This window comes from Myiozetetes cayanensis, unplaced genomic scaffold (genome assembly GCF_022539395.1).
Source record: "Myiozetetes cayanensis isolate MyiCay16 unplaced genomic scaffold, myiCay2020 scf15, whole genome shotgun sequence".
Taxonomy (NCBI): Eukaryota; Metazoa; Chordata; class Aves; order Passeriformes; family Tyrannidae; genus Myiozetetes; species Myiozetetes cayanensis.
Genome location: NW_026087159.1, coordinates 15194883 through 15255830, shown reverse-complemented (window position 1 = coordinate 15255830; position 60948 = coordinate 15194883). Strand labels below are relative to the sequence as shown.

Below are 60948 nucleotides of genomic sequence, written 5' to 3'. Positions count from 1 at the left end.
CCCTGCAGGCACTCCTGGGGAGTTCATGGGGGCTCTGGGGTCATAAAATACCCTGAGCTGGAAGGGACCCACAAGGATCATCAGTCCAACTCCTGGCCCTGCACAGACACCCCAACAATCCCTCCCTGTCCCTCAGAGCATTGTCCAAACCCTCCTGCAGCTCTGGCAGCCTTGGGGCTGTGCCCACTGCCCTGGGGAGCCTGTTCAGTGCCAACCACCCTCTGGGAGAAGAACCTTTCCCTGAGATCCCATCTCAGTCTCCCCTGACACAACTCCAGCCATTCCCTGCATCCTGTCCCTGCTCACAGAGCAGGGATTGGAGCTGCCCCTCAGGAGGAAGCTGCAGACAGCACCAAATCTCCCCTCAGCCTCCTCTTCTCCAGGCTGAACAAGCCAAGTGACCTGAGCCTTGCTGGAGTTCAGCTCAAGCAGAGCAGCACAGAGACAAGCTCCTCACAAATAAAGGGATTTTAACAGGCCAAACCCAAAACAACCTCTGTTTAGTCTTTGCCTTCCCCAGCAGAGACATGCAGAAGTGTTCCTGGACGTGGGGTTTTTACTAATGATCAAAATAGTGTGGTTTTGCCACCTCCTTCCCTTTACCCCATCCCAACCTGCTGAAGACCCATCTGGGATGTATTTACTGACCTTGCAGAGGGTCCTTGCTCTGCTCCCAGCACAGCCTGGCTCTTGAAGAGTGAGGAACTGCACTGACAGAATGCAATGGGCACATTTCACTCTCAAGTGAAGTCTGCAAATGCTCCAGACAGCTGTCTGTACGTGTGGCCACTCGCAGGGCTGCAGTCAGGAGTCTGGGAGAAGGAGGGTTGAGTTCCCAGTGTTGCCAACCCTGAGAAGGATTTGTAACCCCTCAGGTTTGCTTTCAGGAATGTTTCTCAGGCATTGCTTACACTGATGGTATTTTAAAATCTGGTGGACTTCCCTTCACCTTTGCTGCTTCATTTCCCCCCGGTGATCAGGTCATACCCTCTGCTGCTGCAGGTGGAGGATCCAGAGCCCAGTGTTCTCCCTCCTGCCACATGGAACAAGTCCCTCTCCCAGTGTCAGAGCACAGTGGAAATGGGGAAAAAAGTGCTAAATTAGGACTGAGCTGGAGAATCAGTTCCTGCTAAAAGACCTGGAGCTCCTGAGAGCACAGATCCCTGTTGCAGCTGGTGGGGAGATTCAGGCAGTGGGAATGCCCTGAGCCCCTCCAGCCCCAAAATCCCTGCCCAGGGCTGGTGGGGGCAGAAGGCACCTGGCTCAGGGCAGGAAATCTCTCTTTATTGCCTTTCAGTGCTTGGAGGTTATTGCTCATTAAACTGAAGAGCTGTTGGCTTCTCACAGCCTGCCAGAGTTTTATGTGAGAACAGTTTACAGAGGGAGGGTGGGAACGTCCTCTGGGCACTTTCTGAACTTCACAGCCCTGCCTGTGGGGCAGCAGCAGATGCTCCTTTGCTTTTGGAGGGAGACAGGCAGGACCATCCCACTGCTGTGTGGTCGAACAGCTGGGCACCAGTTTGTTCCAGAGCTCTGCTCCTGGTTTTATCAGAAATAACCTTTCCAGACACACCAAGGCCAAACTGGTGGGATGTTTGTCACAATGAGGTGGTGCCCAAGGGCTGGACTCACCACAACCTTCCATGAAGGCTTTTCATGTCTGTGCTGGGACAGTCATTCGATGGAGAAACAGCATTTTTTAGGGAAAGCAGAGGGTACAGCTGGAGCCCAGGGCAGGAGGCGGGGCGTTGCTCGCTGCTGGGGTCCCTGCAGCTATGGGGGGTCCTTGGCTGGGTCCTTCCCAGCTGGAGCATCCCTCCTGGAAGACCAAAAAACCAGAGGAAGGCAGAGAGGGACACGCAAAGATTGCGAAATAAAATGTGTGCAGGAGTGGGAGAAGAGGACCGAGCGTGACCAACAGCAGAGGAACCGGGACAACGTGAGCACACCAGCTGACAGGGGAGGAGCTGGAGCTGGACCGAAAAAAAAGAGGGAACCTCCTCAGCAGCAGGAGCGGCGCGAGGATGAGCTCGGCACTAGGGGACACTATCGGACCACGAACCGCGGCACACGCAGCTGAAAAAAGTCCAGTTTCCAGCAAAAAAACCGCCCCACTCCTCTTCCAGGCATTCCTGTCACCGCCCCAGGGTGACACTTGGTCCCCTCTGCCCAGCTCCTGTCGTCTTCTACAGCCCTTTAAGGGCCACAGTTCCCAGCTCTGCTCTAACAGGAACAATTCCTGTTTCTCTGCATGAGTTTCTCTCCAGGTCCCCAGTCCTGAGCAAACCCCGGGATTTGCTGCCAGGATGGCAGTTTTTGTATCCCAAGCAGGGACAACTGCCCGGCTCTCACCTGGAGCTGAGCTCTGGGAGCCCATGGCAAAGATCCCTCCTCACCTCTGCGGGCTGGAGCTTTACAGCAAACACCCCCCTGCAGATCCAGCACCTGTCTGGGGGAAAGCCAAGCAGAAAACCTCATTTTCAGCAGATTTCTCCACGCAGGAACCCAAATAAATAATCCTCACCAAGAGCATCACTTCCCTCCAAGCATCTTCCAGGCATTTTTTTTTGTCTATAAATACACATTTACTGAGGTCCCAGCTGCCCTTCGTGGGGCTGCTGCCCCTCTGCAAGGTCTGCCAAGAGCCATCAGAAGTGGTTTGGCTCCAGCAGGTCCCCAACCAGCAGCTCCAGATGGTGGCCCGAGTCCAGGGAATTTGGGCTACGGCAAAGGCGCCAGTTTGGCTGGACCAAATTAGCTCCAAGATGCTGGGCCAGGGAGTCCCCCCAACATCTCAGCCACTTCTGTGCTGCTCTAAGTGTTTTTATTCCACCACTATAAATTATTATTAAACAAATATTACACTTCAGTGCTGTGTGCAGATAAAAATTTATTGTAGGGAAGAAGAATCTGCAACAGAGACTTTAAAACACAGGCGACAGTAATTGTTAATATTTAACTTGCAACGTTTTCGTTTCATTTTCAGTAATATATTTTTTTAAGTCTTTCCTATTGCACACAAAAAGCTGCCATTTCTCTTGCCATACCCATGGTCTCCTTAAAATAAAAAATACCTGTGGTATAATGCTTTGTAACATATATATATATATATATACACATATTTAGCTTTACAGTATTTTAAAATTTGGGAATGGGCATGTGATTTCTACATATTCCAAAATAGTTTCCCAGGAGGATTTTTGTTTACAGTTGCACAGTGCCTTTAAAGGCTGGAGACACAACTTTAGTGCTCAATGCTGACCCCTGAAAACAAGTTTTTGCCAATTCTTACACATATTTTTCCTCAAACACTCAGCAGTTCTGGCTTTGAACGAGGGGCTCTGTCCCCCCACAGGTTTAGGGGGGATTCTGATCCCCCTCTGCAGGAGCAGCTTTCAGCCCTCTGCCCCTAAACAGATCCTTGAAATTCCCTTAGAAGTTTCAGATTTTGAAAATTCACATCCACAACTTGTTCTGCAGGTGAATTTGCTTTTTTAGGTGCCTCTTGGTGACCCAGGGCTATGCAGACTGTGGAGTACAGAGTGAATTTTCCCTCTAATTGTCTGTACAGACAATTTCTCCAGCAGATCCCTGTCCCCAAGCCAAACTCCTTTTGCTCACTGTTATTCTTCACTACTGAAACTGTTTTCTTTATTCAAGATAACATCGGGTAACTTCAGAAATACCAAGCCAAACATACTGGCTGGTCATTTATCAACCACTTTTCCAGCTAAGAGCCTTAATCCTACAAGAATTTCTATTTCTCCCTTGATGGGTCGCACATCCCCAGCCGGGCTCTGGAGTGTTCCCTTCCTGCAGGATCCACTGGAAAAGTACAGGAATGTTTCCTTCTGGCCAAGGGATTGAAGTTCTCCTTTACAGAAGGAACACAGCCCAGGGGTTTTTCAGCACCAAGGCTCATCCAGACTCAGATTCTGGATCTCCAGCTCTTCCCAGAGCTCTTCCCAAGAGCCTTGGGCTGCCTTTTCTGCAAGGTGTGGGCAAGGTGAACACTCTGGAACAGAATCAAATTTTATATAGAGCTTCTTTTAAAAAAATATTATTTTTTTAAAACCTTGGCTAATGTTGAGAAAGAACCTGCTCCTGCACCGGACTCTGAGCAGCCAGAGCTCCCCATTGACCTAAAATCTCCTGAGGAACTGGAGTGATAATCCAGACCCTGCAGTCCCACAGGACCAGTCACACTGAAATAAGTTTCCTTATTATCCTTATTCCAAGTTATCCCACTCAGTAAAACACTGCAATTTGAAAACAAGATTTTTCTCGGAATTCAGAAAAACCCGGCAAATCTGCTGCCCACCAAAGCTGCTGTTGGGGCTGGGAGAGGGGCCCATCCCAATCTGCTCATACACATCATGATCCTGAGAACCGAGATCCCAGGCAGAGGCAGCTGGAGCAGGGCTGGAATTATCCTGGGCTCTGCTGTGTAAATAATTTAGTGGCTGTTTGAAGATTCAGTGAAATCTCTGCCCTGGTTGTTTGTTGGGAGCTCCCCGAGTGCCGTGAACAGCAAACTGTGTTTACATTTCCCACTGGCTCAGGGAATTAACGCTCTGGGCAGAGCTGTGAAATGAAGCAAATACCCAAACACAGGCTTTGAAGAGCTTGTCAGCAGATCAACACTGTTCTGGTGGTGGTTTCTCTGTCCTACGTGGCTGTGCCTGTCCCAGCAGTGCTCCTGGCAAAGGGGCTCTATCACCAAGCCGGGAACTGTCCACAGTCATTACGACATATTTAATTACACCAAAGGCTTGCAAGCCCCCATCAGGTCTCCTGGAAGTGTTCTGAGATCTCCAAAGCCCTGAGACCCTATGGGAAGGTCTAACCTCCTTACGAAGAGGCCACAGCTTCCCTTCCATCCTCCCTTTGGCTTTCTCCAAAGGGTTCCTCATCCTTCTCTTTCCCAGAGAGCTTTCTCCTGAAGGCTTGCGATAAGCTGGAGGAGGAGCCCTTCCTCAGCGTGGTCAGCCTCTTCCTGAAGTTGCCGCCCGAGAAGAAGTAGAGCAGCGGGTCGAAGCAGCAGTTGGCGGCGGCCAAGGGGAGCGTCACCACCACGGCCTTCTGCAGGTACACGGCGTCCTGGCAGCCGGCCCTCCTGAGCCACAGCACGTGCAGGTGCACCGTGCGCAGCACGTGGTACGGCGTGAAGCTCACCAGGAACGTGGCCGTCACGATGGCGATCATCCAGACCGCCCTCCTGCGGTTCGCCTGGTTCTTCTGCATGGAGTTCCTCAGCAGGGTCCTGATGATCATGGCGTAGCAGACGGTTATGACGACGAAGGGCAGAATGAAACCCACGAACAGGGCGATGAAGTCCAGGATCACCACCAGGTTGGTCTTGTGGGAGTTCTCCGGGGGCTCGAAGCACTTGGTCTTGTTGCCGTGCTGGTAGGTCCCGTTGCGCAGGAAGGGCGCGCTCGTCAGCGTGACGAAGATCCAGATGCCGACGCAGACGAGCTTCGCCTTCCTCTCGGTCACCAGGTTGATGTTGCGGACCGGGAAGACGATGGCGATGCAGCGGAAGAAGCTCATGGCGGTCATGAAGAAGATGCTGCAGTAGAGGTTGACGTAGAGCGCGTAGGACGCGACCCTGCACAGGAGGTCCCCGAAGAACCAGTCCCCCCGGTGCACGTAGTACACGACGCGCAGGGGCAGCGTGGACACGCACAGGAAGTCGGACACGGCGAGGTTCAGCAGGTACACCTGGAAGGCCGTTTTCTGCCGGTACGTGCGGATCAGCACGTACAGCACCACGCCGTTGCCCACGAAGCCCAGGACGCTGATCATGGAGTAGAGCGAGGAGTAGACGCGGTTGCGGAAGTCGTCGATGGAGTGGTGGCACGACAGGTTGTCGAACAGCACCATGGTAGTGCCGGGCTGGGACACCGAGGCCGCCTGGTGATCGATGTCAGGCCTGAGGATGGAAGCTCATGTGAGATCACAGAACCCCAGCACAGGATGAGCTGGAAGGGACTCACAAGGACCATCCAGTCCAACCCTCAGCCCTGCTCAGGACCATCCCCACAGTCACCCCCTGTGCCCCAGAGGATCATCCAAACCCTCCTGCAGCTCTGGCAGCCTTGGGGCTGTGCCCACTGCCCTGAGGAGCCTGTCCAGTGCCAACCACCCTCTGGGGGAAGAACCTTTCGCTGAGATCCACCCTGAGCCTGCCCTGACACAGCTCCAGCCATTCCCTGGGGGCTGTCCCTGGTCCCCCCAGAGCAGAGCTCAGTCCTGCCCCTCCTCTGCCCCTGCCCAGGCAGTGGGAACTGCAGTGAGGTCTCCCCTCAGTCTCCTCTGCTCCAGCTGAACACACCAAGTGCCCTCAGTGTCCTCTCACGGCTTCCCCTCAGGGCCCTTCATCATTCTCATTGCCCTCCCTTGGATGCTCTCTAATGGCTTAATGTTTTTCTTGTAAATAAAGCAGCAGAGGAAAATAAAATTCCATTATTAAACAGCAGGAAAACCCTGCCATCAATCTCGTACAGCTGGGAAGGGATGTGGATCTTATCTGTTTAATTACAATTGTGGTCCACAACAACCACCTTTCTTCACATGGTACCACAAGTGGGGATGTAAAGATGAGTCACATTTTCACACACCACAGAATCATGGCATTGTTAAGGCTGGAAAAGACCTCCAAGATCATAAATACAACTGTCAACCCAGCACCCCCACCGTGCTCACCACTATCCTCAGGTGGCACATCCATATGTTTTCTGAACACTCCCAAGGATGGTGACTCCACCACTTCCCTGGACAGCCTGTCCCACTGCTTTACAACCCTTCCCATGAAAAAACTTTTCCTAATCTAATCCTGCCCTGATGCAGCTTGAGGCCAGGTCCTCAGAACAGTCCATCACACCGGACACCATCCTTTGCAGTTCACCTGAACTTGAATAAAAGCAGCTTCTCCAGTGCTCTTCCTTGCAGTGACCTGTCAACCAGAGCGAGGCAGTGAGTTCACAGCCCTGTCCTCTCCCTGCTCCACCTCCCAGCTGCCTGGATCTGCTGGGGGCACAGCCCAGAGCTCAGCTCAGCTGGGATTAGCCTGGGCTCCCCTCACACACACGATGGAAAGCCCAGAGCAGGTCTGGCACACCCAGACACAGCTCCTGCAACCTCCCCGTGGCTCCAGCCACTCCTTCCCTTTGAGGACCAGCCACGGATCTGCTGCCCCAGCAGAGCAAAGGAGACCAAGCCCTGGGAGATGCTGAGAGCTCCAGCCTTCATCCCACACCAGTGCCATCCTCCCTTGCCTGGTGTCTTCCTTTCAAACTTGAGGTTCAAGTTATGACCAGAGCAACACTCAATAATGTTTAGAAATCTCCAGGACAGGGCTAAAATTAGGTTTGTGGTGAAACAGGTCTGATTTTAACCAGCTGTTTGGGAGTTGCAGCCAGTACCACTGAGATTCATAGTCTCTGGAAACAGCTGCATGATCCCAATTCCTTGATTTATCTGTTAAGATATTCTGGCCCAGCTGATGAAGCTCCTACTACCATTACTCCTATCACTGAGTTAACAACGAGCAAAACCCAGCACTGCCACACTCTGCAGGAACACAGTGAGATTAGAGGCTCAATTACCTCATGAAAACCGAGGGAGATAAGATCTCTGAATTTACCAAGCCATTGTGTATCTGTTATTTCTCAACCACTAAAAATAAACCCAAAACGCAACCGAGATATTGGAGATTTCCAGGCTGGGACAATCCCTCGGGCCCCTGAGGCTGCACCTCCAGGCAGTGACAGTCAGGATGAGGGAAAAGCAGAAGTTGGGATGAACTGAGCTGCGTGGTTTTAAGGTCCCTCCAACCCAAACCATTCTCTGATCCTATAATCCCGTTTTGCCAAAAAGCAGCAATGGGATTTGACGTTCCTGAGGTTCTGAGCATTTCCCTCCCTTTCTGCCACTTTCTCCACCATCCCCAAGCCATAACAAAGAGCTGTGAGCAAACATCATTTACTCATCAGACAAGTTTCCTGATTTAATCTCTGTACTCATTTCCTAAGTGCTACTGAGCTGGATTATAAACTTTTTACCTCCTTTTGGGACTAAATTTCATGCTTTCAGTTGCTAAAAACATTAACAGATGGTAAATTACCACTCCAGGTAGTTGTCCAAAAGATAAGCAAGACCTGCTTTCTATTGTATTCCTAAACATGATTTAAATCCTCTATAACCAAAAGGAAACCTGATGATTACAACGCTGATGGGAACTGCTTAAGTGTGAGGGAACTTCACACCTAGAAATGTATCTGCAAAAACCAAAAAGAATCCCACAAAACAGGGTTTCCTACGTGATGTTTTATGTTTGCATCATGAACTGAGGACAAATATCACTTCTACCACTTTGTACAGTTGTGGTTCAGAGAACCATTTATTTCTGTGCTGGTGAATTCAGCTCACTGGGAATGTACACAAGTGAGAGGGAGCTGTGATGGCTGAGAAAAATATCCCAAAAGAAGCCAAACCCTAAACAACTGTCATTCTCCAAGTCTGATGCAGATTTATAGTTTGTCACAGAATGGTTTGGGTTGGAAGGGACTTTAAACCTCATCCAGTCCCACCCCTGCCATGGGCAGGGACATCTCCCACAAACCCAGGATGCTCCAAGCCCCGTCCAACCTGGCCTGGGACACTTCCAGGGATGGGGCAGCCACAGCTTCTCTGGGCAGCCTGTGCCAGGGCCTCGCTGCCCTCACAGGGAAGAATTCCTTCCCAACATCCATCCAATCCTGCCCTCTGGCAGGAGGAAGCCATTCCCTTTGTCCTGTCAGTCCAAACCCTTGTCCCCAGTCCCTCTCCAGCTCTCCCGGAGCCCTTTTATGCTCTGGGAGGGGCTCTCAGGTCTCCCTGGAGCTTTCTCAGGAGTCTCCCAGCCTGTCTCCGGAGCTGAGGGGCTCCAGCCCCGGGAGCATCTCGATGGCCAAGAGTCCAGTATCCTAAATTTTGCATCGCAGAGCACAACCCCAAAGCAGCCGCTGTCGCTTGTTCCAAGCACAGACGTGAAGCATCGCCATCCCAAGGAACCGAATTCCCGTTCGGGAAGGGAGGGGGGACAGGAACACCCCAAAACACCAAACGTCCCTCGCAATCCCTGCGAGGGGCCGGAGCGCGGGCACGGAGGGAAGATCGGAGCGATAATCGCAGCCAGCGGACACTTAATTAACGCCGCAGCTCATTAACGGACACGGCGCAACCGCGCTCCCCCCGCTCCCTGCAGCCGGGACACCGCAGAACGGGGGGCACCAGGGGCAGAGCATCTCCCCCCACCCCGGGCACCCCCAACCCCCGCACGGCTCTTACCGGGGCGCAGCGGGCTCGGATCTGCCCACGCCGCATCCCCGCAGCCCTTAAACCGGGCGCGGCCGCCCGGCCCGCCCCAAAACCCGCCCCAAAACCGCCCCGCCGTCCCACCCGGACCCCGCTAACTTCAGCTTTTCCACGGCGTTTCCACCCTCCTAGAAATAACGTTTAAAGCATCCCTGCGGTGCTCACACACCCGAGTCTGGTATGAATTAACGGGATCCTCTCACTATTTATGTTCTGTGAGGAGTTCACCTCTGTATCTGTGCTAACACAGTTGTTCTCAAGTATTTTTTTACAAGCATTTTTTGCGATATTCTCATTAGAGGGAAAATATAGAATTCCCACTAATTCAGTGCTCCATCCTTCCAGCATCCCAAAATACACTATATTTTTCTTTCTTTCCTTTTTTTTTTTTTTTTTTTCCCCCCAAGAACTGTGTCTTTGTAAAATAACCTGCCCCAGAGGAAGTGTCACTTTGCTCAGTTGTGGATATTCTAAGTGTGGGCTGTCCTACTCTGAATTTTCAATGAACTGTGTTGGGTTTCTTCTGAGGATGTATAATATGCTGTTTCCACCTTATGCTAAAAAGGAATTAAGGTTTTGAAGAGTTTCAAGGATGGAGGTCCAAGAGCCTCCAAGACTGGGCAACTCATCACACCTCCTGCACCCTCCCACCCTGGGAGCTGGTTCTGCAGCTTGTTTTATTTGTGGTGCACACTCTGCTGTTACCCCACTCTGCCACTCCTTCTGCTTTTTCTGGTACCTTCTTTTGGCCATTCCTTCTGCTTTTTGCTGCTGTTTTGTTATTCCTTCTCCTTTTCTTTTTTTTGCCGTTCCTTTTTCTTTTCCGCCCTGGATCTCAAGAACAGGAAGATTTCTGGTCACAGACTGAGGTTGGTGTGATTGAGGAAGCTGCTGCTGCTCCAGATGTGCTGGAAGGGCAGCCAGAGTTCTGGTGTGGGAAGGGTTTCCACACTGGACTCCAAAGAGGAGCTCGAACTGCAGCTCTGGGGTGGCCAAGGGGACATGTGGAATCTGCTGGGGGCCAGGTATGATGTTTGGGGGCGGGACTGGGGTCCTCACTGAACACACCAACCCTTGAGGAGCTGGATGAAGCCTCCTGTCCTCTGGGATGGGTGCCTGGATCCTGACACTCCACACACCACAGGGACCTCTGCACTCCAGGGAAGGGCTGGACCCACAGCCCCAGAGAGAGGACAAAGCAGACCCTGGCTGTGGGGTGTCTGTTCCCAGGGACTCTGCTCCCCCAGTTTGGCCACTCAGTGCTGAGGCTTCAGGGAAGGGCCATCAGTGTGTGTGTCCCTCACACATCACAGCAGGTCACCTCCTCCCCCTGCCTGCTGTTAAAGCCTCCCTGCAAGGCAGAGCCCGGCTGAGCTGAGCTGTCCCAGGCACTGAGCACTCAGGGGCTCTGGGAGATGCTGCAGGGTGGGTCAGACAAAGAATGGTTAGAGGGCACTGGAAGGGAAGAAGGAGGTGGCCACAAGAACATGCCAGGAGTGGACAAGGGAGATACCCAGGGGAGGGCAAGGGAAGTGGAGGACTTCCAAAATGATCCATCCCAGAGAAGTGGGGGTGAAGAGGAACCCCATAAAGCAGTTCCCATAAGATCTGATAAGAGTAGTTTGGTGCTCAGGCTGGACCTCAGTCTGACTCCCTTTCCACAGGACAAGGGGGTGAGGCAATAATGAGGGATACAGGCTTTGGAAATCTGTCTGGGACCACCCAAATCTGGAAGAAGCCTGCCCATGGTTTAGGGTTAAGGATTACATTGCCACTTAGCACTGCCTGACCCTCCATTGCTTTCTCCTGGATCCCCAGTTCCTGCAGGTTCAGACTCCAAGATGCTGAGCCCTTCACCAAATATCACAAATGTCATCGATTCAGCTCTCTGGGCTGGTGATTTCTTTACTGCAGGGATTCCAGACAACTTCCTAAAAGCCTACATAGTTTGCAGACTGGGTGGAAAGGCTCTTCAGCCTTGGCAGCTCCTTTCACATCGGCTACTGAAGAAGGTGAAAGTAGAAAGATGGTGATTCATGAGGAAACAAATATTATCTTTTTAACATGTTGCATTTTCCTTCCTCTCCAGGGACTTCCTAAAATAGGTTGTTTCTCTTTGAACAGAGTGGGATCTCAGCTTCAGACTTGCTCCCAGTTAGTTACAGTAGAGCGGACCTTGTGACACTGAGGGGAGAACTACTCATGGCAATGTCATCCAGCGGATTTCCACAGAAAAGCAGGACCATGGGGATGCCTGAAATCAGTCATGGAGACCTGGCATGGCTCTGCCTGCCCTCATCCAGCTGGGCTTGATCCAGCCCCACCTGAAGAGCACGGAGCTGCAGCCCCAGTGCCCTGCTGAGGGAGAGCTCATCGACCCAGGCACATCCTTCCCTGGAGGAGGATGGATTAACACACAGCAGGAAAGCAGGAGGGAAAAAATAAAGGAGGAAAGGGTCATGGAAAGCTTTGGGTGGGGGATAATGCACTTCCACTACAGGGGTTTGGGAGATTTGGAAGGACAGGGGAGGTTTGGAGATGCCACCCCAGTGTGAGTGATGAAGAAGTGTGTGAAGGATTTCCGTGCCCCAAGTGCCTCAGAGCCACAGTCATTCTGAAACAGGTGGGTGTTGCTCTGTGCCTCTGAGGGAAGTGCTGGGTCAAAGCCATCCCCTCCTGAGCAGGTGTGAGCCCAGAGCCAGGCTGAGGAGCTGAGTCAGTGTTTGGTTGACAAAAACCACACTGCAAATGGTGCTCTTCTATGTCTCCCTCCTCCTTCGCTTCCCCTTATTTGGAGAAGTAATTTCTGCTTCTTGTCAGGGGTGTGGAACCCCCTGTCCGCTCTGATCTCTCACTATCTCAGTCTCTGCAAGGGCCCCTTCCCACAGTGGAACCTGTTTCTCCAGGGACCACCCCTTGTTGTCACCCAGACCTTGTCTCTGGGTGTTCCCTGGACCCAGCACAGAGATTTGATGTCCCACTGCCAGCACTGGCCCCATCTCAGCCTGCTTTTGAGGGGTTGATATTAATGAGTGAGCCAGACTGGCAGCTGTGAGAACCTGCTCCATCCCAAGCTGGGAGGCCAAAGCTTCCCATTCCCCCGATTTCTGTGGAAGAACAGAGCTGGGAAGGAAACCTCAGCCCTGGTCCCTCAGACTATGGAGCTGTTGATTGTATCCTCCTGCAAATCCAAGCTTTTTAACCAGCTGCTGTGGAAAGAGGGCCCAGGGAAGGTGGGTGAGATGGTTGGACACCTTCAGTGCTGTCTCTAGTCAGCATATTTTAGAATAGAGCACTTGCTCTTCTGAGATGAATGAAATAAATTACTACCAGGAAGGACTGCAGGGACAGAGTTCAGCAATCCCATTCTTGGCAGCCCAAATATGTGGAGAATTTCGCTGTTGTAAGCACTGATCTCTGTCCACCAAAGGACGTGGGGATGGGGATGGCTGATTAATGGGGGGAAGCACAGGAGGCATCAGCCAGGGACAAGGTTGTTTCTGTTTCTCTAGAAGTGTTCAAGTGGTTTCCACTCAAAATGCAAACCTAGCAGTGAGAGTTTGTGCTGCCTTTTCTGGGAAGTGGAGCTGGGCCTGTGCCCTGTGACAGAGGGACCAGCACAGCCCAGAGCTGCCCACGCTGCCAAAGTGCTTTGTGGTGTTCCTGCCGTTCCCTCTCCCCAGGACTGATCCACACCTGGGTTTGGAGGGGTCTTTGGGACAGTGAGCAGGCATTTCATGCTCTTCCACCAGAGCCAGTTTCTGGAAATAGGGCTTTTAGGGACCCTCAACCCTTCCCCAATCCTTTCACCTCGTGCAAACCGAAAGGACTTTTCGCTCAAAATGATGATTCGTGAGGCCAAAACTCCAGGCAAGGACCCCAAGACACCTCCTGCTGTGGTTTGGGGTGTGAAAGAGCTCAGCGAGCTGTGGGCACTCAGCTCCTCACACTCCACACACTGAACACGGCGTTGGGAAGGAGAAGGTTTGGGGTTTTACCTTTCTTTGTGGGATTGGCTTCACCCGGTCCTGAACACCTCCAGGTGTCACAGGGTTGGATCAGCACCCCAAGTCCATTACATGGTCAACCACCTTAGAGAAGAGAACAGTTACAGTTCCTAAAAGTGCTGACTTGGGCTCTTTTCTGGCCCCAGTGTGCCAACCAGTCAGAAAGAGCAGGGCCAGGCTGGCGGCAGATGCTGCTCTGATAGAGCCACTGCTGCTTCCCCTTCCTGTTTTGCACGAGGGCTGCAGCAGATGTGGAGATAGGGCTGGAGCTGAGCTGTGTCTCCATCATTTCACAGCTCACCCCACGGAGACACCAGCCAAGAGACATCCAGCATTGCCCTCAGATGCCACACTGTCAGGCAGGAGCAGCCTGAGAACGTTTTCCTATCCTGGAGGTTCATTTACAAGGAGCTGGGAAATTCTGTTAATTCTCTTGGCTTTACGTTTTTTTATATTAATCTCTCCAGATTATTCTACCATTCTAATATTTATTCCCAGAATGGGACAGACCTAAGGAGCATTTATTGGCCCTCAGACTGGAACTGTGTATGAGAGTCTTTGCAGGTCACCAGTGACTTTAACCTTCACAACCTGGTTACTGGGAATCTTTCCCACCCACAAAAGCAGCGTTTTATTTCTCTGACATGAATTTTTTGATGGCAGAGTTTTCTCATCATGTAAACAATCAGAGTCCTTTGTCACTGGAAGATGAGAAAACAAACTTTTCCCTGGAAAATTGACATTACATGGGAAAACATTTGTCATGAGGAAATTCTGCTTTAATCTTCTTCTGCAAAGTAAATTAAGAAGCCAGAAATAGTACGTGCAAGTTGGCATACTCTTTTGGGAAAGGGATTGGGATAAACATCACGAAAATATGTGAATTTTTGGCATCAGTATTATTTCAGGGCTTGTATCACTTGGAAATTTGTTAAAATCCAAACTGAAAGGGAAATTCATGTGCACTAATGAATCAGAATTATCAAGGTTGGAAAAGACCTCGAAGATCCCCAAGTCCAGGTGTCACTGGTGAATCTCCCCGTTGGTTGTGGAGATATTTTACAACTGATGGACCTGTATTTACCTAGAGCATGATTTGATACCAGAGCTGCTGGTTGGTGTGTGGGGATTACACAAATACACATCCAGTAAATCAGCACAGAACACCAGAGGCCATGGTCACCATGTCCTGTTTGAACAGGACCTGCCAGCTGGCTCCCTGCAGAGGCTTTTCCTGGGAATCATCCATCAGGATTCAAATCCTGCCCTTCAGCAGAACAGCTCCATGTTTGCTGTTTCTCCACATCTTGGAGAAGACAGGATTGGAAGTGTGACAGTGGCTGGACATCCACCTCCACTGCAGAGGGTTCTTCAACCCAGGGAAATGCCAGGGCAGCCAGTGCCAACCCAAACAATCAGCTTTGAACCAGAATAAACCGGAGCACAGAGCAACAACAGCACTGTTTCCTCTAACAACTGATCAAGGGGGTGCAATTGGCAGCTTGAGAACTGAAGACAACAAGAATTCAACTGAAGACAATGAGAACTGAACTGCAGACAACAAAAACTGAGACACCCAGCACAGAATGGCGGATATGGCCCATCAGATATGCAAAGTGATTTGATTAAAGACACCAGAGGAAATAGTATTAGCAATTTCCTGTTCTTTCAGCATTCAACATCTCATCTTGGCTAGGTTTTTCTCTCTTCTTGTTGATTTAAAAGGTAATAAGCAAAGAGAAACCCCCTTGATGAGCAAGGAGATACTTCCCCAGGCTCTTTGTTCCAGTTCAGATAAGTTGAGTTCAGATAAGGGCACCCTGAGCACCAGGAGCCTGGCACAAGATGCTCCTGCAGCTCCCAGTGCCACCTCCAGCCCCTCTGAGCCTCTGCTGCTCAAGCAGATGGTGGCAGATACTGCCAGGGAGTTCTATGAAACACAAGTTTTGGTTTTAATAGTTCCAGCCTCTCATTTCCTGGATGTCAGGGATGGATCTGCCTGAAAATTATCCACATTCCCAGCCAGAGGAAGGAGCTGTGGGGCCTACAGCTTCACACTGAGTCGGTTTGAGCCCAGCCAGTTGTTATCCACTGCTTCCAGCCTTCCCAAAACTCTGTCCCATCCCTTCTGCCTGGATTTAATTACATGTGGTCCCAGTCTCCAGGTGAAGTGGCTGGTCTGGGCCAGCTATCAGCTCCTTATCAGCACCAAAAGTGCCTTTCCTGAGCTGTGAATCAGCCCTTCAGTTATATAACTGGCTGCTCTTATCTGATGTTCTGAGAAGTTGGTACTTTTTGGTGTTTGGGTTGGTTTTTTTTAATACTCAATGAAGAAGAAATTTGACTGTTTTTCTGCCACGTCTCAACTGCTCTGAGCAGACCAGGCACACAAAGTGCCAGAAATGGGCTTTAGAATGGAATAGTCACCTGGGCTGGGAAAGGAGAAGGGAGCAGCTAAGGAGGCTTTTTTCCTAAAAGAAGATGAAATGAAATCACACCAAAGATCACCTCCCTTGTGATCCCTGGTGTCTCCAGTGCAGGGGTACTCCAGGAGATGGTGGGGCTGGGGACAGTCACAGCTGTCCTTGGCCAGGCCCTGTCCAGAGATCAGTGGAGCCTCTGCAAAACTGGGATATGATTCTGCTGGAATTATTGGCTTTTTAGTCTCTTCCAGTAAATGAATGACATTTTAGACTCTTCCAAGAGATTTTAAGTGCCAAGAAGCAGCGAGCTGAAGGACTGCTGGGACTACCACCCAGTAAAGACTGGGATTCATCACCCATTGCCAAACAACATCTTAAACCCCTCTTTGTGCTGCTTCTGACCCATCATCCTGCCAGTGAGAGAGGTGCAGGTCACTTCAGTCAGTGCCACAGGTGGACACAGGTCTTCCCCCAGCATTCCATGAGCTCCCTGGAGTCATTTTTATGAGGTTTGGTTTCAAATTTGCCACCCTTGGGAGCACATGGATGTACAAAGCATCCCAGCACAGCTCCACCTGTTCAGTCTGTGGCTCCTGTGCACCAAAACCCAGCTGGCTCTGCAAGGTCAGGCTCAGGAGTGACTCCTGACCTTGGACTGACAACCCACAGTCAACACCAACCCCTTCTTGGGAGAATTCAGATTTCTGGGCAAACATCTGCCCATATCTGAAGATCAAACTACACCATAAAAACTGGCCTTTTTTGGCCATCTGAGGACTTCTGAGGGAAACCAGTGACACCTCTGTTTAAATTCCAGGCTGACACAGACCAGAGGGCTGATGTTAAAAGCTGTTTTCCAGATATTGTGCTCAGTCTGCCCAGCTCCTCCCTGCCTGGCAGCTCCATAGCTGCTCTTCCAGCTTTCCCCATGAGCACCAAAGCCTCCTGCAGGTGCTGGAGGGTGGTTGTGAGCCATGAGCTCTGCACCTGCCTGTCCCCAGGGAGGGCAGCAGAACCTGCCTGCTCAGAGGCAGCATCTGCAGAGCAGGGAGCATTTTGTGCCCAGCCCTAACAACTGCTTTCTGCATTGTCTTCTCATTTACCCATCCACATTCCAAGTCCTCCCATTGCTTCAAAAAAAAAAAAAATCAAATTTCAGCCTCTCATTTCCACCTTTACAGAATTAGAACAGAATTATAAAAGCATCAGGCAGATGTTTTCCCCACTCTCAGCCTTTCCCTGGCAGGAACCACAAGCCATTAGTTCAGCTGAAGTCTTGGCTCCCCTCATTATTTATTTAGTTGTGCTTTAGTGCATTATTCCTTCTATTCTGTGTTTTCCTTCTGATTTTTCCCATAATGTTTTTTTTCCAAGCCCCAGCAGGACTCCATGGACCAGGATCCTCTTTGTTTATCCTTTATTTTTGTTTTGCAGAGATTTGGGAAGGAGTAGCTGTTCCAGCAAATCCAGGGGGCTGTGTCAGAGCAGAACCTGCCTCATCCCTGCCATGGACCACTCCCAGTCCTCCTGCACCTCCACAACCACATCAACCCCTCCAGGAGCAACAGGCGTGTCCTACATCCCATTTTACACACCCCACTGCTGTCTTCAAAAGGGAGGAAAAGGCAAATCCCAATAAAGCCACAGGAAGCTGGGAATCCCTCAGCCTTCTGTGTGCAGTTGTGGTGATAACCACGGTCACGCCAGGTGGGGGCACAGGTGACACCTTCTGCAGTTTCAGCTGGCACTGAAAGCCAGTTCCTCCTGATAAACACTGGAGTGGCCCTGAAAACCCCAACAGACTTGTGGCAATGCCCCCACTGTTTCTCCTCCTACCCCCAGACTCTCTCCAGACCTTTTATCTCCTCAGCTCCAGCAGAGTTTGTGACCTGCCAAGTGCTAAACCCCACAAATCCTGGTACCAGCTGTCCCTGCTCTTAAGACCTGAATTTCTGTGAGCAGCAACCAACATTCTCCTCTCTCTTTCCCTGGATCACAAGAGCTTCAGCTGTCCCAGGGGGTACAAAGCTCCCTTCCACTCCCACCAACAGCCTGTCCCCAGCAAATCACCCTGAACTCTGACTTTTCCATAAAAAACCCCAAACCCTAATTGATTCTTACAGTGAATTGAGGATTTTCATGAGAACCAAACCACTGATTCTTACAGTGAATTGAGGATTTTCATGAGAACCAAACCACTGAGTCTCTCCCAATACCTTTCATGGGGACAATAAAGAGGAACCTCAGCAGATGGGTCGGGTTCTTCTGGTCCTGGCTCATTCCCAACCTTTGGAGCCCGTTGGCACAGGGGGCTGCTCAAGGCAACACAAACACTACCTGGGCCTCCCTGTAACCTCTCTGCCCACCCCAGCACGGTACCAGCCTGACACAGGCCCTCCAGAAAGGCTGTGGTTTAAGAATAACTCCTTGTCAAACAGAAATAGATGTTTTATGTTGTTTTTCTTGGTGGTTCTACAAAACAGGAGGGTTCAGTGGGCAAAGCATCAAGGGTGAGACGTGGGGAACTGCCTGGCAGGACACAGCTTGGGGATGAAGCTCACAGAAGGGCTTTGCAGTATTTTAATTGCAATTTAATGGCTATTTTAATTGTGATTTTATCCAAAAATAAACTTCTGAAAACTCAAGTAGTGCAGTAGCAGTGTGCAAAAAGAGGGAGAGACAGGACAACAGGAAAGAGGAAGCAAAGCACGAGGTGAAAAAGCAAAATATGGAAAGGGAAAGGCTTGGGGAGACACGGGAAAGGTGTCAATGCACTCACCTCTCACTCCCTGCTTGGCCCCTCGTGCAGGACGGTGCTCACAGGAGAAGGAAGGATTTCCCCAGGTCCTGCAGCCACTGAATGGCTGAGACCAGATGGACCAGGGCACTTCCAGAGCAGGAGTCAGGAAAGGGGCACCCCTGTGGGATGATGTGCAGGATCCTCGTCCCTCCGGGCACGAAGGGAGGTGGGGACTGAAGGCAGCCCATGCAAGGAGGACACGGGGCAGGGGGTTCTCCACGGAGACCTGAGCTGAGCCTGTGCTGGAGAGGCACATTTTGGCCAGGACTAACTGATGTATGAGCAGCTCCATCCCTCCCCTTCACAGGATCCCAACTGATCTGGTCGAACCCACTTTTCTCCTCTTCCAAGGGGACCTTCTCAACCTCAGCTGAGCCAATACTAACAATCTCTTCCCATCCTGCCCTCCAAGGACACTCCCAGCACCCCTCCCTGGCCGAGGGAACTGCACAAACCTGTGATTGCTCACGAGGAGCTGCTGTGTGACCTTCCAGGGCTGCCTTCAACCTGAAAGGCTGAGATGCTTCCCAGGTGGCTGTGGCTTCAACCTGCCCAGGCTCAGTTCCATTACTGACCATCCAAAACATGGAATGAAAGCACAAAGAAATCTTGGCAATGTTTGCACAATCTCTCCACAAACAGGTCTAAAAGACCCCCTCAGGACAACCCTGTTTGCAGGTGGATTTCCCCGGGCTGGCACTGAGGCTGCTCAGATCTCCTCAGGTTTGGCAATGGGGCAGTTTAGGTCTCTCTCTTAAGTAACTGATTTTCTCTGGAAGTCATTTTTATCTCTGTGGTCCCACTGGGAACTGATTTGTCAGGTGTCCAAGTCAAAGCCATTCAGCAGTACGGGAATTGCAGGAGCAGCACAGAATTGGTTTCCTCCTCTCATTCTTCCAGGCAGCAACAACACCCGGAAAGAGCCCCTAAGATTGTTTGCTAAGGAAATAATAAATTTTTCTGTCTGTCAGGTAATTTCAATTGAAAATAACCAATGTCACTCTTCAGAGAGAAGATTTCTGGAAAACACTGGAGGCAGGAGCAGGAATTCCTCGTGCATTTGTTTCAGCTCATGGTGGATGAGGGGTTGTTTTATGGGATGACTGCAAATATGATGCTCTGGATGGAAATGGATCATGGCACCAGAGCTGTTGCTGGTGGTTTGGAATTTCCAGCTCGGCTTTGACCCACAGGCTTCACCTGCTCAAATCCTGCCACGCTCCAGCCTTGCCTTCACTCCCCTCCTGCACTCCCAAATACTCCTTTGGGCCTCTCCAGTGACTCTGCATTTACCTCCCACCACTGCAAGGAGCTTTTGCTCTGCTTTCACTGGCCCCAGAGGAGCAGAGGCTGGAGAATACCCCACTCCAGGGACACATTCATTTGATGAGCTATGGGACAACGTTACTTCCACTTGTGCCGCTGTGGGCTGGTCCCTCACTGTGGAAATGGCCCTGGCACCAGGCCCTGGTTCAACTCCAGCCCCACACGGGTTTATCCTGGTGGGATGGGGGAGAGAACTGGGAAGGTAAAAGTGAGAAAAGTGAGGACTGAGATAAACACTGCAAGTGTTGTGGCTCCCTGCTGGGGCCCACGAGGACGGACAGTGATGGACACAGTCCAGCCAGGGCAGCTCCTGTGGGTGAGGAGGTTCAGCAGAAGGCTGAGGAAGTCTGTGGCTTTCCAGGGAAACTCCTGCCAGGCTCATCCCTGGAGATGAGCAGAACAGTGGAATGCTGTGACTCAAAGCACGTCCCCAGAACACAACTGAAGCCAGACTGAGCTGACCACGGAGCTGTGGCTGTTGGGAGCCCAAGCATGAATGAGAGACTGAGGTAAAACCACAACAAGAACAGAAATAAAAGGGCACAAAGGTGTGTTTGAGGCACAGTACAGAGAGAAACCCCCGGGCCCCCACTAAGGAGGGGTCTGAGCAGGCAGGGGCAGAGCTCTGCAGGGCCAGCCCCGAGGGTCTGACCTGTAGATTTGTCAGCTAAGAATTTCCAAGCTCAAGATGCTCCCAAAGCTGGGGGGGTTTTCCTCCTCAGCTCCTTAGGCCTGGCTGAAGGACACGTCCCAAAGTGCTGTGACCATGATTGCTTCCACATTGGGAATGTGAGTCAGCAAAGGGGGAAGCCAGAACACACTGAGATTTGCATTCATATTTTTGCACCCAGCTCTTCCCCCCCACCCCCCCAGTTTTATGAATCACCACCATCTCCTTATTCATTTTATCTGGTAGATTTTATCTTGGTAGATTTGATGCCTTAGACAAACAGGATTGTGCCATTAACACGTTCCCTGTCTCCCTGTAAGGAAACCTTTCCTGCCAGCTATGCAAAGTGGGCTGATGAAATCCTGGAAATCTGTTTTCTCACTGGAATTATTCTCCACAAGGAATAAACATTGCCTCAGTAATGCTCTGTCCCAGCATTTGCCCTCATTAAAAGGTAATTTCCTTTTCTATAGTGGAAAAGGAGAAGAAAGGCAATCAAACAAGGGAGCTGATTATTTCCTTGGCTGGTGAGCTCTTTGGAAAGGTGGAAAGATGAAACTTGTGTTTCTGAGAGAGCTGTGAAATGCACCCAGGTCACACATCTGGGGGAGATCTGACAGTGACTGCTCTGGTTTCTCAAGCAGCCCAAGAGCAAAATAAAATGCCAGTAAAACACGAGAAGGGCAGCACAGGCTGTCCATCCCAGAGCCAGAAATCAGCCCAGGGCTCAGGCTGGGATGGCACCACTTCAGGACAGATAAATGCTTGACCACCAAGCAGTAGGAGTTAGGACCTGTTTTGTAGCAGCAAGCTGCAGTTATTTACAAAGAACATCGTCTTCCCTCAGTTTCCTCGAAATCTGCAAGCATGTTCAACAAACTTCCTCAAAATGCAAGACATTCAGGTGATGTCATTTCTCTGGGCCCAGAGAAGCTGTGGCTGCCCCATCCCTGGAGTGTCCAAGGCCAGGTTGGACAGGGCTTGGAGAAACCTGGGCTAGTGGAAGGTGTCCCTGACCATGGCAGGGGGTGGAATGAGGTGAGTTTTAACGTCCCTTCCCACCCAAACCATTCTATGACATGGCAAGAGAAGAGTGGTGGAAACCCTCAGGGGTTAAAAGTGGAGTATTTTGGACAGAAGAAAACTGAACTTTTCTTACCTGTGGCTGACTTGTAATAAAATTCTGTTGTATTTCACCTGCTGAGGAGAAAATAAGAGGAGTCCTCAGCTGCAAAGGGCCCTGTAACCACTGTAGAGGGCCGGCCAAAGCCTTCAAACAAAGGTGTAGCCCAAAATAAACAGGTTGTGGAAACATCCTGGAAACCACCTCACACCAAGGAGAAATCAATTGGGAAAGGTGTGCTTGCATTGCAGGGGACACTGGCGGGTTCAGAGAGGGCCCATCAGCCCCGGGGAGTGGTGACCACCGTCAATCTTTCCCAAGGGAACCGAGCAAAGACTTCCCCGCCGTGCCCCGGGCACAGCCGGGTCCAGACCCCCTTGCCACCCTGCCAGCTCCCCGGGCAGAGGGCTTTGCAGACTGGGAGCCCTGGGGGAAGCTCTGGTGCCATGGGTGGTGCCCAGGGCAGGCCGAGGGCTCCTCTTATCTCTCCGCGGTGGTTGTGAAATGCTGAGCTGGTGGGAAAGCGGGGACAGCGCTCGCAGGGGTGGTGCCCTCGCAGCTGAGACTTCTGCTGGATCATCAGGGCAAGCGAGGAAAATAAACAAGTGCAACAGGAGCTGAGAAGTGCAACAGAGGCTGTAAAATGTGATCAAACACAAAACTGCTACGGAGAGTCCCGGGCGAAAGCTCACTCATTAAAATCAAATATAGAAGTGAATATTTACACACTTAAATCAAAGCACAAGTTATATAAATCACCAACCACCCAATCCCTGTTTCCAGGGGCTTTGACAGATGTTCTCCTGCAGAGCCCCTGTGCAGACCCAGGGTTGCCATCGTACTCTGGGCAGGGATGTTCCCCCAGGTGGGAACAGGAGGGACAGAGCTGTGCAGCATCTGGAATTTCAGCACCTTTATCTTCTCACAGCTCTTCATCCCTTCAAAAAGCGATGAGGGGAATGGTAGGACTGGTGTTGGACAGGCAGCAAACCCTCCCTGTTGATCAGAAACCATCACAGCCTTCAGTTCCCTGTTTTCGTGTCCTGGCTGCAGCAGGAGATCCACATCCCACGCAGGGCTGGGAGCTGTGCTGGGGGTTCATGTGGCTGTGGGTGTATCCCAAGGTGCCTGTGGGACGTTCCTCCACTCTTCACTGATACCTCATGCAGAGAGTTCCCGAAACATGGATGAACTTGGCTTCCATCCAACATCACACCTGGAGAACAACCAGGAGCGTCAGTGAACGTCATCACCGTCCAGCCCGGGTCTCCCAGGGAACACCAACACAAACACTCCCCAGGAGAGCCCAGTCCAGCTTTTCATGCAAGGGGACATCCTTCCTTTGCTCAGAATAAGTTCTTTACTCATGGATAACCCTGGCTCAGCCAGACGAGTGCAGGATTGCACCCTGTAATCTGCTCCAGCCCCCGATTCCGAGGAAGTGTCTGGGACTCCCCTTCCACGCAGGGCATCAGTTTTTCCAGACAGCTGAAAGTTAATGGCTGCCACGATCCCAGTGAGTAATCCTTGTGAAACCAGCGCCGGGGAAGTTGCCCAGCCAAACAAATTGTGTCGCCGTGGCTCTGCGCTCTGACGTGGTGCTGAACGTGCAGCACTATATATAAAACCCAGGAAACAATCCAAGGGAAGTGGCCCATTTCAGCTCTGCTGCAGCCCCAGACACGGGGCACAGGGATGCAGAAAACTGTTCCTGGATGCTTCTTCCAGCAAATGTAAGTATTTTTCCTTTTAAATTAAATAGTAGTAGCACTTCATTACAGTCAGGATGTTCCATGGAAATCTGTGCTCCCAATTTTTGTCTCCTCTTCTGCATACTCTTTGACACCGTTCCAGGAGGAATTTTGAAAGGAAGTATTTGTCTAAGAGTGGGAGGTGGTTTGCTGTCAGATTACAACAACAAAAGTTACTATTAGGTGGAATTTGGGAAGTGTGTCAGGAGAGAGATTTCTGTGGAGATAAAACCTGTGCCACTGAAAATGCAAAGTGTTGGGCCAGGAAACGTCCCGTGAGCTTGAACTGAGGTTCCATCCTCCCAAAGATCTGTCCAAGTGTCACTGTCCATGTGCAGGGATCCACAGACAGCAGGAGGCTGCTTTGAAAGCTGTAAAGAAACAGATGAATTGGCTCAGGTTTCCTCCTTCACCGATTCTGGAAACAGCCCCCCATTCCTGTTCCCAGCTGGCCCCATCCCAGGCACAATCCCACCTCCCAGGTGAAGGCAGAGGGGAGGGTCTGCTGGTGGGGAGCATCTGCTCCCCCTCCCCAAGGCCCTTGGTGGGCTGGCAGGATTTCCCAGCTGTGAATTTGCTGTGGGTGGGGATATTGGCAGTGGCACTCAGGGGAGCCCGTGCCTTCATCCCCTCCTTGGGCTCCCTGCACAATCTGTCCTTCAGCCAGTGCCTCCTCAGCCTCACCTCTGTCTGACCAGGCTGGGTCTGACCGGTGCTGTGCCCTGGGTGGATCTCTGGTGCTGGGTTTGGGTAGAGCAGCAAGGACTGTGCCCTCTCCCCATCCTCGTGGCCCCCAGGCAGCATTCCCTGCCTCCTGCCACCATTCCCTGCCTCCTGCCACCATTCCCTGCCTCCTGCCACAGCCCAGCCCGTGCCCACACGGCATTCCATGGGTGTGTGTTGGCAGGTGCCAAAGCTCTGCTGGGGGCCACTGGAGCTCTCCATGAGAGAGCACCCAGCTCTGCTTAATGAACCAGAGCAGATGTATCCAAACTGCATTGGGAGCAAGAACTGGGAATCAGGATGTTCTTTTCCCTATCAAACATCCCCAGCTGCCTGGGTGGTGACACATGGGCCTGTTCCTGTCCCTGGCCCAGGGTGTCACCTGTTTCCTTACCCCGTGCCCAGATTCCTTCAGCAGGTATGAAAAGCGTCCCTGCCTGGGGACAACCTGTAACCTGCTGGCTGGGACACCCAGGAGAGATAAACATCTAAATCCCCTGCGGCCAAGGAGGAAACCCAACCTCCAAACCTCGTTCTGCTGCATTCTGGATGCAGTTCTAAGCACTAAATCACAGTGTGAGAGAGGTGAGGGAGGCAGGAGGGAGCCCTGACGATGATCCCGTGACAATGATCCTGTGACAATGATCCTGTGACAATGATCCCGTGACAATGATCCTGTGACAATGATCCTGACTCCTGGGCCAGCTGTGGCTCAGAAGGAAGGACACCTCTGCCATGTCTCTAACAGAAAGTGGGGAGGCATCTTCTATCCAGGAACTCCAGCTCTTTTCCAAAGGACATGGTGGTGTTAAGGAAAATGCTGGTAGTGTTACGTAAAATGCTGAATTTTTCAAGAAGGGAGGAGGTGAGAAACAGTCTGAGCTCCTCAGTGTCCAACTGGCTGCTTTGGGCACCTCCTCCAGCTGGACCAGCTGCTCCTCATTCCTAAAACTCCTCCTTAGATGAGCTGATCACCAAGCCCTGGGTGTAAGGTAGGACCCAATGTCCAGAAACTCAGAGTTAAAATGCTCCACAGGGACAAGATCTCCTGTAAATCCACCCATTGGTGGTTGTAAACAAAAAGAGAACATGCTTATTGTACCTTTCCAAAGGAGTAATTTGCTTGAGTAGCAAGATAAATCAGGATTTACCTGCACTTATCACAACTTTGGTCTCCTCCACTTGTAGCCAGGGAGTTGAATGAGCCTTCACACTGTGGATCCACATGGGTTTGATCCAATAGATCTCAATTTTATTGGTGCTCTATCAAAACAAATGATCAAACCAATCACAGAGCCATTAAGGTTGGAGGAGACCTCTAAGATTTAAGTCCAGCCAGTGCTCAGACATCAGTGGTCAGAGATTAACTGTTCCCCATGTCCTCAGTGGAGAAGCAAAGCCCATCTTGGGCAGACAGGGAACACCAAAGGGCTGCACCAGGACTGGGCTCAAAGCTCCTGGACTTGATGGGGAGAGCACAGACCACTGATTTTGGAAAGGTTTTGCTTTTGCCACAAAATGCACAATCATTTTTCTGCATAATCACTGTGGAAAACGAGGGCAGGATGAACCAAACTGACTTCACCTGAAGTACAGGGAGAAGTTTTCCCTCCCTCTTCCCCAGAGCATTCCTGTAGCAAGTTGGATCAGATACTTAAAAGACAAAGGAGAACAGGCACATGTAATCTCAGATGAGTCAGCCTGGTGCAGATCGAGTCTCCACAGGCAACGGGAATCCCAGCCTTAACAAAATTGGCTCAGGACCTTTCAGAGGAATCACTCAGGATTATCATCATCCCACCACAACTAAAACCAGGCAGTGACTAAAGCACCCAGCCAGACCTGTTGGGTAACTGCACTGGAAAAGCTCAGTAGTTCCAGCTCCAAGGCAGTCCCATTGGGAATTCTTAGAATTCACATAAGGAGATAATTGCTCAGCATGAAAGAAATGGGATTGTTACTCTCAGTTAAATCTCTGGGGCTCAGCCTCCTGGAAACATCTTCAGTGACTGACACTTTTCTTGAGCTGTTGGCCTCAAAGCTGGTCACACACTTCAGCCAAGACCCAAATGTTGCCAAGTTCCTTATTACAGTTAATGAAAATGCCCAAATGTGAGATCTCTGCAGAACACTTGACACATCATTCCTCTAATTCCTGATAATGAGCCTTCCCTAACTATCCCACCCCAATGCATGACTTAATCCCAGTTTCATCTAGTCCACATTTCTTACCTTGTTCCTCTATAAAAATGCCTCATTAAACAATATTTGAACTCTTAATGAGGCTCAAGCAATGTGACACTTGCTGGTGCTCACCCGGGAGATTTATGATCTGTGAGACACCCACATTGTTCTTCCTTATCTCCTCTCTACCATTTGGATAACAATCTCCCTGTTTATTTTAGTAGAACTGAATTAGCAGATTATTTTAAGATTTTCTGGCAATTGAAGTTCACCATTTTCTGGCTCTTCTCGGCCAACTCCTCCTTTTCAAAGACAGGCCCCATATTTGCTATTTCAAATTTTCAGGGACTTCTACCAGTTAAAACTTCTCAGTGATAACCATGGAGTGTTTCCTCCTTACTTCCACCTCCCATCTCACCTTCCCTACCTTACTATCCTTGTTTCACGGCTCTTCATCTTTGTCTTGGTCTCTCCAACATAATTCTTATACATTTATGCTAATCTTTTATACTGATCTTCATCATCTAATCCTCACTCATCGTCTAATCCTCACTCCATCTTTTGTAAGCATCTTTCTTTCTTTTGGGATCAGAAGGACTACTAATTTAACCCAGTTAACCTCTTGGTGCTCTTTGTAACCTTAACCCACACAGGGATAGTTCCCACTCTGCAATATCACACCAGTTATGCTGCTACCTGAAAACATCCAAGCACTTTACAAACTGCATTCCTGTTTAAGATACGAGTGTGCAAACACAAGCTCAGGTCCTGAGCTGTGAGTCATCTCCAACCAGTTCTTGACGCCCAAATGTGTTTGTGCACTTTGCCTGGAATCTACCCCACTAATTTTACATTTAATCACCCTAATTTCTAATGCATTCTAGGTATTCTTCCCTAACTGGCATTCTGATGGAGAGAGACCACATGAAAGATCTCAGGAGATACCTGGCACTTAAATACATCCAGTACCTTGTCCTGTCTTCCTCCAACGCCCTCAGCACCGTGCTGGGCCTGCTGGGCAGTGTGTACACCATGATCACCCTGCAGTCTGCCAGGGTTTCCTCCAAGTCCACCGTGGTGCTCATCTCCAGCCTGGCAAAGGCAGACCTGCTGGTTGTGGTGAGCCTGGTTCTGGAGGTGTGTTCATGGACCCTCGGTGCGGGTGCATCACCTGCAGCGGCTCTGGCGCGGAACCTCCTGACGGCGAACGCCCACGCCAGCTGCGTCCTGCTCAGCGCCGTGGCCCTGGAGGCCTACCTGATCACCTTCCTCCCCGCCGAGTCACGGCACCTACGGACCGTGAAGAATGCCAGGATGGCATCCAGGCTCGTCTGGGTCCTGGTGGCTGCAGAGTGTGCCCTGCTCCAGGTGGACGATCTCCTGACGGCCAGCGGTGCCTCTGCTCCCGCCCACGGCCCCTGGGCTCTCCTGTTTCCCCTGCCCAGCACGGCTGCTGCCCTTCTCAGGTCCCTCACTTACATCCTGGGCGTTCTCTTGAGGATTTTCAATGTCTACATCTACTACAAGATATTTTTCAGCATGTCTCACAGGTCTAGGCTGAAATCAAAGTAGAGCCTGTTCATGGAGAAGCGGTGCCGTGACACCCAACAGAAGGTACTTCAAAACAAATTCCAAGCCGTTGGTTTGGAAACTGTTCAACAAGCAGGACCAAGGCTCCTATTTGGGCTCCCCAGGGGGTTTAAACCCTCCTGTTTGCTGATGCTGTGGTCATGGAGAGGAGCTGGGGCTGAGGAGCCCCTTGGCACTGAGACACCCCCACTGGCTGTGCCTTTGGTTAGACTTTATTCACCGTGCAGGTGGAACAAATGACATTTCAGGGAGGGTTGTAAAGCAACCCCACTACCTTTTATATCAAAAGGGTGCTTAGAGGATTACTCAGGGATCTGTTGAGCCAATATGTAGTTGTTTACTAAAGACATGATCTATGTCCTAAAATATCTCTGACCCAGGTGACCCACCAGACTCACAGATGGAGCACTGAGCTGGGCTGGTTGGCACTGAACAGGCTCCCCAGGGCAGCGGGCACAGCCCCAAGGCTGCCAGAGCTCAGGGAAGGTTTGGATGATCCTCTGGGGCACAGGGAGCGACTCTTGAGGAGGGGCCTGTGCAGGGCTGAGGGTTGGACTCAATGATCCTTGTGGGTCCCTTCCAGCTCAGCACATTCTGTGACTGATTCTGTGACACTCCCTAAGACACAAGTGGCCGTAGACACTTCCAACCACTCCTGCCCTTTGCTTGGGAGATGCCCCAGATCCAACAACTACAGACGGTGCTGTTGGGAGACTGAACCTCTCGATGTGTTCTGCCACCCCCACGTGGTGGCTGTGGAGCCAGCAGTGAGTGCTGGGTGCTGACAGGGCTTCTCAGGGGACCTGAAAGGAAGCTCTTCTGAGGGCTGGGCAGTGAGAAAAGGCAGAGCAGAAATGTCATTGAGTCAATGAAAGCCCTTTGATGTGCGTTGCCGAGCAAAGCTGATCCCTCGGGCAGGAGGGGTGTCCTGGTGCACTGTGTGATACACTGCTCTTAGTCTTGAAACGAGACACTCTCAGGAGAGATGAAATGCTACTTGAAGTGCTGTAATGAATAAAAATTTGTTTGGTTAAAGCCTGTGATTTATTTATCACAAATGGGTGTTCTCTCGGAGGTTCTGCTGCAGTTGCAGCTCTGGCAGAAGCTGAGGCTGAGCGGGGACAATCCCACCAGGGCTGTGTTTGGTGCACAAGGAGCACAGGGGTTTTAATCTCTGGATTCACCACTTGGCTCAGGAATTTTTTCTGCCTGATCATCCTGGTGTCTCTGCCCTCAGGACAATCCTTTCCTTAAGAAATTAATGAAAGCAAAGGCTAAGTGTGGTCTCTGAGCAGTGGTCAGGCTGGAAGGGAAGGAGATGCTCCACAAGGGTGTTCTGGGACAGCACACCAGGCTATGAGGGATCTACATGGCTGGAACACCCAAAGTGTTGGACTAACAGACATGAACTATTTTTATTTGCCACTTGAATTCAATTCCCTCAGTGTTTTGGGCTGGTTTATGAACCAGCATATCCCACTGTTAATGTAGCTGTGACTCTGATGTCAGGGCACTCTCTGCCAAAGACCTCAAAGTCTGCCTTTGCCAAGAGCTCAGAATCACAGAATTATGGAATGGTTTGGGTGGGAAGGGATCCTCATCCCGTTCCACCCCCTGTCACAGGCAGGGACACCTTCCACTAGCCCAGGTTGCTCCAAGCCCCATCCAACGTGGCCTTGGACACTTCCAGGGCAGCCACAGCTTCTCTGGGCAACCTGTGCCAGTGTTTGGCAGTGTTTCCTGCACCAAACCCCCCAATCCATCCTCTCCAGGATCACAAAAGCCTTTTCTGGGGGTAGGGAGAGGCACCCATCCCTCTGCAGTTGGAAATTCCAGTGGAAGGCACGGATGGGCAGGACACATCTGGCATGGGGAAGGCATGAGCCTCTCACAAGATCTGTGTCCTGCTCTCACAGGACACTGGAAATGTATAAACTTTGTCTCTTGGAAGAAAACTGGTTTAGATTTCAATGCTTTCAAGTGCGTGTCAGCCAGGAATTGCATCACTGCAGTCTCACCGCACGAGCAGAAAGCTGAAATCAAACAAAGCCTGGAATACAAACATCATGATGCACAAAGAGGGGAATTCCCAGGTCGTGGGAATGACCAAAATTGTTAAATTACACTGATGAGGCTACACAGTGTGTTTACCTCACTTAAATCATTAAGGTAAGAAGGGAACCTTTCTCCTTCTTTTTCTGGGAAGACTCATTCAAAGAAAGTTCGACAATAATTCAAAGAAAGTTTGATGATAGTCCACGGAGCTGTTTCTGAGAAGAAAAGAGTTAGACAGGAAAGCATTTTTTCTACAACTGGGTCATCTTTCAGAGATCTGTTTTCTGAAGCACCGATAATCCAAACAAGTTTAATCTCCCAGAACCCACATGAGCAGATTGAACTGAAGAGATGGGTTTGCTCCTTGTGGTAAATCATCTTGATAGAAGACACTGAGAGTTCTTGGGAAATGTTGGTGGTTTGATACCAGTGCCTCAAAATTCTGGAAAATTACGAGAAAATGGGTTTCTTCTAACTGTTGCTGGCTCCATTTTCTCTAACTCACAGCTGTTTCTCCGAGTGACATTTAAAATAGCTCCGAGGGTGTTTTATAATGAAACCGAGCGCTCTCGAAAGTGCAAGGAGATTTTTGGCCTCTCTGGCTCCGGCTGGGAATGTGTGAACAGCACGTGGTGCTGAGCGGCCGCACCAAGGACACGCCGTGTCCGACACGTCCTGCCCGGGGTTCTGGCTCTGCACCCTCGTTCCTGTTGGCTGCATCATCCCTGGAAGCGCTCCTGGCCGCGGCCATCGCTGCTCTTGTTTGCACATCGTGCCCTCTGCTGGGAGCGGGATGGTTTAGAACAGCCCGAAGGAAAATCCTCCCCCTTCGTCCTGGCAGATGCCTTGAGACAAGGACAAGGGGGAATGGCTTTAAGCTGAAGGAAGGGAGATTCAGATGGGATTTTGGGAAGGAATTTCTCCCTGTGAGGGTGGGCAGGCCCTGGCACAGGTTGCCCAGAGAAGCTGTGGCTGCCTCACCCCTGGAAGTGTCCAAGGCCAGGTTGGACGGGGCTTGGAGCCACCTGGGATAATAAAAGGTGTCCCTGCCCATGGCAGGGGTGGAACTGCATGGAGTTTAAGGTCCCTTCCCAGCCAGAGCAGTCTGAGATTCCATGCTGTGATCCCACTGTGTCACAGCAATGCTGGGAGGTGACAGCTCCACACCTGGTCCCTGGTGGCTCCTTTCCCCAGCCACCTCAGCCCTCTGCCACACGACCCCTATTTATTCCAGCCTGGCTTTGTGACCTCTCTCTTGCAAGCTGCAGCTGTGCCAAATAAATCCCCTGGGGGCTGAACATCCACTCCTTTGCCCCCAGGATTATTTGAGGTAGGACAAGCAATGACATTGCCACACACAGTCCTGCACTGCTCTGCAACCCTCCAGCTCAGGCTCTGGAGGTACCTGGGGCCAGGTGGGAGCTTTCTGTTTGTCAGAGCAGTGTGATGGTGTTTCACACCTCAAATGGGAATTTCTGGGTGCAGGAGGGGGCAGAGCAGGGTCCTGATTGCACCCCACAGCCCCCAGGGTGCAGCTGGGAGTGACCCTGTGGGTCACACAGCCAGGCCACAGCCCATGGAAAGCTCCTTGGTGATACAGGTTTGGAATTTCACAGGAGTTTATGGGGGGATCATATCATGGAGTCACCTGGCAAGATGATGTTTGCTAAAAGCAGTGCTGGTTTCCAGCTGCACGAGCCACACTCCGGCCTCCTGGCCACATGTCTGACAGGATAATCAGGAGGAAATGGGATTAAAGGTGCAGGTGTGGCTCTGGGAGGCCCAGAGAGCTGAGTTCAGACACACACAGGGGTGAGGATGCGACAGGGATGGGAAGGACCGAGGTGACACACTGCACGTTTCCATTCCCTTTCTTCCCTCCCACTGATCCCCATGTTTTCCTGAAATTAGGCTGGACAGGCACCCAGGCAGAAGCATCTGTTTCTCCTTTCAGTGTCAGCAGTGTAAATAAAGTGCATTTGGGATGTTTGGATTCCATAAATCTATTGGTTTTGGCTCGTCTGTGGCCGCAGCCGGGCTCTGATCCGGCGCCAGGCACACGGGAGCTGTTTACAGAGCGGGGTGACCGTGGGGACCCTGCCTGTCACTTCAGCAACTGTCACTTCCCCTGGCCCTTCGCTGAAACAGCTCCTGGAACAGCAGCTGCTGAAGGGGGGATGGAGGTCCCAGGGGCTGGGGGTGCCAGCACCCTGTGGATGGCCCTCATCAGCCTTCACAGAACAGTTGGGACTGGAAAGGACCTTCAAAGGCCATCTAATCCAACCCCCTCCATGGGCAGGGACACCTTCCACTACACCAGGTTGCTCAGAGCCCCATCCACCACCTTCCCATCCTCAGCCTCGCTCCCTTTGGCTGCCTCCTCTGGCAGATCCCTTGCCAGACTCGTGCTGTCACCACGGTGGGGAGCCAGCATCCTTCGGGAAGGGTTTGTGTGTCCAGGCTCCAGCACAGCCCAGGCCCCAGGGTGGGCTAAATCCCTCCTGCAATTTAGCAAGGATGACCTGGGGCACTCACCCTGCTACTGCTCTGAGTCCTGGTGCTGAGTTTGGGTGGAAAATTGAGCACCTCCGTGGTTTAAACCAGAGCAGATGCATCACCACAGGAGCTACCAAACAATTACTTAAATCTGATTTTAGCTCGTTTCTTTTTGTCTCTTTTGAATAGTGGAGTAGAAATATATATTCCTTGTGACTTTTTCCTTGCTAACTTGCCTGCTTTTCCCCAAAGGGTTGTTAATGAGACACTCCATGGCCCTGAGAACATGGAAAACAGGCATTTTCCTTGTAAACACAGCAGCCCAGTGGTTTGCTGGAATTCACCCCAGAACAGAACCACCCTCGGGGTTAGGAGGTCACACTATAAGCAGATACTTTACCATAGTTTTACATTTTCAGATGGAGGAACACACACAAACACACGAGATTTTCCTTTGCCTGCTAAAGAAAAACAGGGGATGTGAATCCAGGTGGGCACCTGAGGGCTGGTTTGGGGGCTTGCAGACCCTGATCCCACCAGGTCCCAGTTCTGTTTCCCTCCTTGAAGTCCCCTGTGCCTTGTGGACATCAGAGCCACGACCTGGCAGCTTTTTTCCAACCTCCTTTCCACAGGATGGGCTGTTTGCTCAGGTAGCTCAGAGGGAGGTGAGGAGGAGGAGGAAGGGATGCAAACCCCATTTGCCCTTCAGGCTGGAAGGGTGGGTGATGCTTTGGACTCCCCCACCTGCGTGTGGGGGATGCTTTCTGCCCAACCAAGGTCACTCGTGGGGCTCCAAACCTCCCTGTTCATCATCTACGTGAGAAAATGCAGATTTGCCCGTGCTGTGGCTGATCCAAGAGGCAAGAGAAGCTCAGCCCCAGCGAGACGGAGATGCTGCAATGTGGAGGGGTGTCATTCCAAGGGTGAGCTTTGTCTGAGGAGATAAATAACAAAGAAGGGGAAAAACATCAAAAGGAGGGGGATTTTCCAAGAAGAAAAAGGGCTTTTCTCCGAGCAGAATCAGAGGGGGGAGGCATCAGGAGCTCATGGAGCTGCTGACCTTCAATCCAGGCAGAATCTTGCTCCTCGCTGAGGTCAAAAGTTGTATTTGCTTTTCGAGAAATGCCTCAGCTCCTTTATCCAAGAGCAACAACCCCGCGTGTCTCGGGGAGGAGGGGGGGGGACTGCACGAAAGTGGGATGGAATGACAGCTGAACCACGGCCCCCACTCGTGCACACCCCCCCTCCGAGCCGGGGCAGGCAGAGCTGCCACGACCCGCAGGGTTTTCCTGCCAAGGAATCGGCGACTCCTGCCACCCAGGCTGGATGCTTATCCAGGAGGAGCTGCTCTCCCGGGAAGCTCCGTGCTCCGGAGGTGGATCCTGACAGCACAGCTTGAGTCCCGATCGCCCCGAGAGCAGAAAGGAGGGTTTGGGGGCTGGGGAAGCAGCTTCGAAGCCCTCAGGTAGAAAAGTGGGAAAACCCCCCTCAAATTGAAACTGCAGAACGGGCTCAGCCACTTTCAGATCCCTGAGGAATTTCAGCCTCATCTCGCTGTTTTCCCCCTCCTCCGTTACGTGGAAAGCACTGACATTACTCCTTTAATTATTTGTATGTAAAACACTCAATAATCTATTTTAAAGTGATTTTTGAATTCAGTTATCTGCACGTTTCATTGACAAGGCAGGAGACACGTAAAGCAGCTGAAAGAAAAAAAGCATTTTTGAATACCTCCTTGGATAAAGAGCCCAGATGAAAAGCAGATGTTGGAGGCAGCTGCATAAAACAAATATTGAGGAGGCCAGAAAAGAGATCCTAAAGAAATAACATCCCTGGTGATGTGCTCCTCCAGAACATCTCTGTGTTGCTGGTTAGAGCAGACAGGTTTTTAGCCAGCCAGGTTTTTAGGCAGCCAGATGTTAAGCCAGGTTTGCCACCCCCACCTTTGGGGTCCCTGCTAAAGCTGTGCCAGTTTGTAGCCCCACTGATCCCCCAAAAATGCCCCAAAAAGCATCACTCCGGTCTCCTCTGGGGCTGGGTGATGGCTCCACACAACCTCCTGATAAATCTGGTGAACCTCACCCTCTTCCCTCACTCTTCTCCCCTCACTCTTCTCCCCTCACTCCCTGGGATGTGCTAATGTGAATTATGGTCTCCTTGCATTTTCATTAAGAACACGGAAATGAAAGAAGAAATTAATCACAACCCCTACTCTCCCCTTCCCTTAAAAGGGGAAAAAGGCAGCAGAGGGGGGAAAGGAAGGATTAACGAGCTGCAAAATAAAAGACCTTTGTTTCCCCTACAAGGTAAACCACGCTTCGAAATCGTTTTCGTGAAATCCTTCGAGTCGTTGCAGTTGTTAATTAATCATGAACAGACACCTCTGTACAGCCCCACCCTCCCCATCAGCAGGGGCCACTCTGGTGGGGATGGTGCATGTCCCTGGCAGATGCCAGAGCTATGCCATGTCCTGCTGCAAGGACACTGGGCAGAGCTCTCCTCCCCGGACCAGAGCTGAGCAGGAACGTCCACACTCGTGACAAAATTGCCCCCACACTGTCCCCACACTGTCCCACATTGTCCCCATATTGTCCCACATTGTCCCACATTGTCCCTGTGGCCAGTAGCCCATTAGAACAGGGCATGTTGCCCCCTAAACCTGCCCAGACTCCCAGAGTCATTTATGTTGGAAAAGCCCTCTGAGATCATCGAGTCAGCTGTTCCCCCAGCACCTGCCTGGTACAAGCTCCAACCCTACCTGAGCCCCCCCAGTTCCTTCCACAGGGAAAAGGATGGTGAAAGTGGATCAAAAAGACACTAATGAGGGTTTTTTCACAGTATAAAATCGAAAAAACAACATAAAACCAAGTTGCATGGCAAGATCAGGGCCAAGGCTTGACCTAACCTACCCAGGAGCTCTCCCACTGTCTTGGAAAGGCTTTCACTGCAAAGGGATTCACCACACACGGAACTGAAGAAAGGAAAAAATCCACTTTCCTGTCAGTTTGGCCAATCTGCCTTCCCCAGCCCCCTGGATGGTGCTGCAGAGTGAGTGTGTTCTACCACTGCAAGCATGAGGGGCCACCAGGGCTGCCCACCCCATGAACTCCAGCCATTCCCAAGGACTGCAGATGATTTCAGCCCAAATTTTATATAAAACACAGCAATAAGGCTTTTTCCCCCTAATAAATGAGCCCTATAATAATCACAGTACAGGATACTGCAGAGACCTGGTGATTAAACACGTCATGAGACTCTTGGCCCTTCTCAGTACAGTATAAAACTATAAAAAAGTCAAGTTCCTGAGTCCCAGATCTGCTTGTCATGGCAGGTTTCTCTTCGACACAAATGTTGAAGATGCCACATTTCATTGTCTGCAAGAATTCTCCAGGGAGAAGAATTCAAGCAATGAAAATAGTTTGGCATTTGACCAACTATTTAAAATATTTAACAATGACCTTGAGAATTATACAAGGATCCAGTTAAAGCCATAGTTTAAGACCAAGAAAAAAAAAAAAAAAGGGACAAAAACATGTTTCCTTGCAGAATCTGGTCCTAATGTGTGTTTACTGCAAAGCTTATCTCAGCTGTGCTCTGGACACAATGAAAATGAGCTTAAAAACAAAGGAAAAGGAAACAAGTTTAACTCCTTGTCTTAGAACTGCTCTGTGACCCTGCGTGTATTTGGGAATTAATTGAATTTCCAGAATCCCTGATCACTTCATTCCAAGGAGTCAAGCAGAGCAAGGACAGTGACTGAATCTCAGCCTGATGCACAAGTGGGAATGTTTGTTGTTCCTGAGAGGGATCTCTGTGCCTCATTGCATTTACAGCAGCTCCAGCTGGATGAGACACGAGCTGAGGGTCTGCCTTGGACAAGACCCCTCAAGGCAATCCCAAGGGAATATTCAAAGCCATAGACTCCTGTCCTTTCTGGATGAGGGCAGGCCACGTGGAGAAGCCCAGAGGAGGAGACCAGAGGTCCCTGTCACTGCTTTTGGGGACCACCAGCAGTGCAGGGGCTGGGCAGGGCTCTGGGGAACAGATGACAAGTCTCATTCATCCTTCACAGTTTCCAGCCATGGCCATGCCAAAGAGGGAAGATAATTATCCAAGAGGAGCAGAAAGCCACTTCCCTGGCCAGTTAAACTGGGCACCACAGGGCCAGCTGGGTGTGGGTGGAGGTGGGAGAAGGGGGCTCATGTCCCCCTGGGGTCCCTGTTCTCCAGATTTTGGGCACAAGTGACTCAGTCTGGTGTTCCCCCATCACTGTGTTGTTCTGCCACTGAACAGCAGCTGCCTCTGCTTTGCATTTTCACTGCACATCTCTTCAACCTCAGCACATTTTAAGGTTCCTTCTGTACCAAGACTGCAGTTCAACACGTGTGGTGACCTGGGTGCTGCTGGGATGTGTTGTCTGTGTGTTAGAACTGTTCCTTTCTTCTTCTGTCAACCTGAAAAACAGCCCCTGGAGCACCAGGTGCTTCTGCTGCATGGTTTCTGTGGTCCAACAGACAGGAAGAGGGGCTTTCAGGTGGGGAGACCCCCTTTGTCCCCACACACCCGTGTCGCTGGGGGTGTAACGTGTGTCCCCCTTCGGTGCTGAGAAGTTGTGTGACTTCTTTTTCCCATGTTATGGGCCCTGCCAGAATTCCTCGTGCTGCTCAGCAGGTGTATCCCCAGGGAGGGAACCCACACCACAGCCCCAGGGAAGCAGAGCTGCGTTTTGGGTCAAACTGCAAGGAAATGGGAGTTTCTCCAAGCTCAGAAGCAGGTGAGAGCACAGATGTGAGGGCTCAGGGTACCCTGTGCTTTAACCTCTGCTACCCCTTACCTGCCTTTTTATGGATTATGGACTCTCAGCTGCTTCCTTATTTCCCAGAGGCCCAAAAATTAGAAAGGAAACCATGAGCACCCTGGTTTGCCAGCACAAGTCCCTTTGCTTCAGCCTCTGTGTTTAGTTTTGGCCCCAGCTTTGCACATTGAGAGCATCTTCCCCAGGTCCCAACCACTCAGGGATGCTCTTCCCATAAATCCCCAGAGGGATTTGGGAAATGCCAAAAAACTGCCAGACTTCCAGCCACAAAGTCAAACCCAATCGTTTAGGTTATGGTACATCTTCCTCTAAATGCCCTTTGGATATTTAAAAGATGTGTAGGTGTGGCACTTGGGGACATGGTTTAGTGGTGGCCTTGGCAGTGCTGGGTCAATGAAAGAAATTAAAGAATTAATTGAAGAAACCCCTAAACCCAACAATATTTTCTTTATTACCCTGTACCTCTCAGGAGGCTGTAGGAAAGCACGTCATGGATCAACACTCCAAGTATTATTCAAACAAAGATCAAAACAAGCACTCCAAACCTAGAGAGCACGGCCAAAGTTATGCAAACAACCCCAGGAGACCCACGAAGAGCAGCAGCCCTTGCAGGGGCTCTGCTGAGCCTCAGAGAGCCTCAACAGACAAGTATTTGGGGCAGCTTGGGTTAAAAAGACCCTTGTCTTTGATTCAGGACTAGAAACTGGGTGAAATCCATCTGAGCCCCCAGCAGCATTTCTCACCTTCTTCATCATTCCTCATTTCCAACCTTACAAGGCCAAGTTGGATGGGGCTTGGAGCAACTTGTTCTGGTGGAAGCTGTCCCTGCCCATGGCAGGGGGTGGAACAAGATGACCTTTAAGTTCCCTTCCAACCCAAGGCACTCCATGACTCTTAATTTCCCTCAATTTTCACAAAATGTACACGTGCTCTGCATTTATTTTCTGCAACATTTGCATTAATTTTTAGCTCACTGGGTGTGTTAAATGGTTACTGTTGTCAGTAACGTGGTTTCAAAACAATTTTTGGATGACTTTGTGGACAGGCTGCCAGCTGGACAGAACGTGGAGCCGAGATCCAACTTTCTAGTAACTGTTTGTCAAAGAAAATGAGATCTCTTAAGGGATGGGGAAAGTTTTCCTAAGATTTTAATCCACTTTCCCCTCTGTCCTCAGTTTTGGCACCTGCCATGGATCCACCAGGACTTGCTGATGGATGGCAGGGACACAGAGGGTCAGAAGGACATATCCAAGACAAGACCCACCCCAGCAGCTGCCTGGCAAAGGAAAAGCAACACAAAGACCGTTCAGCACAGGCAAAGAACGAGCTTATCTTGATTATTAAGGCCGCGAATTAAAAAGGCATTTATTCCCGGGATAAAACAAGCCATTCCCAGTCCAGGGGGACAGGGAGGGTCCTGGTGCCCTCCCCACAGCTGCAGTGGTGTGACCAAGTCCTGGGGACAACGTGCCAAACACGTCCCCCTCGCCCTGGGGAGACAAAGCACGTGGGGAGGGGTTCCCAAACAACGGGACCCACTCGCACGAGGCTGCCTTAATCACTGCCATGTGCCTGTCACTGCCTGAGGGGGCTGTGAGGGAGGCAGAGATCAAGAGACTGGACTGATTCACGCTTTTCAGCAACAACACTACAGATCTTTATGAAATCCTGAGGGCCTGAGCTGTGCTGGTACCTGCTCTGGCCTCCTGGGGGGTGTGATTCCATGGGACTGTGCCAGCTCTGCACCCAGAAAGGTGTCCCTTGTCCCAGCCCAGCTGCTGTGCTGCTGTGTAAGGACAGGCACCATGAGGTGACCCGTGTGCTCTGTCATTCCTGTGGGACCCCAAGGCAGCAGGAATGACAAGCTGGCTTCAGCCAGCACCCAGACAACTGGCTGGGAACGAGCCAAACCTCCCCACTGCTCCGCCCTGCACGCTGACAAAGTGATGCTCACTTCAGGCTCTCCCAGCAATTTATCCCTTAGGAAAAACGGATCACCTGGAGAACCAAGAGCGCTCGGCCTGAGCTGCAGCTGCGGTGCCGCCTCTGGGAAGCACTTCATGGCTTTGCCTAAATATTTGGGTTTGTGCTCTCCTGCATGTTCTCATCAGCCTTATAATCATCCCCTAGAACAGGAATTCCTCTTTCAAGGAGATAATTAACCGAGCCTGAGCAGCTGCAAGGAATCAAACGTGGCACAGACCCCGAGTGCTCACAGGCAGCTGCACGGTACTGATCCCTACCAAGGCCTTTCCTCAACATCAGGCAGAAGGAGAAGTAAATGAAGATATAAATCAAGCAGTGTCCATTTGCTGTTTCCTGATTTAATTTAACATGGCCTTGCCACAGCCCAGCTCGTCTGAGTGATTTGGGTGAGCTCATCACTTTGTGTCTTGTGAAACAACTGGTCCATTGCTGACACAAAGAGAAATGATCACCTGCAGCACCAGATCCTGCAGGTAGGAAGGAAAATGGCAGAGGGTGATCAGGAAAAGAGGTTTCTGGTTTCAAGCTGGCCATGGTGACAGCTGGGAGGCAACTGTGAGCCACGAGCAGCCTCTCAAATCAAGACATGAAAGAATCTCTGTTTTGTTTCACAAAGATCATCCAGTGCCACCCCCTGCCATGGGTAGGGACACCTTCCACCCGCCCAGGTTGCTCCAAGCCCTGTTCAACCTGGCCTTGGACACTTCCAGGGATGGGGCAGCCACAGCTCCTGTGGGCAACCTGTGCCAGGGCCTGCCCACCCTCACAGGGAAGAGTTTCTTCCCAATATCCAATCTAAATTTACCCTCCTCCAGCCTAAAGCCATTCTCCCTTGTCCTGTCACTCCAGGTCCTTGTCCAACATTCCTCTCCAGCTCTCTTGGAGCCCCTTTAGGCACAGGAAGGAAGGTTCCTCATTCACTTCTTTTTTTAGGGGGAGATAAATCCATGAGACTGAACGATACGTTTGCATTAAAAAAGAAAAACCTCCAAGCTAAAATTGCAGGAATAGTCACCCAGTTGCACAATCACAGCTCACTTTGCAGCACTGCATGAAAAGCAGAAGGAGAACACATTTGCAGTGACCCTCAGGAGACAGAATTTGGCAAAGCACTAAATGCTCTTGGTGAAATAAAACATGCCCTGCAATCCTTTTGCTTATGGTATCAAGTGTAATATTCACTGTCCTTCAGAGGCTCAAAGCTGCTCTACTGGATCTGGATGAAAATGAATTGATTCAACAGTAAATTAGCAGCAGATGACTGGTGGGAATGTTTATTCCCATATTTATGGTTTTGGACTGGTTTTCCTTCTTGAAAGGTGTTGGAGCTGAAGGCAGCGTGTGCAGGGCTCACCTGCAGCTCCAGGTAGGCAGCAGGAGCCATCCCACAGAAATTCCACTCCATCCCCCAAATATGTTAAGTGCAAGCTTAAAAACAAGCAGATGCTCAACTTCTGTGCTGGGCTGGGGGTGACTGAGCACGTGCTGAAGCGTTTTGCTGAGTCAGAGCCCAGGCCCTGCTCTGGCAGGGAACAGGTATTTCCACAGCCCAGGTGAGCCCTGACCAAGCTGATCCAGCACTTCATAAAAACCCGGGAGCTGCCGACAGCAGCAGGAGCTCCTCGGGCTGGGATGAGGGAGCCAGGGCTGGATCCTGCTCCCCCACACCCTGCTCAAGGTCTCTGGGTTGGAAGGGACCCTACAAACCATGTCATCCCAAAGCCCTGCTGCGGGCAGGGAACTGTTCACTAGACCTGGTTCATTTAAGCCTTTGATCCATGGGCCTGGATTTTCAGTGGAGCAAGGTCAGGGAAGGGCTGTCTCCCCCCAACCCATCACCTCCTGCCTCAGTCATTCCCAAATTAACCCCCATGGATGAGGACCTGCACCTGCCAGGGCCCATCTCAGTCCAGGGTGAAGCTCGGTCCCTACAGTGTCAGGGATGTTCCTGTGGTGCTGCCCTTCCATAGCCAAACTCCTGCTTGTCCAAGGACTGAAATAACCCAGCAGAACTCTCTGGCAGCTCTCCAGGGAGAGTTTCTCACTCATTCCACCTGCCTGTTGTGGCAGCTGAAATTTCCACACTTGCGAGAATGAGTGGGTGACATCTGCACTACCCCTGGCCCCAGCAAGGAGGAATTTCATCTGGGCATCAACACAACATTGTGGGCCCAATCAGACTTTCACAGAAACATTAAGGTTGGAAAAGACTTCTAAGATCATTGAGTCCAGCCCCTGACCCATCCCCACCTTGTCCCCCAGGCCAGAGCTCTGAGTGCCACATCCAGGAGTTCCCTGAACACCTCCAGGGGTGGTGACTCCACCACCTCCCTGGGCAGCACGTTTTGATCTGTAACCATCCTTTCCATGAAGAAATTCCTCCTGATGTCCAAACTGAACCTCCCCTTCTTCTCAGGCAACAACGCTTTATGGAATTCAAGGCACCTTGAATCCAAGTGCCCTGTCCACCCACAGGCTCCACGCTTGATGACCCTGTCCAGGAAGAAATTTTCTCTATTATCCAATTAAACCTCCCCTAGCACAACTTGAGGCCATTTCCTCTCATCTGTCACTTGTTACCTGGGAGAAGAGAATAACACCCCCCCCAGCTCCCCCCTCCTGTCAGGGAGTTGCAGAACCAGAGGGTCCCCCCTGAGCCTCCTTTTCTCCAGGTTGAGCCCCCCCAGCTCCCTCAGCCCCTCCTGCTGCTCCAGCCCCTTCCCAGCTCTGTTCCCTTCCCTGGCCACACTCCAGCCCCCTAGAGATGTCTTTCTCATCACGAGGGGCCCTGATACTGCTGTGAAGCTCTAACAATGTGTTAAATTACCTGCTTTCCACTCCTATGAAAAGCCAGGGAAAAAACCTCCTGGAGAAGTCTAAGTTTACCTGAAAATCAAGCCAAACGAGTTTTCCTCCCCCCCTTTCTGTGTGCACTTCTGTCATGGAGTGAGTTGGACTGTGGAGGTATCGAGTTCTCAGCAGTTTAAACCTTGAACGTGGCCTGGAAAAGCAGAGCTTTTTAAAGGATTTCATTGACCGTTGTTCCCCCCGCGCCGCCTCCCGCTCGTGCAAATGGCACGGCCCTCCTTCCACAAGCGCTCCATTCATCTGCCCTGGCCACCACATCTCCCAGAGTTGTTGGTCCAGCCCCAGTGCCTCGGCCTCATTAGAGGGTTTGTGTTTGGGGGACGTGCTGTGGCTCCTTTCATCTATTTTTACCCGGCAGGTTCCAGGGCTGGGCCCATTGCTGGGTCACTGCTCTGTGCCCTGAGTGTTTGTGGAGACCTGCTCAGCTGAGAGCAGCCTCAGTGTGCTCCACACAGAGCTCAGAGCGGGCTCAGAGCGGAGGCAGCTCCAGAAATCCTCCCAGACTGAGGCAAACTCACCCAAACTCACCCAAACTCACCCAAACTCACCCAAACTCACCAACCCGAAGGAGCACGGGCAGAGGGACAGCCTGGGCACAGATGGCAAACCCCAGACCCCCTGCCTGCTTGTTTCCACAGGGCTCTGGTGAGAAGAGATTTGGCTCTATTTATGTTCTAAGGCTTATTTTGAGGGGGGTTTATACCATTTGTCCTGGTTTGTGTAACATTCCCTCCTGCTCCTTCCCCAGGAGCACCAGCTGCTCCCTGGGGGAGAAGGGACCAGAAACTTGCCTTCCTTTCTCCCTCCCAGCTTTCCCTGCACCATAAAGGTCAGTGATAACACTCCCAAATTGCACTTAAATTGCATTTTCTCAACCTTTCCCAAGAATCTCCACTGCTGTCGTTTGAGGAGCCACTTGAAACCTGGGAAGGAAAAACCCCTCTGAACTAAACTCTTTCTTTCTAAGGCTTGGCCAGTCCTGTTTTATCATCCTGTGCACCAAAACAGAGTGGCAGCTTGTGGAGAAAACAATATGAGGAAAATACACAGAAAATATACTTTCTGGTGCAAAACCCATGCAGATTTCTCAGCTTTGGAGGGCTCTGTTTGCAGCCTAAATTGGTTCCACTGCTCCCTCCACACGTGGCTGAGATTCAAACACCAGGTAGGAAGCAAATTCTCAATGCCAGAGTGTGCAATCACTGCCATTTGTAGAAACAACTCATCCAAGCCAACAAAATGGTCTCAAACCCTTGTTTCTGCCAGTGCTGCTGAGGCAGTTCTGCCAAAACACAGTTATTTGGTATATTAAAACCTTCCTCACCCTTTACCAAGGAGTTCCTGCCACACCTGAACATCTTGGGTAAATCTGACAGCTGGGGCTCAAAGCACAGTTCTTCAGTGTAAGGCGTATGGAGAAATGTTGATTCCAACCACACACAGCACAAAGAGCTGCCAGTTGGCCTCATCCAGCCTGTCTAACCCATGGGTGTTGGTGTAGATAAAGCTGCACAACCCACTGGCAGGGCCCAGCGACACACAGCAAACCAGGGAGCTTTTGGGAGTTAGCAGAGTTTTGTGAGCACAAATGCCCACCTGCCAACAGCAAAAATTCAAGATCCAGTTGTGACAGCTCCAGCAAAGCTTTTCCTCAGCATGCTAACAAACACAAACCAAAGTGAATCCCAAGGGATATTCAGGAATCTCACGAGAGAAAATGCACATATTTACAGCCAGGTTTTCCCTTGTTTTCTCTAATCAAACATGCATGTCCCTAAGCAAAAATATTTCTCTAAGCAAACATATATTTCTCTAAGCAAATGTGTGTTTCTCTAAGCAAACATGTATTTCTCTAAACAAACATGTATTTCTCTAAGCAAACGTGTATTTCTCCAAGCAAACATACAGCTGCACATTTCAGAAAGGTTAATATAAAATATCCATCCCTGGATTTCAGGATCCCCTGGTATTTTGAGCATTAAGAATTCCTGCCAGTTCTTTTCTGGTGGCTGGATGTGTAAAAACCTCTTTGTGCCTGTTCCCCTCCCAGTAGATTTGGTAGAAACAGTGAATTGGGATTCCTTGGCGGATCCTGCCCTGGGTGGAGGAGCAGCTTTGTGGGATGCCCAGCTCCCCCCTGCCCGTGGGGTGACAAACCAGCCAGTGAAACGTGGCAGTGACGTCTGGATTGGGAAAGAGAAAACATCCTGAGCTGTCAGAGAGCAGCAGCTGGTAAATCTATACATAGGAAAACAAACAGGCACGAGCTGTGATTGCTGAGCTCCCAGCAGAGGTTACTTACCTTGGCACGTGCATGCTGAAGACACTGGGCTGGAATTCCTTCCCAGTGCTAAGCAAAACCATGTGTTCCTCTGGAGCAGGGGGAAAACTCAGCTCCAGGGCTGGGCAAAGACAGAGCTGGACAAAAGGAGGCTCAGGGGGGACCTTCTTGCTCTCTGCAACTCCCTGACAGGAGGGGGGAGCCGGGGGGGGTCGGGCTCTGCTCCCAGGGAACAGGGACAGGAGGAGAGGGAACGGCCTCAGGCTGTGCCAGGGGAGGTCAGGTTGGACATCAGGAGGAATTTCTCCATGGAAAGTGTGCCCAGGGCAGTGGTGGCATCGTCATCCCTGGAAGAGTTCAATGAACATGTGGAGGTGGCACTTGGGGACATGGGTCAGTGGTGGCCTTGGCACTGCTGGGGGAATGGTTGGACATGATGATCTCAGAGGGCTTTTCCAACTGTAATGATTCCAAGGGACCCTCATGCAGCCCAAACCACATGCAGAGGAAGCAAAGCTGAGCTCATGCACTGGGGAAACTTTGCCTTCCATCAGGTGGCTTTATAAAGATTCTTCCTCCCTCCTTTCTCCAGGTAAAGGCACATTATTTAAAATAACCTAAAAATGGTTTAAAAGCTGCTGCTCCCACTGCTCACCACCCAAAACAGCCTTAATTCTAGTTCACCATGCCAGGGATGGTATTTGGCTGATGTTGAAAAGCTGTTGTTTGGTGTCACTGCCCTCATTAAAATGTAATCCAGTAAAAAACAAAGAAAAGCACATAAAAAAGGAAGATTGGGAGACACGAGATGCTGGTCCCTGGGCTGTGCTCTCCACCATCCAGGCCAGCAGCTCCCCAGGAGTGGGCACAGCATCAGGGGCAGCAGCTGCCCGAGGCACCTGCAAAGTGCTCCTGTCACCAGAGATGCATCAGCAGCATCACAAGTCAGTGGGAGACAAGCTGGAGTGTGAAGAGACAACAAAAGGTTAAAAAAAAAAGTGGCTACAGTCTCCTTTCACTCTCATTGCACACAGATGTCACCAAGGCTGAAGGACACCTCAGCCAAAGCAGTGAATCCTGATTCCTGAGGGATCTTCAGGAATAAGTCAGTCACTCCAAGGTGAAGGGGGGGACCGTGTGCTCAGCAGGCAAGGGCAGAGTGGGGACATTCAAACACTGCCAGGGGCTGCCCAGAGAGGTTTGGAGTGCCCAGCCCTGGAGGTGCCCAAGGCAGGCCTGGCCGTGGCACTCAGTGCTCTGGGCTGGGGAACAGGGTGGGCACAGGGGGGATCCATGGGCTGGGAGGGCTTTTCCAGCCTCAGTGATTCTGGGACTCTGTGAGTTTGGAAGAGGTTCAGTAGGATTTTGAAAGATGGTAGGAGAGGTGGTTTGGGAAAGCTAAAGAAAACAAAAAGAGAGGAAGTAATGTTTACAGAAGAGGTGTAACAAGGACTGGGCAGAGAAGGGAGAGGCTCTGGCAACTCCTGCTGGTCAGAAAAATGTAGGATCAAAGCAGCATTTAAGGAGGATCTGCTCCCTTTCAAACTGCTTCAGTGAACCACACTCAGCAAAAGTGAGAGTGGTGAGGTCTTTAAACAGGGACCTGCCATGTAAGTGTGCTATTTAAAGATGTGTCAGCATTAGGATAAATATAGGATCTGCTAGTGATGGCCCCACAGGTCACCTCGGATCCTCATGGGAATATTTACCGTGAGCTGGCACAGCCAGGGCACTGCCACAGCCACAGCTCCCAAGGCTAAACCTCCCTGTGGAAAACTGCCCTGAAAGGGCTGGACATGGAGCTGGGTCTGGCCCAGCACCCAGAGACCCCTCCCAGGGCTGGTCCCACTGCCCCTCTCCGAGGGGACCCAGCCCTCACGGTTCTGCAGGAGATGGGGTGACAACTCCAAGCACCTGGGACAAATCCCAGGCTGTTTCATTGCTTTCTGTCTCCCTGAATTCCCTTTGGTCTCTGCTGCCAGTCCTGAAGGGCAGCTGGGGCTGGATCCCCCAGGGTGGAGCTGAGAGCTGCTGAAGGTGCTGCCTCGACTGCAAACCAAGGGCTTGGCTTAAACAGTGACATTCCAGCCCATGGAGCTTGGGCAGGAGCCACTCAGGTGTTTTATAGTCAAGAAAAGCATCCTATCTGCCCCCATTCCACAGCCAGTTTGCCTTGGGGGAGCCCATCATGATCAATAATCAGTGCAAGAAACAAGAAACCAGCAGGGAAGACGTTAATCAGACCATGGAAATCTAGAGGGGTTGGTTTGCTTTGGCCTCTTCCCTTCAGTCAATACAACCACTATTAAATGGTAAGTCAAACCCTTGCTCTGAGCGAGTCCTCTCCCACAGGAGAAGCAAGACACTGAAGGAGGGAAGATGTGAAACCAGGAGTAAATCCTGGGAGATGCATTTGTCCTTCCCTGCTCCCTCAGTGCTGGTCAAATGGGAAGCCCATGAATTATGAGTGAGGGGCTCAGGTTTCATGGAGAGCTCTTCCCTGCAGCAGCTCGGGGGGCAGTGGGGCCTTCCCAAGGCTTGGGAGGACATCACGAGTCAGCAGAGAAAAGGCAAAAGGAAAAAAACCCATGGTCCTGGCCCTGCTGGTGCTGCTTCCCTCTTTAAAACAATGCCTTTAAAAGGGATTCTTCTCCTCTGGTAGCACAGGGAAATGGTATACAAGGATTTCCATCCTTATCTAGGAAGCTCCTGGGCAAGGTGGGCTTTCCCCTGGCATGGTGAGCTGCCTCTCCAGACTCCTCTTCCCTCAGGATTAAAAATGTTTTCATTATATAGGCTAGGAATAGGCAATTCCTGAGCTCAGTCAAACAGTTAAACACTAAAGAAATATATTTTTCCTATCATTTCTGGGTTAGGTGGCAACACACTTAGGCCTTGTTAGCAGAATCTTTCCTCTTTACTGCTCTTTTCCACATAGCATCCCACTTTCTGTAGGAACAAAGTCATTTTTCTGAGTCTCTGGCAGAAGAAACCTGAAGAAATTATTTTCTGGATAGAAAAGGGCTTTGTGGGGAAAAAAAAAAAAAGGCATAACCCTAAGGCATTAAATATGGATATTTATCCCCTCAGAAACCACTTTTCAGTCAGAAAAACAAACAAATTAGGACCAAAATAACCTCCATGAGTCACAGAAAGATTCTCAAAGCTTCACTACTGGCCGAGCTGGTCGGATATTCCCGTGAACATCCACGGTAGGGAACCTTGCAGAGCAGGAGCGACCAAAGCTCAATTGCCACGAGAGAGAGGTGAGGCCAAAGTGCCACCAGGCACGGGCTGGGGAGAGCAGCAGTTCAGGGGGAGCAGCAGGAATAATAAGGTTTTGATGTGCATAACACTGGGGGAGTTTGTGCAGCAGAAAAGCTCGGGAGGGGCAGGGTCAGCTCAGGATTAGCTGCCTTAATGAGCTTTAGTGAGAGGGGCAGCCCGGGCTGGACCTCGAGGGGAGGTGCAACCACATCCTGGGAGCAGGGCACTGGCCATGCTCCAGCCTTTTGGGTTAAGATGGAATCATGGAGTGGGTTGGCTTGGAAGGGACCTCAAAGCCCATCCAGTGCTACCCCCTGCCCTGGGCAGGGACACCTTCCACCAGCCCAAGTTACTCCAAACCCTGTCCAACCTGGCCTTGGACACTTCCAGGGATGGGGCAGCTTCTCTGGGCAAGCTGTGCCAGCTCCTTCCTCATCCTCACAGCCAAGAATTCCTTCCCAATATCCCATCCAACCCTGCCCTCTGGCAGTGGGAAGCCATAGCAAGGAAATTCTTCAACACCCAAGAGGGGCATCCATGGAGAAGACGGGGGAAACACAGGCTGTACCAGCTCCTAAGGCGACACAAAACTATGGATGCTAATGAAAATTGGGAATATTTAGCTGTTGTTTTCACCAATCACCTCTCTGATCACAGCCTTGCTGCTCTCTATTGTGATGCTGCAAGAGGCTCCCAAGACAGGCAGGGTACAGAACATGATGAGTTTTACCAGTTTAGCTCTGTTTTCATTCTCCATCAGTGACAGAGCTGGGACTGGTGCAGAGCTGAGGGAAGGCACCCCCTGGGGCTGTGAATCCCCCAGCATCACCCCTGTGCTCTGTGGCACAGCCAAAATCCTGCAAGTGCCAAAAAACCACCGCAAAGTGGGAACCAGAACACGCTGGGGAGGAGATGTTCCCCCCAGGTGTCCCTAGGGAAGCAGCTGAGCTCCAGAGAGGGCAGGACCTGGGTGAACTGAGATTTCTTATGAAAATGCAGAAAGCAGGGACAGCGACAGGCAGGGGAAATGCTTTGTGCTGTTGGGAAATGCAGGGCTGTGATGGGCAGTGTGTCCCCCCCTCTGCCCCTTCTCCATCCCCACCTCATGGGGAGAGGCCCTGCAACAGAGACCCCTCATCCCAGCTCCCTGCTTTCCATGGCTCTCCTAAATCTGTGACTCAAAAACACACCCAGAGACATCGTTAACAACAACATCAGTGCCCTGCTCACCAAGGACTGCCCATCACTGTGCTGAAGGATTTCTTTCCATGATATATTCACCGTGGTTTTGTCTGGTTTTCCATTATTCAGCCCATGTGGGCTTTTCCCACTTCCCTTGGGAGCCTCCACTGAGGCTCAACACTCCTCATTGTTAGAAAACTTCCTGATATTCAGCTGCTTCTTCCTTCTATTCATCCCAGCAGGATTGTGCTCCTGCCCGGCTGTGCCTCCAATTGTTTGGGTGCTCCAACCCTTTCCAAACCCGGATTTTTTGCTGTCAGAACACAGAATATATTCACTGATTTCTCCTGGCCTTTGGGTTTGTTGACATTTAATATCCTTCCACTGCTCCCAGACACTGCCCCTGCTCTGCCTGGACATCTCCTGTTGGGCTTCTCTTCATTCACTGCCCTGCAGTGGCTCTTCCAGGCCAATCCTCCTGGTGAAACTCAGTTTAGTCCAGTAAAGACCAGCACTTGCTGATGTCCTGTTCCAGTCTGACTGCAGGCACCCCCTGGCACCAGCCCAGGGAGGCTGGGAGGGATGGAATGTGGGCACGGTACCTCCTGCTGGCACTGCCAGCTTGGCTGGGGAGGGACCTGAGGGATCATCCAGTTCCAACCCCCAGGCCATGGGCAGGATCATGTTCCACTATCCCTGCTAAAAAAACCCCGCTCCATCATGCCTGGAATAGGAGCCACTGGCTGGATATCACCGGGATTCAGAGGAAAAGAAGGAACCAACTTCATTTCACCCAATTCTCACTCAAACCTGCTCCGCTCCCCAGCACGGGGGGACAAAGGGAAACGTTTCAGTGTCCCCCTGGACATGGTCAGACATCCCAGGAGGGATGGCACAGCTCGGGAAACAGGCTCTGCTCAGCTGGTGCTGGCAGAGGCTCTGCTGGAAAACACCTGCTCCCTCTGCCAGGGGTGAGATTTTGGGATCACCGGTGCCTTTCCAAAACAACGCTGTCCGTTACCACAGGATGGGAAACTGCCCCTTTATCTGGGTAAAAGGGACCAACAGACCCAAACCCCACAGCAAATTAGGACACAGAGAGTTCCTGAACTTGTTCTGGAGGAGAGAATAAGCAGGAATTTGTTTCTGGCCTGGAGTGACTCCTGGATGTGGTTTCTGGAGGGAGGCACTGGGGACCAGATTTGGTCACGCAAACTGGAAATCCCTCCAGGTTATGGGGAAGGTGAAGAATGAGTCTGCAAAGTGAATCCCTTCTCCATCAACAAGAGAAATGAAAGGCTCTGAAATGGCTGAGACAACCCTGGAAGAGCTGGATTTAATTACTGCAGGACGTGGAAAGCAGGGGAGAGAGGCAGGTCAGGAGCACAGAGAGGGCTCTGGCCAGAGGGTGACACTCCCTGGCTCGTTGGGGATGACACCTGGCAGATAAAAGCAAAGGCTGAGCACAAAACACGAGGTCTGGGGGGATATTCAGGTTCAGGCCTTGGTGCCACCCGAGCTTTCAATTTGCCTGAGCCAGCAAAAACCACAAATTTTTGGTTTACTTTTCCTACACTGAAACACATTTCAGCAGCTCATGATCTACTGCCTTTGCTTAAGTGCATTTAATACAGAAAGGCCTAAACATTTGCAGAAGAAATATCCTGGCATCTGTTAGCAAAAAGTCCTGTTGGATGGGGAAGTAATGGAATGTTAAGTGCTGATAAATAACAAACCAGGATTTTTAAATGAAGCCTTTTAAAAATTGCAAGGGGACTGCTTCAAATGGGCCCTTGCTTTCATTTTTCTTTTCTGCCATCTCTCTACAGCACTTAAAATTATTAAAAAGCTCCCTCTAAATGTATATTTAAAAAAAAAACCAAAAACTCAACAGGATGAGGCTTTGCACTTCCATTTGTTTCCAAAGTGATTTTTGGTTGCTGTGTTATAAAACTCTTCAGAAAAGATTTCAGATGAAAGCCCTGACAAACCACTGAGAATTAGTGAGCACCACAGCATTTGGGAGCTCCTGGAGGGTTACACAATCATAGGATCATGGAATGGTTTGTGTTGGAAGGGCCCTTAAAAGCCTCATCTCATCCCACCCCTGCCATGGGCAGAGACACCTTCCACCAGACCAGGCTGCTCCAACCTGGTTCTGCAACATCTGCTCAGGAATTTTCCTTAAAAATCTCTTCCAGCACCAACTGCAGTTTCTGTAAAGTGACATTTTTTTCCCTTTTCCCCTCAAGGAAATGCCAGTATTACTGATTTCTTCCTTTATTTTTGCTTGGAAACACCTCAGTGAAATGCCCCATTCAAACAGAACTGAAGCTGTTGGTTTAATCAGCCCAAAATCCATCCTCTGGCATCACCCAGACATCAAACATCATCCCACAGGACTTGTGGTCCTAAAGCTGATGCTTTAAAAGTGTGAAGCCTTGGGAAGCTGGGTGAGAGGATGACACAAGACACCATGGATGTCTTGCAGACAGGCAAAATTTCTAAATCCAGCAGTTTGCAGCACCAAGGGTTGGGGTTTTGGCATCGTGGGGGTACCCCCTTGCCCAGGCAGGGTCCCTAAACCCCCCTGGTGCCATGAGGCCACTCCTGGCACCCTTTTTAGCTTGTTCATGGGCTCTCTGGATGGAAGGTTCCACGGAAGCCTCAGGATGAGCCAAAGCCAAGCAATATTTACCACCCCCATGACAGATGAATTCTGCTGCTGCAGGAAAGCACAGGCAGGAAACGAGCCCTGCCAATGACCAGAGGAGGGAAGGGACAAGTTAATGCCTCTATCATATATATTCCAGTGGCCTTTAAATGCCATTTGGATTTGGTTCTGCTTTTTGGCTCCTTTGAGTGCTCCCAAGGGCCCTGAAGTAGGAAAATTACCACAACAAAGCATCATTTTACTGAAAATATTCAGTGGGTTCGACAGCAGAAGAATTAAGCTGGGGAATGCAAAATTATTCCTTAAATTCAGGTGTGCCTGTGTGGCTGACATCCATGGAAAGTGCACATGCCAGTCCCAAAGCCACCCAAGCACTGACACATCCAGAGACATCCACAGCAGTGGGGTATCAGAAGATCCTGCAAACGGGGTCAAACTGCTGCTCCAACACGTTGTGCCTTCTCAGCAGCCTCGGGTTCCAATAAGATAACAGCCCAGCTTCCCTTGTTTTCCAAAATAACCCGAGATTATTGATGTGCTGCCAATGTTTTAGCAGGGAGAGTTCACCACATCCCACCCTGTCCCCAGTCTAGGATGAGCACCATGGGATCAGGGTGGGGACCCCAAACGGGTTGAGCGCAGATGAAGAGCCCAGGAGTCGATTCGTTGTTTTTCCATCTTAAAGAAAACACTTGCCTGTAACTGTAACCAAGAAGAGAGGCAGCCTCTCCTTTCTTCATGTTTGGCAAATAAACCCCTGTTAAGGGCACTTTGTTGGAAATGTTTGTACTTTTATTTATTCTTTAAAAAAGACAGGGAGTAGGTTGAGAGCACAACATTTGGCCTATCTGAGCTGGTGTGGGGAAGGATAAAGGCCTCTGTGTGTTGCTTTGAGAAATGGGCCTTGGAGGGCAGCAGGAATAAATATATTGCTCTGGGGATGTTGTCTTTCTCATCAACACCAAAACTGTTATGTTCCATGGGGGAAAAGGCTGGGATTTTACTTTTTTTTTTTGTGATCTCTACAGATTGGACAGTGACATCATGGGTCAACCTAGAGCTTCCACTTCTCCAGATTCCAGTTTTGGCTATAGCTAGGAGAAAAAAACCGCTCCTTTTAAAAGAAAAACTCCAAACAACCCCCAAAACAAGTGGTGACTGAATAACTGCTCACTAGAGATGCTTTTGGATTCAATGGCAACCACAGATGGATACGAAGCGGGAACCACTCCAATGGTTTAGAAGGATGGACCCCACAGAGGGCAGAAATAGCATTCCCAGTCTCCTGACAGATTAGAGGTAACGTTATTAGGAGTTCTCCCAGCCCTTGAAGTTCCCAGCAGCTGAAGAGTTTTGTTAGGAGCATTTAATTAAACCAATAACTCTGGAGAGAAAGCAAACATCCCAAGCAGGCACAGCCACCACGTTCTGCCTGAATGCTGCGAGAGGCACACGAGTTTTGGGTTAAGATTTATGTTGTGTTTAATCTTCTAGGAGTCACCAGTTGCCTCTCTAATGGGTTTGCCCAGCTCTGGTAGTTCGGAAGCTCAGACAGAAGATGTTAATCTGCAAAGGGTTTCAGTGAGCTCCTTCTAATCTGTGTCAGCACCCCCGGGCCTGCCACATCCTTCTTTGCCCCGCAAAGGGCGATTTCAAAGCCGAGGTGTTGGTTAATGGGTCCCCACTGAGAGCTCTCAGCCACGCATGACAATGGGTGTGAAAGTCTCGTCTCCCGGGACCAGGATTTCCATGAATCTCCCCAGGGATCAGGATTTCCTCAAAACCATCCCGAAAATGTCCAAAGCCACGACTAGATTTCTGTGTGTAAACTTACTGGTGATACCAGTGGATTTTACATCCTGAGCCCTCCGCCAGCTGCAACACTCAGGGACACCCGATGTCTTTGGCCGCCCCTTCACCATTTACCCACATTTTTTGTCTCTTCAGCAGCTAAACAAGTAAAATGGACCTTTGGCCACGAGGAGCAGGAAACATCTGCCCCGACACCGTTTTCAATCCGAATCCACGCTCCTGTTTTTAGGTTTGATTAAACCGTGAGCTCTCCGAGGCTGAGGTTCTGCAGCCCGCAGTTGGGCTGTTACATGAGATATTCAGGAAGTTATTTGCATGGCTGGATAAAAGCCTGTGGCAGCAGCTGGTGCTGCAGAGGCGACTCCGCGGCCACCAGCCCAAGGAATAACATCGGCTCCAGCTTCACAATGAGTTGTTTACTGGCCTTGGCTGCCTGTGGGAACAGCCAAGGAGAGCGGAGGAAGAGGAGAGACAAACACAATGCGAGCGAGACGCGTTAGGTGGGAGGCTGGGCTTTAGCAGCAGCCCCGGGATCTCAGACCTATGGAACCAGAGAGGCTGAAAATGAAATAAAGGAGCACCGGGGCTGCAGCAAATGAAGCCGCTGAGCTGCTCCTGCTGCCAGAAGATCCTCGTGCCCAGTGGAAGGGCTGATATCGAAGGTAAGAGAGAAAAATAAACAGCTTTTAGGCGGGGGCTCTGCTGGGGGGGAGCAAATTCACCGAGCGGCTCCCAGGGGAGCTCACAGGCGGACACAGCCACGCTTCCCCGGAGCATTTGGAATGATGACCCTGGAAGTGGAAAGCTGACCGGTTTTCCAGCAGGAATCCAGAGTTTTCACAGCGAGCTGCTGGGGAAAAGAGCCCAGACTGCTTTAGTCAGCTCCTTTGAGAAGATATAACACCACCCCCCTACAACGAACCCCAGCCTAACAAGCAAGCCCTTTCTAAATCCCTTTAGAAAGATACTTTATTTTTACGGCCAGCTTTGCTCTGCAGCTTCCCAGTCTTACCCACTGCTTTCCCGATTCCCAGCTCCCCCCTCTCCTCCTCACTTTTTTAATTGGAAGGCAAAACAATTGCAGCCGTGGAAAGGAAAATCCGAGCTCTAAGGCGCTTTTCCCACCGGGCACGCTCTCCCAGGCCGGGTCCACCAGCTAATTGCTCAGGAAATCCGCGCTGCTCATTGTCGGGCTGTCCTTAAACTGCTAATTCCGAACTGGGAGAGGCTCTGGAAGGGAATCCAGGGCTAGAGCCCCGCGAGAGGGACCCACAGAGCCCCGCCGGGGGCGGGCTCAGCGCTAATAACACATCCCTGCCCAATGGAAAGCGCTTCCTATGGAGACCCCCAAGAGTTCCCCCTGCCCAGACTTCGGGGCCATTCCTGCGTCCCGTTTTCCCAAGACACGATGGCAGAGCTCTGCAGCGCCGATCCCCGTCGGAACAAAGGCCGGGAAGCAGCTGCCACCCACCGCGGGGCTTAGGGATGAAACTCGGGCAGTCCTGGAGGTTTTCCGCGTGGGAATAACGCGGCCCGCGTTCCACAAAGGATCCATGGGGGCTGTCAGGGCGGGATCGCGCTGAACCGCCGAGCCCTGGCGATGCTGCCGCCCCGGTAAGTCCCTGCTCCCAACCCTTCCCAGCTCCGGGAAGAGCAGCCGGATCCCAGGGCAGGGCTGCGGGGTTCCTAAAGCCGAGGCTCGGGTGGATCTGGGGGGTGAGAGCAGCCGGGATTAGCGAGGTTTGTCCTGCGCTGGCTGGGACGGGAAGGGCGGCCGGCTCCGCTCCAAGGGGGAAAGATGAGCTCCAAATTTTGGGAAAGTGATTGCTGTGCGAGCCGCTCCTGCAGCCCGGCAGGGCGGTCGGTCCAGCTCACCCCGCAGCTCGCACCGTGGCACCGCAGATGACAAGTTAAGGACTTTTCTGTGCCGTTGCTTCTTTTGTGTCTGTGGAAAAATAGCCCTTGGTTGCGGCTTTCTTTTGTACTTGAACTCAGTATCGTAAAGACACTTCAGGCTTAAAAAAGGGGTTCTATGCAAATGTGGCGTGAGCGCAGACTTTCAGCTTGCAGTGATACGTGTTTTCAGCTTCGTGTAATGGAGAGCTGGTTCCTATAAGCTATGTTAAAATTAGGAATTAAGTTGTAAATTTTTATACCGAAAAAGTGGGAAAAAAATTATCACTTTGGCTTTAATTTATGCCTAAAATCTACCTCTTTTAAGCTGCAAAATTCAATGAGGAAAAAATCAAATACAACTCTAAGCAGATAGAAAAACTGGTGTCAGAAGTAAAATGAATGATGAACACATGATTTAAAGATTCAGCTGTTTAGAAGAAAGGGGATTTAACACAATATAAGCCCACTGGAGAAGAATTTGCAGGAAAAGTTTAGATTTTTAATGACATTCCCTAATCTTTGTTTGAGAGGAGACAGTTGTGTGTGGTTTTTGTATTGCTGCCCTACATGAGCAGAACAGTAAAATCCAGAGGATGGGAAGTGCAAAGTTCACAGCTCGGTGATAAGGATATTCCCCCCTCAGAGCACTTTTCCATCTTCTTTCCCTTAGGAGCATTCCCAAAGCTGAAAACAAGCCAGGCAGGAAACCTTGGTGCTTTGGGGGGTTCAAAGTCTCTGGATTTTAAAAGAAAATTCTGAAAACACATGGGAGAGAGGGAGAGAGGAAGGGGGTGGGAAGGGAGGCTGAGCACACACTTCTAAATGACTGAAAATGAGAATCCTCCTCGGCTGATAAAAGTCAGTGTCTTTCAAATCCTGGAGTGGGGAGCTCTGGCCAGACAAACACAAGAAACTCCTGAACTCCCCCCCAGCTCTCATTCAGAACATCCTAACGAGGCACAGAAATGTGCAAACCTGCAGCTGAGACTGCCGAGGAGCTGGGATGGAAACATTCCCTGTGCAGGGAGAGGATGCACTCCCAGCTGTAAGATGGTTCCCTCCTCCAGCTGTGACCTCATGGCTGGAGCACCAGGGCAGGAATTGAGGCAATTTGAGCCAGACCTTGGGGCAGATCCCAAGGAAAGAGGGCGCTGGGGGAGGGTACGTGGCAAAGCACTTTGGATTCTGTTCTGCTGGTGCTGCCTTGGCACTTGGAGCGTGGCCATTGTAGCCATGGAGATTGATTCCAGTGTCCAGGATCCAGCTGTGCCAGCTGTCCCTGACTCTGCTTAAAGCGTATTTGGGATCTGGGGCTCTTTAGTGGTGTCTGAGTGTCGGTGGAGGGTGTGGTGGTCCCAGCCTGGTGGCTCACAGTGCTCCAGGATCCCACAGCAGACACGGTGAGCCAGCCCATCACAGCCTGGGATGGGTTGGGTTGGCTCCTGGAGCACTCAGCCACCCTCAGGAGGTCTTTCCAGGTCAAGTGTGCGTGCAGAGGCTCACTCTGCTCCTCCTCCCTAAATAAGGATCCGATTTAGTCTCAGGGAAGAGGAGCCACCACCTTTCACAAAAGGGAAATTCTCTCCCTGAAAAGAGGAGTTCTTTATTCCCAGAGCAGACAGCGGCTCTGCAAGGCTTCCTCCTGCACCAGCTTCCCAGTTCAGCCCCATGAAAGGGGGTAAAGATCCACCCAGCTCGGAGCCAACCCAGCCTTAGCTGACCCCAGCTGCAGGGAAGTTTGCTGAATTATTTGTGATGGGTTGGGTTTGCAGAAAAAGGAAAGTGTCTTTATCTTGGCAAGTGGAATTAAGGGACATTCATCAGTCCCTGAGCCCTGAGACAAAGGTGGGTGCTGGCAGCAGAGCAGGTTCTTTCTCTGGACAAACACCATGAGAGACCCTCTTAAGGCTGTAAATAGACAGCCACAACACACCTCATATTTTCATCTAATAATATTCCCATTTTCATGTCTTGAACCTGCAGACAAGGCACCTTCTTCCACCCCAGCCTGCGTTTTGCAAGTGGAAATGACCATATTTAGCAGTAAAAACAGCATCCATCCTTTACACAAATGTCATTCCCCTGCTCTCAACTCATAGTTAGCAATCTGATTTCTAAGAAACTTCACTGCTGAAACATCTCTTATTGGTTGGGATTCGATATTTTTGCAGTGTGAAGTCATTTCTTCCTTATTCTAACACTTCAGTGAAAATTCACCCTCTGTAGTTCTTCCTGTGCTCCCTCACACACCCTTCCATCAGACAACACAGGATATTTTTCGGGACCTGAATGCTTTTCCACACAGGTGAGGTGAGGGAGATGTCATGGAAACCCCAGTCACGCTCCAAACTCCTTGCTGAGGAACGTGTCCCAAGGGGAACAGGGAATCCAGCAGCTCCAGGAAGGGACTGGGGAGCTCCAGGGTGCAAGGAGAGACCATGGAGCAGGTGAAACCAAGGCTGGTGATGCCACATCCGTGCTCTGTCAGAGGGAGTTGTGTCCAAGTCCAGGTTGGACGGGTTTGGAGCACTCTGGGATCGTGGAAGGTGTCCCTGCCCGTGGCAGAGGGTGGGGCTGGATGAGCTTTAAGGTCCCTTTCCAGCACAAACCATTTAATGAGTCTCGAACCTTCCCTTTGCCCCACAGAATAAACCAATTTAAGAGAATAAAGCCCTATTTTACTAACTCCCTGCAGTCAATAAATGCAGGGCACAGGTCCCTCAAGGTCCTAGGCATGGATCGTGTCCAGCCCCACGGACAGACTGTCCCCAGCACCCCCAGGCAAACCAAGCACAGCCCCTCACACCCAGCCCAGCTGGCCAAGCTGAAATAGGTGTTTGTGCTGCTGGGCTGGCAGCTTGGTGGTGCTAATGGATGCAAGGAAGAGGGGAAAAAAAGCCCATAAATTTGGGATAAAGAGGTGAAAGTTCAGCTCTCCTGCTCCAGCAAAGGGGCTGCAGAGGATCCCCCTGGGTCGGACGAGGCCAGGTGAAAGGAGGGTTTCATGTGGCTGAGAAAAAGCACCAAGGAGCCAAAAAGCCAAGCAATCACCAAGGAACCACTGGAAATTGTGTCAGGGAGAGCGAAGAAAGGAAGCTTGTTGGGCAGGCCCCTGACTGGAAGGCCTTTGGAGCTGCAAGCAAATAAACCTTGGCCTGTTGTTGGAGTCCCCAGTGGTTCAGGGAAACAGGACTCGCTTATTTTTTATGTTTTTTCTTAACCACGCTTTGTAAATAAACAGGGCTACATCAAAGACACAGCAACCTCCACCACAAACATTATTCCTGGGTGAAAACGACCTGGTCAGACAGAGCAACTCTGCTTTTCATCAGCTCATCAGCTTTTCTTTGCATCTAAATCTTCTCCAGTGAATCAAGCAATGCTATTGTACAGCAACCCCCCCTCGGTGAGAGCCCTGGGGGTCAAAACAAGCAGCATTCCTGCAGCCCTCCACCGGCAGAGGCAAAGCCAAAAGCCCCTCTTACAAGTGTAAAATAATGTCAGCTTCGCTGGGAAGTTTGGAGGGAGTTCCATCGTTCTGGAAGCTGCGGTGGATGGGGAAATCAGAGCACGCCAAGGGTTAAAGGGGTGATGTAAATGGAGAGAGACATTCTCAGTGAAAACAAAAAGAGAGTCATGCCCTGAGGATCAGTGGCTGAATGTGGGGTAAGGCAGTTCACTATTCTCTTCTGAAGGAAACATTTTAATTAGCTCAATACAAAACAGATACAGCCCAGAGAAGGCACCACGAGCAGGAAATGCTTTGTAAGTCTCAGAGGACGGTGAGGAGACAACGGCGGTGCTGAGCAATTAAAAACCAGGGGAGAAAAAAAGGACAGAAAAAAGGAAAACGCCTTTAGGGTTCGCTCCGAGAGAGGCTCAGGTTTCCTCCTGCCTGCTCCATCCTGGAGGAGAATTAAATTGGGGTCCTGCTGCAATTCGTTCGCAGCAGAAGGTTGTGTTGAACTTGGAGGGTGTGAGAGGTGCCCCGAGAGCCAAAAACCACACCGGGAGAAAGGAGCGGGTCCCGGGGCTCTGCCGTGGTGGCTGAGGGAGAGGAGACGCCCCGGACTCCCGTGTTTTGGGGTTTCTTTTCTATCAAAGAGCATTGGAAAAGCTGCTGGTGAATCCTGACCGGAGCGAGTAACTCACAATTCCACCTTCCCAGCAGGTACAGGAGCCCTTGTTCCACCCGCAGCAAAGCCCGGGGAGTGTCAGCACCGATGGCACTGAAGACCCTCAGCACAATAAGTGTCAAAGCCATGAATAAGAGCCTTCCTGCCTTGTCTTTTATGCTAATCACCCGAAAACGTCCCCTTTCCCCAGCACACCGGCCGGGCATTCACTCGATAAACCAGGCAAGAATGGCTCTTTGAAGCTCCACAAACCTTCCCCGGACTTCAAAGTCACACTCCTGTCTGCTCCTGTCCTACTGTTCTCGAATACATCACTTGGGATTAGGAAATGAAAGAGATTAAAGCATTTCTCCTTCCCAGCGCTTCGGATCGTCAATAGAGCTTTGTTTACAGGCAGCTGCTCCGCTTCCCACCCTCCAATCCCACCCTTTCCCTGCTCCCACCACACCAGGGCAGGTTACTGGGAAAGGGCAGGAGGTTCTGGGGAGGATGGAGAGCTCACAGACTGGTTGGTTTAAGAGCCAAGCCCAAAACTGGTGTCCTGAGCTATTTCCCATCCGCAGACATTTCTCTGGATCCAGCATCACTTGCTCAGGCTGGTCCAGTTTTCCATAAGCCCACACTGCTGGCACTGGGAAAACAGAGCTGTCCAGAACCCTGACAGCCTCAGACAGGGGAAAATCAGCCACCAGACTGCCCCAAATTGGAGGTTTGTCCTTATATCCATTTTCAGTTAATTCTCTCCAGAGTTCTCTACAACCAAAATGTCTAATAAAACTTTTATCAGAAAGCAAAAAGTACAAGACAGTGGAGATCCCATTGCAGGAACTGAGTTACAAATAATTTTTCAGGTAGAAAAAGTTTCTTTTTCATCACACAGTTTCCATTTCATCTATTCAAACAGTTGCTGTTTATCTCATCTTTCCTGTGGTTCTCCTGCCTGGAAGAACTCAAGTCCTACAACCTTATACAGAATTATCATCTCTGCAAAAATCTTCCAAAAAAATCAAATATCCGCCCCCCCCAACAAAGTTCTTGTCAAGAGAAGGCACAAAGCACGTGCTGTGCCCGAGGAAAATACCTGTTTATTGCCAAGGTCAGGGGCTGAGACCGTGTCAAAACACAACAAGGGCTGCTGTGACCTTGAGACATCTGGGGACAAGCCCCAGAGAAACCCCCAAATTCCCAATATCCCTACCTGTGATCCTTCAGTTTTCCTATAAACACTTTATTTCTCAAGATTTAAGAGATAACCTGAGCATACAGATGATCTGCAAGAGATCCCTCAGATTTGGAAGGTTTTCACACCAGGGCTGTAGCAACCTAGCAAGAACAGGCATTGCAGTGCTTTGCCCTACCTGAAATACAGAATGGTAAAGTGGTTTTCTTTATATTTACTTAACTCAGCTTTTTAAAATATATTGCTTTACTGTTTCCCAGCAAGACAATAGCAGTGGTGCCCGTGGTGTGCATGAGGAGCATCCCACTGCTTTAATCCCCAGTGAAAAGGGAGAAAAGTGAA

General features: G+C 50.8%; 2 protein-coding genes across 7 annotated transcripts in view; one reads left to right on the top strand and one right to left on the bottom strand.

Moving 5' to 3' along the window:
- Positions 1-2902: 2902 nt before the first annotated feature.
- Positions 2903-21894, bottom strand: CYSLTR1 (cysteinyl leukotriene receptor 1). 5 transcript variants are annotated; one of them, XM_050310908.1, is made up of 3 exons: positions 21746-21894; positions 13359-13451; positions 2903-5935 (listed from the first exon to the last, which is right to left on the bottom strand). In XM_050310908.1, the coding sequence occupies exon 3, from the start codon at positions 5884-5886 to the stop codon at positions 4852-4854; it is 1035 nt and encodes a 344-aa protein (XP_050166865.1). In that variant the 5' UTR covers positions 5887-5935; positions 13359-13451; positions 21746-21894; the 3' UTR covers positions 2903-4851. The 5 variants fall into 5 exon arrangements, with proteins under 5 accessions (XP_050166865.1, XP_050166867.1, XP_050166868.1 ...); XM_050310910.1 differs by lacking the exon at positions 13359-13451; XM_050310911.1 differs by lacking the exons at positions 13359-13451; positions 21746-21894 and adding an exon at positions 19046-19138.
- A 31867-nt stretch (positions 21895-53761) lies between these two features.
- LPAR4 (lysophosphatidic acid receptor 4) overlaps positions 53762-60948 on the top strand; it is an 11679-nt gene continuing 4492 nt past the window's right edge. The window contains exon 1 of one of the 2 annotated variants that reach the window (XM_050310912.1): positions 53762-54056. The gene's annotated coding sequence lies outside the window, so the exon portion shown is untranslated. Of the gene's footprint in view, positions 54057-54134; positions 55009-60948 lie in introns of those variants that run through there. The other variant, XM_050310913.1, reaches the window with a different exon arrangement.